Genomic DNA, 72,089 nt, shown 5'->3' on the forward strand with positions numbered 1-72,089 from the left:
TTGAAGGCAATGATGGCAACAACGAGGCGGGAGAGTGGCGTCTCCCCTGCCCATCTCGGCCTCTCCAGGGGACCCTCCTCGTAACTGCTGCTGCTGCTGCTGCTGCTGCCTCTGCCTTGGCTCGTCACCTGCACCATGGAAACTCTCCTCCTCTCTCTCCGTCTGGCTCGAGGCACCACCTGTGAGCCCAAGGCTCGTGATGGGTCAGCCTTCTTGGTTGGTGTTGGCTGGGCCAATGCCATCGTAAAACCAGTATTGATCTCTCTCTCTCTCTCTCTCTCTCTCTCTCCATTTATATATTGGGGGGATATCGATGGCCTTATCTGCTCGATAGCCTTCTCACCTACAATCCTCTTATCGCACGATGACACGTGGATGTTGAATTGGCAAAAAATCTAGGTGTCAGACACTGAACACTGGTTTTCTTTTAGAAACTGTTGGTAGCTGCTGGAATCTCTAAGGTGGACACGGGGTGGGGTATCCAATAGACTTTCTTTCGGGTACCCGATCCAAGTTGAGGCAGCTTTTGTCTGCATGCCGTGTGATCGCGATCCATCACAATGTATCACGGATCGCCCAAAAACGTCGGTTTTTCTTAAAAAATAAGGTAAATTTGTTTCGTTTTTCAGTTTGTACCAATCGGTTGTTGATGGGGTGGTCGTCGTATCCATTTATAAAACAAAAAAGGATCCCCTCGTACCATATATGAGGGTGTGGGTGCCCTCATGTGTCGCTAAGGACCGTTGGATGGGATTGAATACAACCGCCCATCCCTCGATACTCACCCAAGAGACAGAGCGACACCCGTTAAACACCAAAAAAAAAAAAAAAGATGACATCTAATTTTGTGATTTTCCCTCTAATCCTTTTATCTTCCCCCTCGCACCCTCTTTCCTTCTTCCTCGCCTGTAAACCCTATAAATTTGTAATATTTTTTATTAGAAATAAATGTGAATTTAATGTTAAAATATTATTTAAACTTAAAATAATATTTAATTATAATTAAAGCTTTAATTTGGATTTCAAATGAATCTTAAACTGAGAATTTAATTTGAATTGAGTGTGCATTTGAATTTGAAGTCTCATCAAATTTAGATTTTAATTTTTAGAATTTAAATTAGGATTTTGATTTAATTTAGATTTAATAAATCTAAATATCCTATTTGGATTTGGATTTGGATTTGATTCAAATTTTCATCTACACTATAATTAAATTGAATGACAATTCAAAATTTAAATTATCCAATAATTTGAATCTTTGAGAAATTGAATTTAGAATTTTAATAGAATAATTAAAAAAATTCATCATAATAAAGCTGAATAGGATCTCAGACGAATTTAGGTTTAATTTGATATGTATATAATACAATTGTATTAAATTAGAATTGGGTTTGTATGGATTTGAAATCCAAATTTTAAAATAATATAAAATATAAAATATAGATTTTATGAAATAAAAAACTTGAATTAACTAAGTTTCATAAAATGGTAGAGGTCCATAGGGTGGGTCATCCCCTTATGTGGGTCCATCCTATATGGCATCTCATGCTGGAATTTAATTTAAAAGTATAAGTTAAAAACCTTAGCTAAAATATCTTTCTAAAAGTTTTCTAAAAAAAAAAACAAGTAAAGAAAAAAATAAATTCAAAACTTACCAAACAAGTGGTGTAATAGTGTTAGGCTAAGTAGTTTTAAAAATTGGTAAGTTTGGTCTAGAACTTGAGGAATTATGAAAGGTTTAAAAGAGGGAAAAATTCTATAAAGAGTCAAGGAGAGGCGCATGGCTCCCCTCCCCCCATTATTGGTCGCTTTAGAATTTTCCAAGTCTCTCTCTTTCTTATTTTCTTCACATCTCTCTCTCTTTCTTAACTTCATGTTCATTTTCCACCTCTTCTCATTCTTTCTTAGTTGAGAGAAGCCATTAGAGTTATATTCAAGGTTGGAGGTACTACTTTGACATTTGAAGATGGGAGATGAAGGGTTCCACCATTTCGAAACTACATACGAGATAGGTACATTAAACACGTAGGCATGGATCGATCTAAATGCATGGGATATGCATATGAATTGTTTCAAGATCTGAATCAAGGGTGGATCATACCTTGGAACAACAAAAATAGATTTGATTTTGGTTTTAAAAGCAATTTTGGTGAAACCATATCACCATATTCGGTTTTTGAAAACCGATTTGACAAAAAAAAATCAAATTTTGAAGCCTTTAAGTAAAATCGGTTGTAGAAGGGATTAGATCTATGATTGAGTATTGGATCTCCATTATTTCCAGCATATTTAGTGTATGAATGATGTATTTATGTGTTATAAGCATGATTCATAAGTTCTAAAATTTATTTGGGCATGAATCTTGGTTTAAATTAACACTACAAGAAATCTATGGATTAGCGACGGACGCTATCCGACGATAATCCATCGCAAATCTGTTTAGCTACGGATTGACGACGGCTTAGCGATGGATATATTTTGTCTCAAAATCCATCGGTAATTAGCAAAAAAAATTTGTCGCTCATCCGTCGCTAAGTTGCAATGGAGTTTGAGACAAAACATTTTTGTCGCTAATTAGCGATGGATTTTGAGATATAATGTTTTCATCGCAAATTCTGTAACTAATTCTAATTTCAGAGATGACTAATTTTTTCTCGCTAATCCATCGCAAAATTGCGATGCATTATTTCTCTCACAAATTTTCATCGCTACTTAACATTTTTCTTGTAGTGTAAGTATAGTGTTTTATAAAGGGATTTAGGCAAAAAACTGTTTGGAGTTTTTGTTGTATGCTAAAAATCAGTTAGTAGTAACATGTTAATTAGTTGATTTCATGTTAAAATTATTAACTAGCATGTTAGTACATCGGTAAAACCATGATTTGATGTTTTTATTAGTCCCCGTGCAATTAATGGATGGATGCATGTCTATTTGGATAGATCCATGAATGAAACATGATTTAGGGATGATGCGTGATAATGTTATGATTGTTGCTAGCATGAAAAGGCTTAAATAATTGCTGCAATGTGCTATAGATAGGTTTAGATTATCTGCAATTATAGTTGATCATGTTCTGATATCATCATTGATCTTGATTATGTAATATATTGTGAGTTTTGAATTCACTGGTATGTTGTTCTTATTTTTAACCTGGTTAGTTTTAGAAAAAAAACTTATATCTTTAATAATACAAGCTTAATAAATAAAATAAAAATACTAGACTGTTCTACACATCTGGGGCTTGATTTTAGAATATTATTTCGTCCCATTTGAACCAATTTTGAGGACAAAATATTCATTGCAATAGAACACAGGTTTTCAGTTCTGCCTGCAGGACTGTTTTGACCAATTGTTTTAAAAAAATCTAGAAACCTAATCAAAATGACTTAAAACAATTTGTGAAAAAATTAAGTGGAATCCAATACATATAAAAAGATCCTATAAAAATGATTTTTTTTAAATGAGTTCACAATAAATCACAGAAATTTCTCCAAGTTGGGATAAATTTTTGTAGTTTATATAATCTGACGTATAGTTTTCCACAATAGGGTTCGGTTACAAAAAATTTATAATTTTAATATACATGATTTTGAAGTTTTGTTTCTTGGATTGTATTCTTGACATGTTAGGGCAACTAAATTTAAATTTTAAGGGCTAAAACTACTCTTTATGATTTTCTGTGATTTTTTTAAAATCAGGTAAACAGGGATCCAAATTACATGATTAACATTTGTTAATGCCTAGTTGTTTCTTACATTGCTAAACATGATGAGTGGTGCTTAAAACTTGATTTGTGATGAGATATGTATGTTAATTGAATCTTCTTTATTATGAATCATGAATGTTAAAAATTCATATGTCATATATGATAATGTACATTATGCATCATGAGGCATGATCTTTGAGAAATAAATGAATGCACTTATAATTTTGTTGAATGAGCATAGTCATGAATGAATTATGTATGCAGCCTTTATGTAAACATGTGCACATATAATATAGTGTATGCATAATGATAATGAATATGTTGTATGAGCATGAACATAACTCATGAGTTAGCCTGGGTTTGGTGAGACTCACAGGTAGTTATGGAGCACCAAGAATTGAAAAGACTAGACAAACATGTACATAATCACATAACTGCCTTAAAGAAGTCATGCTCAAAGTTACCCAGAGATGGGGTTTGAACTATGAGCAGTTTGAATGAGTTAAAAACAATATTGTGTTATGGAGTCTCCCTAAGTGGAGCTTGGGCTAGTGCTTTCGTGTGTTAAAAGCACTTGAATTTAATTTATGAGCTTAATGTTAAATAATATTAAATGACCCATTCAAACTCAAGACCACCTTGGAGAGGGTGGTGGTACACTCAATCAGATGACTGTTGCTGCTTTTTAGAGAGCTAGGCATCTTTGTTGGTACCCAGTCGTTGGTCGTAGGGGGTTGAACTATTGTATGACCTAGGTAGTAGGTCTCGAATCTTTGTAGAGTAGAAATCAATTCTGTATGGACCACTCAAAGTTCTCTCAGTCATTCCACGTCAGGAATCATGTATCAAAATCTAGTGTTTTCAGCCTATTTTAAAGTTATTCTAACTTTAACTTAATTTTTATCACCCAAAACAACATCATTAAGATTTTTTTTCAAGTAATAATTTAAGCTAAAGGATTTTAGCTTTCAAACAAGCCAAAAAGCAAGTCAATACAATATCTGAGTAAACAATTATGACCAAAACAATGTAACTTATTAAATAAAAATCTAGTTTTTCTGGTATGGCTGACTTTGAGCATATTTTTTACCATAAAAATGTTTAAATTTGGTTTTATTCTTAAAAGATGAATTAAAGTATAAGATGTTAGCTTTTCAACATATCAAAAATTACCTCAATAGGACATTCAGATAGGAAGTTATGTAAAAAAATTTAACCTGTCGGCATGTGTCATTGGCACTTTTACCAAAAAGTGTGGACGACACATGGGCAATTTGGATGTGTCATTAACACTTTTTCCTATTTGTTGTTAGCACTATTTGTCATCAGCACTTTCAAATGATTCAAAACGTGTGTCATTTGAAGAAACCTGCCAAAAAGCACTTTCAAATGATTCAAAACGTGTGTCATTTGAAGAAACCTGCCAAAACCCTATCCCTATCTCTATCCCTATCCTCCTAAAAATAGAAAAACAAATCTCACCTAATCCTAAACTATCCAAACTACCAAGACCTATCTAACCCCTAAAATCATACTAAAAGGACCTTTAACCAATCAAAAGTGCTTATTTGAAAGGTAGCCAATAGGATCATGCCATGTCAACTTTAGACAGATCCAGATATTTGGATCTTAGATCCATAGGATTATGATCCAAATCTATAAAAAAAACTATAAATAAGGATTCACCCCCTATTTCAGTATCTAGAGATCAAGACCTAGTTGCACTTATACTCTGTACAACTAGACCTAGTCTTATCTAGCCTAGCTATGCCTACTTAGCCTACCTTAGGACCCAGATCCTCTATCTCACCCACTTTTGGAGCTCGTGCCTAGCCAAAGTGCTGCCCAAGTTTTATTGCACTCGCCACATCATAAGAAAGGGCTACCTAAGTCGGCTGCGAGATTTGGTTTTGCTTTTCATGTTTGTTTTATTTTAAAAGTGTGGAGTTTTCTAACAAATATCATATTTATTGTGTTTTTGTGCTTTTTTTGAGCATTGGTGGTGCTCTGCACCATCAACTTCACCTTTTTTTTAGACATGCATGCGAGGTATGTGAATTTGCAAGTTGAAGACCGGCAGTGAAGATTTCAATGTCTTGGTGAGGCTGACCTGTACTCAATGAAGTTGAAAAGGTGTGCCATTTGAAGAGCAAACCCTACAATTCTCGAATTTGGATTCAGTTTTGGTGGACTGTAAAAAAAAACTTTTTAGAAAAAACCTTCTTTTTGTTCTTTTCAAAATTGAAGTCCAACTAAGCTTTAGGGCACATGATTGTGTTCTTGGGAATACGTGCAGTACTATCTGGGGTGGTCATGGATTACATGTTGTTGCTTTTTTAGTTGCTAGAAAACGTAACTTTGGTCGAGCACTCACCTTTCACATAACACGCGGGAAGAAGAGTTAAACCCCTTAATGACCCACTGGGAGATGATATTGGGGATGTTGGAGTTGGTGGTTGGCTGTTTACTTTCACTAGAATCCCTGCTCATCATCTCAACCCTCCAGCGATCACTGAAACGCCAACCGACAGTAAAACTATTCTGGATGCTCCACTTTTGAGGTTCTTGAGAGTTTTTGCATAGTACTCTAATCGAAGGTCACCACCCACTTGTTGCTAAGCTTCTTCTCTGACAGTCCTTGATATGATGTATTTGTATTCTTGAGCTTTAGAACCCCTCTGACTAGTGGAGATTTCTTTGGCCCACACACACTTATGGCGATGGAGCCAATCAACACTTCATTAGGATGATCACCTATACCCATGGCGGCCTATGGACAGGCCGCTGAATTATGAGTAATCCCACATGTTTTTTCAGCGTTATTCATAGGAGTCCTGAGCTTGGAGACATAACTAGTCCCTTTTTCCTCACAAAAGATCAAGTTTGTATTACTCAAGGACCAGCTTCTACTGCATCATCTGCACACCGTCCTCCTCCTGAAGTTTTAGAACAAGCATTTTTCACCCAACATGAGTCATGACCTATTCAAACTAGTGGGGGGTCTGAGCCTTGCAAGCCTACGTTGGGATCTCAAGAAAAGTCTAGAAGTAACAATAGACCAGACCTCCTCCTCATTGCATTAGTTCTCAATAGTAGCAGGATGGCTTAAGTCATCACAACCTTCAGTAAAAAGATCTGCATTCTTCCAACTTATTAGAAGACAAAGCATGAGGAACAGTGACAGACGCTAACAATACTAAATTCCAAATATTTTGTTGTTTTGCATATGATTTGAATAAATTTGAAAACGTATATATTCTATTTTTTCTGAGAGAAATAAAGTTTCATTGATATAGCATTAAAGCAGTGGAAATAATAGTAGGGAGTGATGAGATATCATGCCCACAAAAGTCAGCGAATAGAGACACATGGTATTCACATACTCTGTTTACAGCCTTATACAAAAAATGAATCCCTTGTTTACAGTCCAAATAGGGTAGCATAGGACACATGAGCAGGATAGGAGATGCAGGGAGAAATATTCCCTTGTAAAAGCTACATGACCATTAGATGATGATGTGATGTCCCCCAATCCGGTCTATCATGGTGTATGTTCTCCCCCGATGATTCACTGAATCCCACGTCTGTGTTCGGGGGTCTGAATGAGCACCACGTATACAAGCACATGGGGCTCGTATTCCCGTGTATGTTGACATCACTTAGCATTGGAGTCTGGTGTGGTTGCAAAGACTTCAGTACCCTTTCTTGCTATTCTTCTCATAAAGCAATGGTTTGAGAAAATGACAAAAATGCCCTTCATTCAAAAAAGAAAAAACAAACAGTTCAAAAAAAGGACAAACATGTCCTCCATCTAGAAAGTCGAGGATGATGTTGACTCTTAAAAGTCTTCTTCTTCTTTCTCCGTAAAACACTATAAAACCCTCTCTCTCTCTCTAGAGAAGAAATCAAGGGAGACAAAGAGTTCTCCCTGAAGAAGGCCATGAACATCAACCCTCTCACTCTCTCTCCCTTTTCTCCCTAATTCTGTGCACATCCAACATACAATCCTACATTGCTCCATTAAACACTGATTGACCTGCACACTGACTGTAGCATCGTTCAACTTGATGAGTTGTGGAGCCTGATTCATAGTTTTTGCCTTTACAGGAGGGGGTTTGGGGGCTCCTCCCAGCGTGGGTAACATCATTCAACTTGATGAGTTATAGAGCCTAATTTAGAGTTTTTGCCCTTACAGGAGGAGGGTCTGAGAGCTCCCCCCGGTGCAGACCAAATTCTTTTGGGGCCTTCTAACAGCGATTTGTAGTATTATCGGTTTTTCCTACAGCGATTCGTAGTATTTTCGGGTCTCCAACGAGCCTCACAATGATTTATAATGTTATCCGGCTTTTCAAACGCAATTTGTAGTATTTTTCGCAAATCACTATAGCGATTTATAGTGTTTTGGGGTCTCCAATGAGCCCCACAACGATTTATAGTGTTATCCGACTTTTCAACAGCGATTTGTAGTGTCTTCCGCAAATCACTATAGCGATTTATAGTGTTTTTGGGTCTCCAACGAGCCCCACAGTGATTTATAGTGTTGTTGGATCTCACTATAGCGATTTGTAGTGTTATTCAGTAAGCAAATCGTTGTAAATCGCTACTCAAATTAGGACCAACTTGTCAGGGTCATATGTCTCTAACCGAAAATCATATTTCAAATCCGTAAAAAGTGGTGTCTTCGTTATTGAGTCTAGTTTATTCTTGTAAATTTTCAGCAATTTTTATTGTCATTCCTCATTTTAACTAAAAACCAGACCCCTATTATTATGTATTATTTGAGTTGCACAACACCATTCTCGCTTGACATCCACATCTTGATTCTGGCATGCTCCTTGTTGAATTTTTCATTGATTTCTTACAATCTTGCTTGGAACAAACATATATCTTTATCACCACGACACCCTGTGCATTTTTTTACCACGACACCCGGGACCCGTGTCGGAGGCAGCCCCCGGACCTCCCTCCTGTAAGAGCAAAAACTCTAAATCAGGCTCCACAACGAATCAAGTTGAACGATGCTACCCACGCTGGGAGGAGCCCCCAAACCCCCCTCCTGTAAGGGCAAAAACTCTGAATCAGGCTCCATAACGAATCGAGTTGAACGATGCTATCCACGTTGGGAGGAGCCCCCAAACCCTCCTCCTATAAGGGCAAAAACTCTGAATCAAGCTCCACAACGAATCAAGTTGAATGATGTTACCCACGCTGAGAGGAGCCTTCAAACCCTCCACCTATAAGGGCAAAAACTCTAAATCAAGTTCCACAACTCATCAAGTTGAATGATGCTACCCACGCTGGAAGGAGCCCTCAAACCCCCCTTTATGTAAGGGTAAAAACTCTGAATCAGACTCCACAACTCTTCAAGTTGAATGATGCTACCCACGCTGAGAGGAGCCCCCAGACCCCTCTCCTGTAAGGGTAAAAACTCAAAATCAGGATCTACAACTCATTTAGTTGAATGATGCTACCCACGTTGGGAGGATCCCCCAAACCCTCCTCCTGTAAGGGTAAAAACTCTGAATCAGGCTCCACAACAGTCAATGTGCATGTAAGTCAGTGCTTGATGGAGCAATGTAGGATCTTCTGCTGGATGTGCACAAAAGCAGAAAGAGAAGGGAGAGAGAGAGTGAGAGGGTTGATGTTCATGGCCTCTTCTAGAGGAAATTTCTTTCTCGGATAATCCTGCAGTGCAGAGACTGAGTCTTAAATAATCATCTTCGGGGCACTTAAGTCTTTACAACCACTCTTTTTCAAGAATCGTCATTTTTTTTGGCACCAATGGAGGAGAGGGTACTTAAGTCTTTGCAATCACATCAAACTCCAATGCTAATTAATGCTGACAAACATGGGGATACGAGACGCACATGCTTACATACGTGGTGCTCTTTGGGACCCCCCGAACATGAGATGTAGCTAACTCCCCTGTTCGGGGGGGAACATATAATCTGCTTCGCATTTCTGATGAGCTCTAGATGATAACTCTATTCTTAGTAGGACGTAGATAGCTGCATAATCAGTCTGAGTGTCCCCGAACGGATGGTGATTCCTTTCAGTCCAGATTAGCTTCCAAGCTGGACTGACCAGTGTAAGCCTTTTCTTTGACGCAACCCCTTTCCGCACCAGTAAAAGGCATTTTACACTAACGCTACCGCCCGGGTGTGCTAGTAAAACTCAGATTTCTTGTAGTGGCAACTGCAGCCCGTGGGTGGGAGGGGAAGGGGCAAAGGGCGCTGTGAGTGAAACCCTAAACGGTATCCTGATTTTTCATTAGTTAATATTTTACATTTTCAAGTAAAGTATATTGATAGAGACCTGAACTTGGCCGAGTCAGGTGGGGACTATTTGGTCCTTGGAGCAAGCTGAATTAGACCAAGCAATAGACTTGCTAATTTAGCATGTGGCATGTGCTTCTCGTTGCTGTTGTTACTATTATCATCATTGTTGATATTCTATTTGAACAGCTGCTCTTCTTATCACATTCTTTCTGTGATTTTCTATTAAGAAAGCCTCTTATATATTGCTCTATGAAAGGCAGGCAGTCCATTAAAACTCTTAAATTTGCTGCTTAATATTTTGGAATCCTGCTGTGCCTTTTTCTGTCAAATTCGTAGAATGAGATGCCAGAAGATTAATCAGGTTGAACTTGGACGCTTGCCCACATTACTCTCCATTGAAGTACAACTTGCATCTGACTATAAAAAAAAAAGGAACAAAAACAGAAAAGTTTACAACTTGAATTTAATGCTGTGATACGGCTATTATTTTCCTCTTTTCCTTCTGCTAGTAAAACAGAAAAAGAGAAACGTAAAAGTAGACAATGGCAACAGTCAATCCAAGTGCATGTAGTGCCTATAAGTTTTATGTAGTTACATGAAGAACAGAGCACAACATTCATGCCTTGTGATGTTTTTCATCACTCAAACCATTATAATATGATCTTCGAATTAAAGGCAGAAAATCGCACACTATGTAATACATATATGGAGAGAGAGAGAGGGAGATCATAGTAATCCTCATCACTCAAGTTGATAGAACGCATATAAGAGGAAAGGCATGGTCGTCTGACGCTTAAGAGATGGGTCTGTAAGAAGAGACCAGACTATCCACATTGGATGAAACCAATGGAAACCCTTCACCATTCAACTGTGCAGCAACTTGTTCCCAAAAGACAAAACTTGAGCAATGTTGTGAGCCCTCCAACCCACTCAAGTCGTGCCTCGCAAGGCATTCATTCCCCATCATCCCATCAGCATCCAGACTAGATTTCACCTCTGTTGACACAACTCCCTCCGTGTTATACCTCATACTTTGGCTTACGCTCTGACCAGAGTAGCATGGGGCGCGTGGAATCCCGTACGAATCAGCAAGGACCACCTCCATGTTATCCCTCTCCATCACTTCCCAAGTCTCCATTAAGGGTGGCAAATAATTCAAAGCAACGCCATCGGTTGATGCGAATGAATTGGGTAATTGGTGATTTGGTTGCCATGCATCTGTAGCTGTAGTGAACCCATCATTATACTGATGAACTAACTCGTCTGCTCTTGTTCCCCCGCCATCTAACAAATCAATCCCTTGCATGAAAATTGGACTAGTCGATGGAAATCCATTTTGGTGATTGGGTGCGACCGTCGAATCCTGTTTGATATTATGTAATGGATCAGATCCATAACCAGACCGTGGAGGCTCAACTGAAGGAGAAGCCACTGATGTCTCCTTAGCCTTCTTGATCTTTTTTTTTATCCATGAGTTCCAATAGTTCTTTATTTCATTATCCGTTCTGCCTGGTAGATGGCTTGCAATATGTGCCCACCTGCACCATTGTTTACAGCTATCAAGAGTAGGTCACACAGACAGTAAATGATCCTAGAAATTAGGGATACAAGTTTATTGAGAATTAGACCTGTTCCTGTGAGAGAGAGAGTAATGATTCTAGAGTATTGGGATTTACATGTATATATGAGAATTAAACCTGTTTGAGTGAGTGAGAGAGCGAGTAATGATTCTAGTTATTAGGGTTTACAATTTTATTGAGAATTAGACCTGTTTTTTTTTTAGAGAGAAGAGATAGAAAGAGATAATGATTCTAAGGTATTAGGGTTTACAAGTTTATCGAGAATTAAAACTGTTTGAGAGAGAGAGAGAGCAATTATTAAAGGAATTAGGGTTTACAAGTTTATCGAGAATTAAAACTGTTTGAGAGAGAGAGAGCAATTATTAAAGGAATTAGGGTTTACAAGTTTATTGAGAACTATACCTGTTTCCAACAATACTATGAAGGCTAATTATTATCTTCTCCTCTTCAGCAGTAAACCTCCCTCTCCTAATGTCCGGTCTCAAATAGTTGATCCATCTAAGCCTGCAACTCTTCCCACATCTTTGAAGACCTGCACAAGGGGAACCTCAAGACAAGTACATGAGAGAGAGAGAGAGAGAGATTGGCGGTACCTGCTTTCTCAGGAACTTCGCTCCAGCATCCATAGCCATTGGTGGATATGAAACGGATGAGCTTCTCATCTTCCTCAGGTGACCACAGCCCTCTCTTCACTTTCTGCTGGTTGCAGCACGTGTGGTGACCCATTCTTTACCTTCTCTGTTGATCTCTTTCCTCCACTTCTTCCTTTTTTATTTTTCTTCAACTCAGGCAGATGGCCAGTCAGATCTGGGCCTTCTTGTTTTCCGCTTTCTTGTCAAACTCTCTCCTCTCTATTGAGAAAGAAAGAAGTATCTTTATTCCACACGGGGGATCGTCTCAACAAGCCTGCCGGATGGGTCCAAGCTCCTTCATCTAACTATAAAATGACCGCCCATCAACTATGTTCTCACTTCTTCTCGTGTATAAGTAGCAACTGGGAACCATCTTCACGTAATCAACAACCTATTGCATATTTCTAGAGTCGTCCAGTTTCCATGAGCCGTAACAAGTTCACCACTTTTGCAATCTTTCACCGATTTCAAGAAAGAAACCATGGTGGTGCTATTTGGTAACATTTACCACTATTAGTAAGGCGTGAATCATTTAATACTTTTACATGGAGGCGTCCTATTTACAAACTTGCCAACATGTTTTTGTCTCAAGTAGCTTAAGCACCATTACGAAATTTATGGGTTGTTAGGAATAGGTATACATGGTAAACTTTCTGTCGGTAAAAAAACTTTGAAAACTAGTTACGCTACTAGAAAAATAAATGTTTCTCAACTATATATATATATATATATATATATATATATATATATATATTCATGCATGTGTGTCTGCGCACATGAGCATGTTCGTGTATGTGCTTAACTTTGGTGCCATCAAACTCGCTATATCATCTAGTAGCCCCATTGATTTTTGCATTGAAAATTGTATCCGACTACTGGCCTCCCTTACAGTGGAGAACATGAATTAGACTCAGAGAATTCAATGCCATGGATAATTTTGCAAAGGAGTCTAAAAAATGAATGGCCCATAATATGCTAAAACGTAAAAGAATCAATTTTTACATCAAAACAATTAAATTGAAAACTATTTCTTGCGAACAAATTGCATCTGAGCTCCTTTACACTTAAAATTAACATGCCTAGTGAAAGGGCCAAATATTTGAGACTGGGTGTTTTTGTGTATATTTTATAAGGAGCCCAACACAAGCATTAGATATTTTTTCAAAAATACTTGGGGGGACCTGCGCCCTTGACAGCAAACCATACCACACATACGCAAGGTTTGATTAACTAAATATTGCAAGCAACTGCTGGTGAGTATGATGCCCTCAGTCATACATGCTGGATATATATATATATATATATATATATATATATATATATATATATATATATATATATATATATATATATATATATATATATATATATATATATATATATATATATATATATATATATATATATATATATATATATATATGATGTTGAATTTTAAAGGGCTAAAAATACAAGTTTTTTTTCAAAAAATATTTTAAAAAATAAATTCGAGATTTCGATCTGAATTTGAGAGAGTGGACCGTTCTTCAAGGGCGCGTGTCTTTCCTCTTTCGTTGTGCATGGATCATCCGAACCAAGAACCCTCGATCTTCATTTTTGGAGGAGCGGCATTGCAAAAGATCATACCTCGTATGTGAATCCTAAAAGAAAATGAGCTTGGTGGTGGGAGCTATCAAAACTCAAAAAAAATAACACAAACAATATACAAACATTAGGGCCATCAAAACTTAAGAAAAATGCATCAAATAAACAAAATAAAGTTTAAAATGAACTGAATCTCACCTTGAGCTTAAGTAACCATTTCTACAGTTGATAAGCATGGAGGAGCGTGGAAGGCACTTCGGATAGGTGTGGGTTCCAAAAAAGGGGGTGAGACAAGTAGATCTGAGTCCTAGGCTATGTTGGTTAAGCTAGGTCGGTTAGGCTAAGCATGCTGAAATTTCTACTTTGTAGGAATGTGGGCACCTTATTTATAGTTTTTCTTATGTATTTGAACATGTTTTCGATCCGCACTTTCGGATCCATCCAAAGATGACATGGGGAATTACTATTGGTTGGGACTGCATGGCTCATCCCAAGGAATCATATTTTGAAAGTTTTACTAGGATTATCCTAACATTTTGGAAGGCTTAAACTCGATAATTCATGATTAGGTAAGTTGGTTTGGGTCAAGATACATTTTCCTAGGTGAAAAGGTTTAAAATGGTAGATTTAAAATATATTTTACCATTTTTACCATATCTCCCAAAATATAATTAATATTAACATTATTTTTATTTTATTTGATAGATAACATGTTTATCTACAACTTGTTTTAATCTCAAGACCCAAAAACATAATTTGATAGGCCAAAAATCTTCTCTAAGTGGGGCCCAATTGAAAATCATAGTCAACCTTGGACAAACTTTACTATTCTAGCCATAAATCCCTCTCAAAGCACCCATTTTGACCCAAATTTATTTTATTTGTAAGGTAAGACATTTTAGAAAAAAAATGGTAAAATATCAAAAATGACCCCTTTTAGGTCAAAATCATGTTGCAAGCCAATTTTTCTTTATTTGGATCTGAAATGACCCGTTTACAAAATCCAATCCAAGATCTAATTTACCCAAGATTCAAATAGGTCAAATTTGGGGTGTCTACAAATGTTACTCTTTGTTGTCGAGCATGCAAATCTCGATCGATAACAAAGAAGTAGACTCACCAGTTTTTTAAAGATGAAAGGATTAACTCTGACAATATTTTTGAAGAGAGATCTTGTAAAGACAAAGACATAGATGGTTTGATGGTTACGTTAGCTAAAGATGCATACATAGCCCCAACATGAAGGTCTCTGTGGTGCTTGGCCCACATAAGCGGAGAGGTTTGACCAAATAATGTTGATCTACAGACTAAGCTAGTACCTTGTTTCACATAAGGGCTTTTTCTTAAACTCAATGATGCAAGTGGGGAGTCTTGTCTCACGAGGTCAGACAAAAACAAAACAAGTGTCTTGTCACTTCAAATCACAAGAAAGACAGTCAATGATTTAACAAAGACAAAAAAAAATTGAAAAGATAAGCAAAGACAATTTTTTTTGGGATAAAAGTATCGAAAAAGGACTAAAACATTTTTTACTTTTGTCAGAATAAAATGGAATGATACCTTTTTTAGAAATGTGCCTTTGGGAATAAAATAAGGGTTTATGACAGTTTATATGCTCATCAGATAGGTTTTGAATTTCTTCATCAATTTGTGGGACAACCTATGGACCTAATGTCCATCTATCTATAACACTACAAGAAAATCATGGATTTGCGACAGACGATATCTATCGCTAAACTGTTTGGCGACGAATTAGCGATGGATAGCGCCCATCGCAAATTTTTGGTCGCTAATTAGTGACAAAACTTATTTGTCGTTACTTACGTCGCTAATTTGTGACTGATTAGCGACAAACATGATCCGTCGCTAGTCCATCGCTAAATAAGCATGACAATTTTTTTTTTGCGACAGACATTATCCGTCGCTAAATTTAAAAAAAAATGCTCCCTGTCAGGCGGTATTCTGGCAGCAATAAGCCGGACTTGTACCACACCTGACAGGCGTTGCTCAGGGTCTTAGACCCAAGCGGACTGGCCAACCACTGTGGGGTCTTCTGCACAGAACCTGCGTGCTCTTCGGTGTGCCCTCCAGCGTCACTGTCCTTCGATATCAGCCCTGCCGTCCTCCGTTAAACTTTTACCCAGCGGCCACTCTGCCTTGCCGTTGTTCTTCGATATCAGCCCTTCCGCTACTCTGCTTCCCTTTTTCCTGCCACTTGGCCAGGGAGGCCTTGATATGCTTCACCGACGACGGTCGAGGAAATGGCCACTAGAAGAACCTCTGCAGCGTCAATGACCTCGTCAGCAATGGCGTCAACCCAGCCGCAGTGAACTGCTTTGCGCCCTCCACGAAGAAGTCATCCGAACTTCGTTGCCCTCCATGAGAAGTCGGTTTAAATCGAGCGATGAAGAGGTCAGTTTAAATTTTGAATGGGAAAAGAGGGAAATTTTTGCACTCTAGATGGGTCGGTTTAAATAAAAAATTAATGACAAATTTAGCGAGAAAATTTTTCCGTCCCTAATCCATCGCTAATTAGCGACGGATTAGCAATGGCTAAATAGCGACAAAAAATTATATTAAGAATTTTTCCGTTGCTAAAATATTTTTCTTATATTAAGAATTAGCGACAAAAAATTATCATCGCTAATCTGTGGCTAAATAGCGACGGATTAGCGATGATTTTTTTTTTCATCACTAATTTCACAAATCATACGAATATTAGCAACGGATAGTTTTCTTTAGCTAATCTATCGTAAATTTGCAACGGAAAAAATTCGTCGCAAATTTTCGTCTCTAATTAACATTTTTCTTGTAGTGTAAGATTATCCTAAGATAGGACTTGGTAGTCTTTTTCTAATAGGATAATTGGGTTTCTAAGAGTTATGTCAGCTGCAAGAAAGCTTGTTAATAACATACAAAAAAATGCATATGACATGTCATGATAAAATACTCTAATTTGACCTATTTTGATCAAGATGATCTCGAAAGATAAATTTTTTGACTCATGAAAGATCGACTTTTTAAGAAAATAATGCAGAAAACACTTGGCATTAACCTACTTAGAGTTGATATTGCCATCTTTAACGAAAAAAGATTATGTTGACAAAATACATTCTCACATGTTCCTCACTTCCTGACTTGATAATCAATTGTTCAAGGTGAGTGGGTCTTGTGGATGACCAACTAGCAGTTTTAAGACAAAGCAAGAACCTTGTTTCACATGAGGGTCTCCTCGACATAATGAGTAGTCGTGCAAAGTGAGAGGTCTTTTCAACAACTAACCATCGATCTTAAGATAAAACAAGCAAGACAAAATGCAGACAAATAAAGACATATTGTTAAAAGATTGACTCAAAATGACCCTTCTTGTAAAAGCTATAACAATGCTCTATGCATTGTGAAAAACTCAATTTGGATAAAATTGATAAAGATTGCAGAATTTTTTTTGCCAAAATAATCTTGCTATAATATCAGTTTATGGGAATTTGTGGGTCAAATGAGATGACATGAATAAATAACTTTAATGTAAATACTATTGATGAGACAATCAATCATAATGTTAGAGAACTTCATGACAAACAAATAACAAGACAAAGATGACATTTATAAATGATAAGGGAGCATGGTATAATGCAAAGTGTCATGGTGAGTATGAAATGCAATGCAGATGATGACCTAACTCTAAAAATGATGCTCTAATTTTTTATTTTATTTATTTTTTCAAAGAAAAGAAATTGCCCCTTGCTAAAAAAATTTAAAACACATTTTGAAATAAAAATTTTAATTTGACTGGATGCTTGTCATGAAAAGTATTGCGGACATGAGAAGAGTGAGCGCAGAAGTGAGTGTGTGCAACTTGCATTACTTAACAACAATTTGATTCTTTGTCAATGTGGATCTGATTTCGCTTTTCAGTTTTTCCACTAATTAAAGTCATCGTAAAATAAACAAGCTCTCTCTTCTTCACTAGATTAATTTTTTTGTCTGACCCTCAACTTTCAAGGTGACTAATCATACCAACACATAATAAGCTCATGCTTCAATAGCTGCCAATCTAATTTCACAATGATTGAGACTGTAGAAACTTTCAAATGAGCAAAACTCATTGACCATGTAAGCCTGAAAATGAGAGCTCCAAGTGCATAAAAGCCTAGGACTTTCCAATCTAATGCACTTTAACCTTCTCACTGCAAGGCTTGCATCAAATTGATCCATATTAAATATTTTCATGTAGCCAATAATTTTTTAAAGACTTAAAAGAAAATTAATAGGACATAAGTTACTGAATGAAGTGAATGGTAATAATGATGGCAAGGGACGGAATGGTAATGACTATTATTTTTTGTATTCAACTTTGGGTATTAGGAGGCTCAAAGAGATACCAATGAAGGTTGGTCACGTCATTCTTGAACGTGAGGTTCAATGAAAAGAAATTGGGTTAAGGAATCATGGGGATCTCTTACTTGAGAGCTTCGATTACAAAGAAAGAACTAAAATTTTTGGAGCTTTCTCACATTTTCTTTTTTTCTTTTTTCTCAATAATAACTCTTTTTCTTTTTCTTAATGCCTTTTTTTTATATTTTGGGCATTTTTTATGAGAACTTTTTTTTATACTCCTCTTCATAAAATAAAAAATGCCCCAGGATAGGTAGGTTTTATAAAATCTGGCATTTTTCCTATTTTGTATTATCTAGATGATGGAAATTTTTTATGTATTTTATTGAATTCTCAGTCCTTATTTTGTCAAAAATGGAGTTGAAATGAGCTTGAAGTGAGCCCGACAAGTTTTAAGGGTATTATGGATATTTTGAGATTGTTTTGGGGACATTTTGGTCACCAGGGTCAAGATTGTTCGACCCTGAGTTGACCAGTGGAGTCAACTATGAGAAGTCATTTCTGGCCATTCGAGTGGCATGGTATATAAATTTTTGGTTTGGGGAAGGTAAGGAATGGGTATAGGGGACAATTGCAGCCAATCTTATGGTGTAATATGGCCAGAAAATGCCAGAGTGTATCACTACTGTTATACACTCAAATTTACAAAACATTTTTTCATATATAACGTATGCGCTCTATTTTTTTTTAAGTATTGAAGTCCTTCACTGGTCCGTAATTCATTTATGAGAATCAAAGAATACAATCATCCTGTTATTGTCCAAGGCAACCTATTCACTCGTTCACTGAACAGACGTTGAATGCCAAAGTATACTGGGTGTTATCTGTGAAGATGTTACGTGCCTTTACTCAAAATAACTGATCTCTTGTGTGTCAATTTTAGTTTCATATCCTAATGACCGATTAGTCGTTTGACATGATAGACAACAGTAAGAGTTGTTTCTCTACTCAATCTAAAAGAAGGCCCTGAAGTGAACGCTGATGCTCCAAGTCCTTCGACGTTTTAGTATCCTAGCTTCATATTAGCACTGTTTGCTCCCACATAAGATTGTCAACATGGCAAGTAATCCTATGGTAGGATTACCAGTCTCCTTTCAAATTGCTTCTTGTAGAAATATGGAACTCTCTCTTTCTCTCTCTCTCTCTCTCTCTCTCTCTCTCTCTCTCTCTCTCTCTCTCTCTCTCTCTCTCTCTCTCGTGAGACCCTTCAGCTTATTCAAAAAACGATAGTGTAATGGTCGTTGCACATTCATCTAAAGATTCCCACCCATGTCTTTATTCACATATTTTGCTTTCATGCATTAGTGTTCTTCCAAGTAAACGTGTATTACTTGGAGATATGGAAAACAACATCCAAACCTTAATGATTTCGATTGCAGATCACCAACGCTTTTGGCTTGATCTCATTTCCAAGAATCCACTGACTCTCCATGGTGATTGTTTTCCAAGTTACCTGTATCGTGATGAAAAAGAGTTACATGTAGAGAGAGAGAGAGAGAGAGAGAGAGAACTCTAATTCTACTATAAAGGTTAGGTGAAAAGAAGTTGGTGCAAGCATGAGGTCACCGCATAGGTCTGTTTAATTTCAATATTAAATGGACAAAATATTCCCACGTTTATTTACTGTTTGTCTCCTAGTCCGATCTGTCGTATAGTCTGACTAAATCCGCAGTTGAATATAGTTCGAAATTTAAACTCGGTGTAAAAGCCGAGGGAGGATCAGGTGCAATGTGATTGCACACTTTTAGTGTGCTGCTGCACCTGATCACCCACCATCTTTGCGATACAGCCCGTCAGCTGTGAGGCCCAACAGCAGATGGATGGGGATCAGATGTCGCAGCACACTTGAAGTATGCAATCACATTGCACCTGATCTCAATTCGGTAAAAGCCTACCACTAGTCCAGGTTAGTCAGGCTCATGGTGGGTGCGGTTCAGGTACTAAGACCCACTTGGGCATGCCCTGATCCTCTCTGAGTCCAAATGTAGATTGGAAAGAGGAGAGCTAAAAAAGGGAATTAACCCAAACAGAGGTCGTGGCCAAACCCATATCCAACCCAAACCTGACCCCGTTTACAACCCTAATTTGAGAGGTATTGTCACACTAGAAAATCTGTCTTTTTTACCCCTCCACCTACAATGTCGAATAAAACGAAGTATTCCTTGTACTTAGAAGGATGATTACTTGATTCTTAAGCAAGTTAGGCAATAAGCTTTTTGCTTATCAAAACAACCCTAGCTGTAATACAGACTTTTGAAGATATGTCCTTTTTCAAAAAAATCTTTACACATATAACCACCAGAAGTAATAGTTCAGTTTAGCAAAAATCCTCTCCTAATGATCTTGAAGAGTCATCAAAATTTTCATCTTACCAGGACAAGATTTGCTGTGAATTGGGACAAGAGGTGCCTTACAATTTATAAATGGAAAGAACTATCTCAACCTAAAAACTCTTGCTTTTTCGGTGTACTGGCGTTACTTAAAGAAGCTGATGGAATATGTTACTTTCATGGCCCCTCCCAACTTTGCGAATTAATTACAAGAAAGTGGCTTTAAATTCTTTCAAGTAAAGAACCTTCTCTTGTTAAGAAAATGTGAAACAATGTGTGTAAAAAACTTCAAAGTAGAGCACTCAAAAGGTCATTTATCATCCTAGTGTAATGAAAATGACTCTTGAAAAGTTAATAGCATAAACCCCTGACTTTATTTGGTCGGTGTGATTAAGGGTTCTTAGAGAAATACATGGCAACCAAGTTATGTTCAGCATAATCCTTGAAGTAATGCACAAGTATATAATCCAGTAACCTTATTTGACAAGAATTGTGGCTCATATATGACAAAAATCTACTTGCATATCACGAAAGGAAAAAACAGCTTGATTTCCACGTGATGACGATGCCAATTTTCTCTTCCTAGAAAGAGAAAAAGAACTGATGCCTCGACTTTCCATCTGCAGTGACAAACCCCAAATTTTTCTTTGCTTCTTTACAATAAAGTGGCACACCTAAAGAGAGATTTAGGCAATCTGTCAACCCCTTTTTTGTCACTGGCTACATGTCCTATTTGGCGTCCATGGTGTTCTTTGGCTTGACCCAGAGCTAAAGATTCTTACTATAGATGCAAATAGGTTACTGATGCAGATCAAGAGAGAGATGCGATCCGGGTTTATAGGATTCATTCGAATCTAATTTTGTTATTTGGTTTTTGTTTATTTTGGATCTTAAGTTTGTGTTTTGGATACGGCATCAATATATATATATATATATATATATATATATATACACACGCGAGCATTTCGTGTCTTCGGCAGGTACATCCGGTAAAATCGCCATTGGCACTGCTAAACTGCACCAGCCAGTAGAATCAAGGTGTGGCTTCGACAAACAAGTCAAACAGGAGGCCTGCAAAGGGCAAGCACCAACCCAACCCGGCGGCACCCTGAGTGAGTGTCAACAGTCAAGCAACAACTCTCATCTAGGTGGCGACTGGTTTATCAGACAGAAAAAGCCTACATAGGCCTCAAATGCGTTTTGACCACAACACGGTCTTTGGGCAGTCCCTAGACCGTCAAGGGCCCACTCAACCGAACCATAGTGCCGACCGTGTTGTGACTTCCTACACATGGTTGCCTTTTTGGATGCTGCCATGATCATGCCTTGTACTTCAGAGTCAGTCATTCCTTGCAAGCTCCAAACATTGGCAAGAGATACCGACGAAGTTCGGCTAGAGCTGCAAAGACGTCATTGTTCCATTAACCTCTTCTTGGAAGTGACCTCAGCGTTGCACCAAAAACCAGTTTGGAGCAACACATCCAAAAATTATTTTGTTTCTATGCTTCCAAACATGAATCAGTACCCAGCACCGCCACCAGAAATCCTGTTTGTTGAAGCCATTTCCCATTTGACAAGAAAGAAACAGGTCACGTGGGTTGCGAGCATGCATTGGCAAAGAGTCTGGTTTCAGTAAGCCCGGTTCAGATCCTTTGATCCATTTGCATTCAAGGAAGAGATGTGTGGTTGTCTCATTTGTAGCTATGCTGAATCGGAAGCAAATCAGGTCATGCTGAACATAAGCTTTTTTTTGCTCATGCCAACATCGTGGCCGTCCGTTTTGTATTTTGAAAAGTTAAACAGTCAACAGAACAGTTATATGTTACGTGGCATTCATCCAAAATGCAAACAGACGGCCACGATGTTGGCATGAGCAAAAAAAAGCTCATGTTCAGCATGACCTGATCTGCTTCCTGCTGAATCCCATTCGTTGGAGATTGTTGTTTGTTCTAGCCCTGTGGTTCAACACCAGCCATCCAGACAAAGAAGCTTTAGGAGGAAGACCAGTCCTCCTAAGGGAACGATTTGGGAACCAAGTTGCATAGTGGGGACCTTGTGCCCGGCAACATGACGCAACTGAGAAGTTAAACGTCTTTTTCATGCATCCACTACAAACGATCTTCACGGTTGGAAACCTGCAGTCCGTCCAACAGCGCCAACAATTCCAAGAACTGCTGCCAAGTGGAAGGAGAGTGAGGACGACATATGCTGATCTTGCCAATGATGAGTGGCAAACCAACAGCTAGAAACTGTGTCACCAGTTCTCCTGCATATGTGAAATAGCTCAAGGAACAGTTGATTAAGAGGCACCTCTGCTGCCCGTGTATCCCACCAAAACAAAGTCTTTTTGCCATCTCCCATCACGACCTTTACACTTTGCAGAAAAAATATGAAGCACCTTCCTTTCCAAAAACCTGACCCTGTCTTCCACCTTGCATTTTAAAATTCTCAATTTCAAGTCCAACCTTGTAGGCCATATTTGCGCTTTAAGACCAGTGTTGCACCCTCGTTATCATTTGAAATTTTTTACCACCATTTGATCAAGAGTGCATTATTAAAACACCTTAGATCCTTTATGCCAAAAGCCTTGTGATAGAAGAAGTGTGACCATGTCCCAGCCAATTGGTGGTTGAACCTGCTTTTCTCCATGACCCCCCCCCCCCCCCCCCATAGGAACCTTATTATGACATTGTTAATTCGCTTGAGAACCATATTTGGAATAGAAAAAATACCCATGAAGTGTCGTGTCACTGTTGTAAGAACTTATTTCTCCTGCTTTTGACACCACCTTTGCTTTTCAAGATTCAATTTTGCACCAGATTCTATCCTCCATCGATGCCAATAGGAAATGTTTTGTTGCCCCCTTATGTAGAGGGATACCCAGGTATTTCATTTGTTGAACAAGGAGATGAGGCGCGATCAAAATATTGTAAAAATTAGAGCATTGGCATGTCCGGACTTCGGGGATACTTGATGAAATAGGGAAACAAAAATGATGTGTTTTAAAAAAATGCCCCACAAATTTTCAAATCCGCCTAATGGACAATATCACAATTTTTTAATTTTTCTTAGTGTTCTTACCCATCGCAAATGCGAATTTTTTATTTTCATGTGTCATGACACTAAAATAATACACTCACGGAACTCGTCAACAAAATCGCATCGAAAGTTGCGATATTTCAAAAAAGATTGTGAAATTCCAAACAATTTGCGAAACTCATGATGAGGTTCGTGTGATCACCTGCGAAATTCATAAAAGTTGTAGAAGTTCATAAAATTGTTGATGAGTATCACATTAAGTATTGTGAAATTCTAAAATATTTGTGAATGATTGATATTTTCAGAATTTTGTGAAAGAATGATATTTCATTTTTTAACCCATTTTTGCATCTGAATGCCCTATTTTCACAACCCTAGGGTTCTTGTGGTCCCCAAATCCTTTCGATGATTTTTTGATAGCATAGTGACGATATTTTGATAACATTCAGATGAATATTTTGGCGGATATTACATATTGATTATGGATGTAAAAATTTGCACATGAAAATTTAAATTTATATGAATGACTATGTGTGTGTTTTACTATGAATGTAGATGACTATGCGAAATTTCTTTTTAATTTAAAAAGAATGAATGAAAATTCGCATGTACCTTGCAAAAAAATTTGATGCAAAAAATTACCAGTTACAAACACATGTTTATTCCCTGTAATAAATCAATCACTTGTTACATAAACAACACATATCAAACAAAAAATAAGATAAGCAACTTCATTCTCTGTTATATACACAATTCATTATCATAAATAAATTAATCACCTGTTACGTATACAACACATAAACAAATTAATCACTTATTATATAAATAATTCATTCTACTCAAAAACACAAAAATTAAACAACTTCATTCCATATTATATACATAATTTATTCTCCTTAAAAAAATGAATTAAACAACTTTATTTCCTCTTATATACATAATTTATTCTCCTTAAAAGACAATAATCAAGCAACTTCATTCCCTGTTATATACACAATTCATTCATAAATAACTTTATTACCTTACATGCAAACATATTCATTAATTTATACATAACATAACAAAGTTTAATTAATGTACATAACAAAATTCAAGCTATAAATCATTTTTCATTTATGCTTTAGTTGGTTGTATAGCTCATTTTTGTAATTTTGCAAATGAGCGATAAGACCACCTGTGTAGTTAAGCATCTCCCTCAGCCTGACAACTTTTTTCCTTAAACGGACTATTTCTACATTTGCGCTAGTAGCACTTGTTGTAGCCTCAACTTCTTCCTTGATATGTACCTTATCTCTCTCTTCGTCCTTGTGTATATCGGTCATGGTTTAAATGTTGATGTTTTCTCTACCATCGTATTAGTCTTTCAGTTCATACTCAAACAAAGTGGGGTAATCCTTCCTATCCTTTATTGTGCCATGGATTATTTTACTAACTAGTCCAAGGTGACGAGGTGTTAGCTGAACAAAGCCAACCTATCATACCACTCGACTGGATAGTTGCCGCTTAACTTCGTTCATGTTGTGCAACCAAATGTCACTCCTTATGAGATCTCGCACGTGCACAACTACATCCTCATGGTCCTCATCTATCGCATATACATAGGGATACCACGTTATCAAAAACGTAACAAATATCATGAATGCCTCCAATAAAATAAACACCCCCAACAAAAGAATAAACATCTTCAATAGATTATTTGAAGAAAACTTACATATGCGTCAGTGATGTTCTGTAATTGTGTTAGGCAAGATGCTCTATTGGTATTCTGACCTAACTCACTTCGATCATTTCTATCCCATTTGTCATGTGTTTGTTTCTACATTGTAGCACGTGAAAATTTAGAGAAAGGGTTATGTCTCAAGGGTCTTTCAATAGATATATACTCCTATATCCAAACTTATAAGGATCAATACAAGGATTAGCACCACATCAATAATTTATAGATAACAAATGCAAAGAAATATCAAATAGAAAACATGAAAGAATGAATACTTCTAACAAAACCAAAATGCATGCAATATTTTTTTTGTCAGTCATGCACTCAGAAAAACATGTATACATGTGTATACGAATGACAACTCCCCATACATATTCATCGATGAAAGTCAATGGTTGCAATAATTCCAAGTATGATTCATGGATTGTCTTTCCACCCGAGTCAATGAATAATCATGTACCAAAAAAGTAGAGTAAGAATGCTCTGATGTCGTTCTGCAATTCTTTTCGCCCTTTCCTCCAAAAGTCAGTACCAGCTTTCCACAAGAACTATTTGTCAATATGGGGTCATAGTGGTTCCTCAACTATGATAACTTGACCCTAGCATCGTCTCATGCCTTATCATCGGCATCTATGAGGACATAACCTAAATTCTTGAATTCTCCCCACCGACGTCTAATCACTGACTTCGCATGGAACTTCAATCCAGTGATTCGTGACATGTCCTCCAACGTAATCATCATCTCAATATCTCCAAAGTTAAATGTGTTTGACAACGAACTCCAAAATTGCATAATAGAATCTATGAAACTATGGCCGATGTTCCATCTTGTGATCTCCAAAAAAATTTAGAAATGCATCTGATCCAACAAATCCTTATGGGACTTTGTTAATGCAAGAAACCATGAGTGTAATTTGTGTCAAAAGAATCAATGCATGTAGGGTGGTGGAGGAGGATGCGGTTGTTGCACTCACATGCACATATTTAGTAGTTATAACATTAAAATGCAAGTACACAAATACACAAATAAAAATATGGCTATGCATAGCATGCATGATGCATATACACAAACTAGTAATAATTATATGAAGTACAAAATAAACATGATTTAGTTCTATACCTTCATTAGTACTATATATAGTTTATATTTGTACTAATGAAGGTATGAAATTAGTACCAAATGTTCATGAATTATGGTGATATACTCTTGATTTACATAACTTATGGTACTGAAGTACTGAACAACTATAATGTTGACTCAAACTTTTTTTTTGGTTTTAAAAGATGACTTGAAGATGTTTTAAACCTTATGTTTATGAATTACGCTTACATACACAAAAACATTAAGTGTTTTCTCAATGATTACACATACATAAACATCAAGTGGCAGTTATATATGACAATTTTAACAGTTATTAAATGTAAAATTGACAATGAATATACAAAATAAATGTAGAAAAGTACATGTCTCAAGCATTGTTTGTTGTTGCAACCTCCTAGTGGAAGCATGCACTCTCACCGAAGGATGGGGAGGAGAAACCTCATGTGCACTATGTAGCATAGCATGCCTCTCCTCTACCTCCGAGCCCATAATCACATCTACTTTCTGAGGACCCTCCATAATATACCCAACCTCAGCTTCACTCTCCTCCGCATTTGAACCCATACTCTCCTTCAATTTGTGCACCTACATCTCTATCTCGCCACTACCATTACAAGTGACCATGTCTCCATCTTGTTTAAGATGGGTATCGAGGTAGGCAACAATCTCACTATGAATCAATGGCTTAAACTGCTTCACCAATTAATCTCACTTTCCCTCCTTCGATGCTTTCAGGATGAGAAACAAATATTTAACCGCAATATCATCAACTTTTCTTATAGAATCAGCAGGACTTTTAGGACAATCTAAAATTTTTTAGCAGTTGATTTGTTGGAAGTGCATAAAACTGCTTGGATGAGCGCAGTTTTTTACGTTGTAGATCGTTGAGGCTATAAATTTTATATATTTGATAGCCAAAATTTTGGTGCTTGAACAGGATCCCTCTCTATCAAGTGGCAAGCATATTGTATGTGTCAAGAAGTGTCTTAAGAAACACCACGTAACCGTCAAATCCTACAAGTCCTTCAGGCTTAATGTTATTTTTCTTCTTTGTGACGATGGGTATAAATTGTGTGTTTTTCTCTTCTTTGTTGTCATCTCGTAATAAAAAAACTTAATTCCTACAATAACAAGAAGGGTACCGTCATAATTCAAATAGTAAAATAGATAATAGACATCCAAAAACCGAAAATAAAAAAAATAAAGAAAACTCGCATGTAATGTTCTACACACCAAAAAAAATCGATTAAAGTAGATAATATACATGTAAAAATACGTCAATTGAGTGTCGTGACTGATCCATACAACCAATTTAAAAATAAATGTTTTACCGAAAAAACAACTATAAAAACTATACACCGAAAAGACTAGTCGTCGGTAATCTTACTGGAAAAAAAAACTTGGTTGAGGGACGTTGATGAAGTCGTCGTTGATGGTTTTACCAAAATATTCGCAGGATATTCGCTAGAGGGGCCAAAATTCAAGGTTTCCCACCGTCGGTGAACCGCCGCCGATGAGAAATTTTTGCAAAGTCGTCCTCCGCCAAAATATTCGCTTGAATGTTATCGAAATGTCGTTGGAATGCAATAAAAAAATCATCGAAAGGATTTTGAGGACTACTGGTTGGGGACCACAAGAATCCTAGGGTTACGAAAATAGGACATCTGAATGCAAAAAAACATTGAAAAACAAAGGGTCATTTATATGAGATTAAATTTTGCAAGAAAAAAAAATTCACAACACATCGTGCGATACTCTTTCTGAATTTTGCAAATTACGAAAATATCAAACTTTCACAAATATTTCAAAAATTCACAATACTTGATACTTGTCCACAATTTCACCATTATCGAACTTTCGCAACTTTTATGATTTTTGCACGTAATCGTGCGAAACACATTTATAATTTCATAAATTGTTTAAAATTTCACAATCTTTTTTGGAATATTTCAACCTCCGATGTGATTTTGTTGACAAGTTCTATAAGCATATTATTTTGGCATCATAACGCACAAAAATTAAAATTTCGCATTTGCAAAGGGTAAAAATACCCCAAAAAAATGAAAACCTACAGTATTGGCCATTAGGCAGGTTTGATAAATTACAAGGCATTTTTTAAAACACGTCATTTTTGTCGTACAGGACTATGATTTTTCATTTTATATAAGATTTTAAACTAAGGCTTTTCGAATTATGGTTTTTTATTTAGGATTTCGAATTAGGGGTTTTCGATTTAAGGTTTGAATTAAGGCTTTTTTATTTAGGGCTTTTCGAATTAGCGTTTGATTATATTAGGGCCCTTTATATTTTAAAATTTTATATCAAAATAATATAATTTATTTGTTTTTTCTTCAAATTACATAAATTTTATACTTTTTTGATGTTAGGATCCCATCCAATACAAAAATTCATAATAAACATCAAAAATCAAACTCCAAACACAAGGAACACAACTTCTTGTCCAATCGAAATAAATGTTGGATGTAGTACAGTTGTTGCAAATCAACAAATCAAACAGAACATGTGTTCTGTCTGTTTTGTTCTACTGTTTTGTCCGACAAGCAATCAGACCACTTATGTTTATTTGGTGCAACAAACCACAAATATATGCCTTCAAGGGAAAATGAAGAAAGAAAATATTCCTTCCAAATGCTATAAGTTGAGACATCCTTTTTCACTTAATCGAAGGGTGAACCAAAAATTACAGAATGAATACAATAGAAGTTGGCAAAAGGCCACGATAATTACAACAAAGGGCGGCTGTCTGAAGAAGCAGATTCATATAGTATACATAGCCTTACAGTGCAGAAAGCAGCAGAATAGTTCCTTGACAGTACATCAGCCTTATAACGCGAACTATACGTCTGCACGGCAGCAACAAACATAGCTCAAAGATAAATAAAGTACATACCATTTTTACGGATTCTCAATAATGCACATCTGCCCTCAACTCACCTCAGTATGACTGCCAGCCATTTGCTGCAAGTATCCATCACATGCTACGGCGAGCAAAAGACCACTGCCTAGGCACTGGATATACATTATGCTGTATTCTTACCACGTGGCAAACGGCTGGGTCTAAATATTTGCTTCAGTAAAGCCATTTTTGGGACATTCCAATGTTCCACGTGTCTGAGATCCAAAGAAGCTTATTCAGGAACTTCCAAGAGCACCACTAGGTAGCCATTCTAGTAAATCTTTTCAGAATATAAAACCTTGCCTACAAATGCACGCATGTCTGGCGTAAACACACACAAGCTTTCAAAGCATAAGATCAAAGTTAATATGCAATATTGGAAGAAATTTAACACCACATAATTTCGATATTTGCTTGAAATAGCTTGAAGCAATGAAAATAATGCAAACTTTATGATAAAGAAATAGATGTGTTTATGGGGCAGAAATGGATGTTGTGTTCCGCTTTCCTTTAGCGTCAGAGGCCATTAAAAGCAATCATTATTTGAACATGGGAATGGTGTTCAGCATTCCAGGAATACAACCAAAAATCACAATCCATTCTGCTATTGAAGGCCATCTAAAATAGGAGTGTCAAATTCCAGCATTTGAAAATGACCATGTCAGCCAGAGTTTGATTTCCAATCAGAGTAGCATCGCCTAGTTTTCTTATCTACTGCAAACTAGAAAATAAAAGCTGAAGAAAACGTGTGCACAAAGAAACATAATGCAAGACTCTATTACAAAAAGAAAAAATTGAAAAAAGTTGACAATAACCAACAAAAAATTGTTCAGAAAACAAAGAAATGGTAGAAGAGGGGGTGCTTTACAATCAAGAGTTTTTTGGGTCATTATGCTTTTCTAAATAGCAAAAAGCCTTCACTTCTGGGATTAACAAAGTCTGCAACAGCCAAGAGTTTGGGAATGTTGTTCACTTCATAAAGACATTATTATGACCTAATAGTAAAGTAAAAATTGTGTAGCCCATTGTGTTAAAATTTTAAAATTCTAACTAATAAAACTAAAGTTCTGGTAAAGTCACACAATTTATATAGAAGAAAATAATAGGACAAAACATAGTACCTGCATACTTTTCCTGACTGGGCATCAAAGTAGTACTCTGTATATCCAGTAGCTAAGAAACATATGGCACAATAATTCTTCTATCAGTAAACTCAGTCTCAGAGATCCACACCTGACCTGATGCAAGTGAAAGCAAAGATCTTACCAGAGAGGATGGGCCTCCATGGAAATGACATGACACAAATAAATCGCCAGTGCCCGATTCCTTTATCCTGCACCAAGATTATAATTTGACAAAGAATCATCATCTATTGGTAAGAATTCAAAAACCTATTCAGATGCTTCCGATTCCAGGATCTGAACTACAGATCAACTAGTTAATTTCTACCTCTAGGTCCTCCCATTTCATAAGATTCATACTTGATTTCTCTAGTAGTAGGCCAAAGTTTGAGCAGTTTCTCTTGAAACGCCTCAGTCCTCTGAATGAACCAGCTGGATCAGCAAATTCACAATCTTCTTCATAAGCACTCATTGTTATGTTTCCTATAAGAGCAATATGTTGAACAAATGAGCAAGAGATCTGCATTCTACCATGGAACCCAAATAGTATTTCAAAATTATGGTTCAAAGCACATCTATGGGTACAAATTATAATGGCCTATTTGTGAAAGACTTCATGCACACACAAATGCTTCAAAGCAGCCAAAGCCTCCCTTTTGCAGCGAATTACCATTTTTAGACTGGAGGATGAAAAAGCAAGCTCTTTTTTAGTGTCAGCAGAAATAACTCAATAACCTTTCAGTTCTCTGCTTGTGTCACCTTGGTCTAAAGTCCTTAGTTCATTAATCTAAACACGGAGCTTTATCATAGCAGCTCAAACACTTCCCATTTGATTTTAGAAGAATTACTTCTTTTTGGTTGGTCCTCCATCATCTTCTTAAAGAGCTGAATTATGTCATCACTAGCTGACATATTAGTTCATCTAATGAGTTGGTCCTTTGGTAACTGGTTTTTATACAAGAAAAACAGCTTTACTTGCCACATCTTGTAAAGTGAAAACAAAGCCAGCTCCAACAGGTTTGGGTTTATATCTTCCATCTTGGAAGCAATTATTCTAAATAGCTATTTCTTCAGTACTCTGTCTCAAAATTCTGCAACTAATGAGTAGGTATTATCATTATGGGAGGTTTTCACAATAGATTAAAAATAGAGTACTTTCTGGCACCAGTTAGCACTAAATAAAAGTGATGATTAGGGATGCGAACGAAAGGGTTTGCTCCTGTTTGCAGCTCAGATTCATGTCACCATTCATCAACAAAAAGGAATAAAGAGATAAGGAAAGAAGAGAGGAAATGAGAGGGAAGAATGAGATATATTGTTGGCCCCTTCTCTTTTCTATCACCTGTAAGGGTACAAACACACAAATAACCCTGTACATTTATGTATGCAATCTATATACATGAGTGGTCAAACATAAGGAAAAATGTATACTAGCACAAAAATGAATTTATATCTCATAACACTCCCCTGGCATCTATCCCTCCCAACTTGTTCACAAGGTCATCAAGGTTTTCTTTGTTCAAAGCCTTGGTTAGAATATCCAGCAGTTGACTTCCGGCACGTGTATACACCACCTTAAAAAATTTCTTTTCAACTTTTTCTCGAATAAAATGATAATTAATATCAATGTGCGAGGGGAGTGTAATGATGTGCAACCCTTTGATCTCAAGTACGAACACGCGATCTGCAAGTACACGATCCACAATTCTCACGATCACACAAACACTTTGATCTCAAGATCTTCAAGAGCACACTATAACACGATCCACAATCCTCACGATCACATGAGCACTTCGATCAAAAGATTTTAAAGGTCGAAGAGCACGAGGCTCTGGTACCATGTAATGATGTAGGAAGGGAGTACACTCAAAGCCACTAAGGGCATAAACATAAGCCAATAAGGCCAATAGCACAAGCCACAAAGGGCAAGAGAACACTCACAAAATAAAATAAAAAAATAATTTTATTAATCACTCTTAAAATACACAAAATATGCATATTTAATACATTGGGGAGATCGTCTTTATATACAAGAGAGGAGAGCACACTAGCCGTTAGACTAGTCTAACGGCTAGTCAAGCTGGTCAAAACCCAGCAAAAAAGGCAAAAAAGAACTAAACATAAAGAAGAAAAAAATACAAAAAATATATTACAAGAAATGTGTAATATATACATATGTATATACATATATCTATACAAAGCAAGTGTGTGTGTGTGTGTATATATAGATATACATTTAACAAACAAGACCATGCCTCAAAATTTCTAACATTGAACTAAACATTTGTGATTTGAAAGATTGCATTCTTCCAACCATTGCATACTCACTCCCATGAATTTAGTCTCACTTTGACGATGATGCGTTAGATGGCTCCCCCTTAGACATCGCTTCTACAAGATTTCTTCACTTCTACAAAGCACTTAGATGACAAGTGATACACACCAAAATATATCACTCCTAGGGTTTCTAGTCTTACCCTAGGATAGATGTACACCAAATAGGCAAGTAGGGGTGTTGCTCCTTTGCCTTCACATAAAAATCCACATTTATCATGCATCTTCATTAACGATCTACGGGTTCTTACACTTTCAAGTACTCCAAAATAACCAAACCAAACCAATCAACCACCACTTAAAGCTCACAATCAAGATTTACCAAGAAGAACCCCCCAAAAAAAAAGTGGGGACAGGACAATACTTGTAAATTCCAAGGTATATCCTAAAGCTTACCAAAATATCCAACAAAAACTGCTAAAAATCTTCTTATATTACATATTAAATGAAACAAACACATGCAAGAATCAATAGTCTTTCTCTTGGTCAGGTGTCATTGATGGTTGACATCATCTTCTAGCTGACTGAAATTTTCTTCAAAATGTTCTGAACTGAAGTCTGATACCATGATTGCAGCTCTGATTCACATCAACATTTATCAACAAAAGGAGAAATATATAGAGAAGGAAAGAAGAAAGAAGAGGTGAGAGAAGAGAAGAGAAGAAGAGAGAGAAATGAGCAAGAAGAATGAGAGATAGGGGTGGGTCACGGTTTGGCTCCTTTTCTTTTCTATTATCTTTAAGTGGGGGTAAAAAGACAAAAATACCCTTATACATTTAGTATATGCAGTCTATATACATAAGTGTTCAAACATAAGGCAAAATGTATATTAAAACAAAAATGAACTATCTCATAACAGCTCTAACAAACCAACACAATTCGCTAAGGCCCCTACAAATTTGGTTTTGTCCCATGAAAAGCCATAACCGGTTACAATCTGAAATCCGGGTACATATATGGGCAAATAGCTTCAACAAGGATGGGACCGATTGCTGTTTAACCAGATTCGGCAAAGACCTCCAAATCCAATCAGCCAAAGGGTCAAATTTAGTTTTGGCTTTTCATATCTAAATTACCATTGGATTCAGGAGCGAACAGCTCACAATTAAGTAAAGGCTTTTCCTATCCCTACCCAAGCCTGCTCCAAAAGTAATGCCCACATATGAACCAAATCTGGCTCCTTTACATCCTTATGATTGTCACCCTCTGAGGATTTTTCTTGTCCTACAAAATTCTCATAAAGTCCACCTCCCACCTTGCTAACTTTTACTACATTCAGTTTAATTTTGTAGTTTGTGAGGCTGTTTCCTTCCTAAACTCCTCTTTATGTTCCCCCAGTCAGCTGAATCAATCAGTATTGGTCTGCTATTTGTTTCTCGATGCTCTCTCTGGTCACTTGTTTTGGAATGGGTCCATCCATTTTAGCAGTCATGTTCCAGAACCAGGAAGGAAGCACTTCAGGTGTACCAGTTATCATACCCATGGTAAAACCTGGCAGCCAAGTGCAAAGCAGTTAACTGCTGAAAACATCCAAGTAGTAAACTCATCCCAAGATGGGTTATCTCCAGTGTTGTGAAAAGCGTTGAGGCGTAGCGAGGCGCTCGACCAAAATCTGAGGCGAGGCGTAAGCCTAAAAAAAAAACTATAAAAGAATATCTAAAATTATAAATAAATAAAAAAATCTTTATTGATGAAACAACAACTAACAAGAAATTAAAAATCTCAAATAAATACTGAAAAAACATGAGATTAACATGTAAAAAAAATAACATTAATGCAACAACTGGATCTATGTAAGTATGTTAAAACATGAGCATTCGTTAAATAACAAATTAACATTAACAATGAAATGCATATTAGCATTAACAATATCAAATGTATAATTTCTTATGTGAAGGCATTATCTGTTAATGGATATGACATGTCAACATAATTAACATTAGCATTAACAACTTGATTTATGTAAGTATCTAAGAAATAAAACATGAGCATTTATTAAATAAAAAATTAATATTAGCATTAACAAGATGAGGAATTTCTTCTTATTCTAAAATTATAAATAAAAAAAAAATTATTGATGAAACAACAACTAACAAGAAATAAAAAATCTCAAACAAATACTGACAAAATACGAGATTAACATGTAAAAATAACATTAATGCAACAACTTGATCTATGTAAGTATGTCAGAAATAAAACATGAGCATTCATTAAATAAAAAATTAACATTAGCATTAAAAAGATGATTTTTTTCTTCTTCTAAAATCATAAATAAATAAAAAATTCTTTATTGATGAAGCAACAACTAACAAGAAATAAAAAATCTCAAACAAATACTGAAAAAATACGAGAATAACATGTAAAAATAACATTAATGCAACAACTTGATCTATGTAAGTATCTAAGAAATAAAACATGAGCATTCATTAAATAAAAAATTAACATTAGCATTAACAAGATGAAGAGAATTTCTTCTTCTTCTTCTAAATTTATAAATAAATAAAAAATTCTTTATTGATGAAGCAACAACTAACAAGAAATAAAAAATCTCAAACAAATACTGAAAAAATATAAGATTAACATGTAAAAATAACATTAATGCAACAACTTGATCTATGTAAGTATCTAAGAAATAAAACATGAGCATTCATTAAATAAAAAATTAGCATTAACAAGATGAGGAATTTCTTCTTCTTCTTCTAAAATTATGTAAGTATCTGAGAAATAAAACATGAGCATTCATTAAATAAAAATTAACATTAGCATTAACAAGATGAGAAACTTCTTCTTCTTCTTGAGGCACGCCTCGAGGCGTACGCCTCAAGGCATATTAGGCGCACGCCTCAGGCTCTTTACGCCTTGTACCTGCGCCTCAAGGCAGAAAGGCCCTCGCCTTGAGGCGAGGCGCGCTTTTTGCGCCTTGAGGCGCGTTTTTAATAACACTGGTTATCTCATATGTCTTCCCTAGAGCTTCAGCAGTACTCAGACATCTCTAGTGTTGCAGCTATTAAACTTCTGGACCAAGAATCTTTAAGTCGATCTTTCTTACATTAGATTCTATTTCCCGGCAGCATTGAGAAATTATGCTTAGTACAAAGGGTCATTTCCCCTAATACCAACTATTAGAAGGTAGAGAAGGACCCGTCTTTTGACATAAAACCCACTAGTTGAGACTGACTTGAAAGCCCATCTGCCTACAATCTTCCTATCTCAAAGAAACAATTGCGAAGCAACCCAAATTGTCACATTTTTTACACGCATCATAGCATAAAATACAATTTTATCGACCTCCAAATTCAACCGACAGAAAGAGATTTATATTACAAACACAAACAATTGAAGCATCAAATATTGTAATAATTCAATCAAATAATGGCAACGACTAATTCTCCATTATAAATCTCACTATGTATTTCATGAAAGCATTCGCATTAAAGAAAGTTTCAAACAAATTTTTCCCCGAAAAAAAGAACGCCTTGAAACCCTAAACAAGTGGTTTCTTGGGGGGAAAACACTAAGTCTAGGATTTCTAGTTGGTGAAAAATCATAATCATTATAATTCGGTGTGCTCGAACTTCGAAGAGATTAATCTCTTGCATTCAATTCGATTATCTTCTCCAGCCGGAGAAATCAATCGAAGATCCGAGAAGCGGATCGATCGAATCGGGAATAGAAAAATTCAAGAAATTCGAACCTGTGACGAAGTACGAACGGTTGAAGTCCTCCTTGATGGCCTCCACCATGGCCTCCCGGGAGACCTCTCCCAAATCGTTTCCGGAGAGGTCAGTCTGCCGGAGAGAGTTTTCCGGTGCCGACGAACGGAAAAGCGAAGCGGCGACGCCGAGCAGCTCGGAGCCGTACCATGCGATCTTCAGTAAGGCGTTGCTGCCAGCACCAGTCTCCTCGTTGCTGGGGTCCCTGGGCGTCCGGCTTTCGCAGCAAAAGGAAGCGGTTTTCCGGCGGGTTTTCGGCCGAAGAAGGAGACGACGGCGAGAATGAAGGCCGGAAATCGGTGGCAGCGACGAGATGGAGGCCATCCGGAGGGATCGGATTTTAGCGGCACCGAAATTTTCTGTTTTATTATTATTTCAAACAAAATTTCGTATTGATTGTCGGTTGGGATCTATCACAACCTAAAAAGAAATTGATCATCGGTGGACATGTTTTGTAACGTTTTTAGACAGCCTGTTATATCATCATAAGTTGTGACCTTTTAATAATTGAGCTCATCTTCCATGCTGCTGATAGTACCATACTGTCTAGTAAAAGTGCTTTTACTCAACCCAACTCATGACCGTCTGAAAATGTATTGGCCACATTTAATTGCACCGTAAACCACCAACTTTTTAACATTTTCCTTTTCTACCATCAAGCTATGAAAACATGATCTACACAATTTGTCAAACATGTTTTGGGTCATCCAATTATATTTTGTCAGTAGGTTTTTTCACAATCTTAAAAGCCTTACGATTCAAAAAAATAATAATGTGAAAAGACATGATCCAGAACACAATTTCTAACAAAGAGACCATGTTTGATGTATTTGTGGGATAATTAGATAATGATCGCCTCTATGATTCTCTACTAAAGAGTATACTTAGATTAATTAGATAATGCTCGCATCTATGATTTTCTACTAAAGAGTATAATATAATAGAGTCTAGCTAATATTTTTCAAAATGTTTTTATGTAAAATTTGATTTTTTGTCATAGAATTTTGGTGCATTATAGGCCATTGTTAAATTCATTCAAATTTATTTATATATCAAAATCTTCTAATATAAAATCCAACTCTTTAAAAAGAAAAACCACTATGGAGATCGTAAAATATATACTTGATGCAATTTTAGAAAATCAGATGGAGCTAATCAACATTGTTGTGCTATCCATAGTACCAAAATAATCACTCACTGATTGAAAGAAATTTCAGAACCACGATTATCTTGCTACCAAAGTTCAAGAGCTCACATAAAAGGATGATTAGAAATAGTTCAGAAAATGGCATGTTAGACTTTTATATGGCTTTGCATAATTTTTAATGAAATCCATGGATATTAAAATGAATAAATTTATGTTTTCTTTCATGAACAATTTCTCAATATTGCATGCATTTGTAGCTTGTACATGATTATATTGTGGTACTGACCGGTTATTTGCAAGGAGCTCATCTGAAATTAAAATATGAATCATATCAATTTGACGTGAAAACTCCAGCCTTAAAAATTTTTTGATGCACTGCTTTTGATGTCTAGAATATCAGGTTAGGGTTATATCTTGAGTTGGGGTCATGCAACATATTTTGTTTTGTTTTGTTTGCAGTAAGGTCACATGAAGAAGTGGCCTTTAGGAGATGGACCGACTCAAAGTGTTAGTACGAGGAAATCATCCAAGGACCCAATAGAAAATTGTGATGCATGCAGCACACATGCTTGCAAAAGACTCCATTGTATTTTTATGTCTATTATACATTTTTGTAAGACCCATGAATTTTCAGGTATTTTTCTTATTAAGAGAATGTCGAGCTTATTTATTGTTCATATCTCTAAGATCTAGAATAAGAAATTGATAGGACTAATTAAACTTAGAATAACTAGTCAAAAATGAATTTTAGAAAAATATAACCATGTAAATGAATTTTAAAAAGATGTAGACTTGTAAATAAATTTTAGAAAAATATAACCTTGTAAATAAATTTTAGAAAAATATAACCTTGAAAATGAATTTTTGAAAACTATAGCCTTGTAAATGAATTTTGGAAAAATATAACTTTGAAAATGAATTTTAGAAAAATATAGCCTTGTAAATAAATTTTGAAAAAATATAACCTTATAAATGAATTTTGAAAAATATACCCTTGTAAATAAATTTTGAAAAATTAGAGACTCAATATAGAATTTTAAGAAAAATAATATCCAATATAGAATTAACATAATTGAGGTTGTCAAATGGAATGTTTAAGAAATGATAAAATAATAATTAGTTAAAATAAATAGAAAAAATAACTAGATAATAGTTGAAATCTAACCAAATAAAATGATGAAAAGTTAAAGTAACTAGAAAGTACAACGATGTAGTAATTACCAATTTGAATCAAACCAAATGCAAGTACACTATAAGGGGGAGATTTTTCCTAATGATTAGATATTGGATTTCTTAAATCCAATAAGAATCTTCAAATATTTCATAAAATCTAAGAGAGATGCACTAAATCCCATTTGAGTCTCCAAATATTTTATAGGTGGAAAAAAAAGTGTAAAGGCTAAAATATCTAACTTGAATAGGTTTTCATATTAAGAAAATTTAACATGAGCTATGAGGGTCAAGGATTATGCTTGAGAGAAAAAATTTGAGAATTGAGAGGATTTAATCTCAACCTTTTATTCCTTGTAATTGATCTTAGCCATCTATTTATAAAGTAATCATTACCTTTTTCCTTTAAATACCCCATCAATTTGAGAGTTTTAAGTATTTAAGAATTCATATCTTCCTTCTCTCTCTTGTTCTTCTCTCCCTTTCACGTTTTTGAAGTTTATTCTTTTTCACTAGAAAGTGAAGGGTGCCTCTTTAAGAACTTTTTTTACCCATTTATTGCTTTGAAATGTTCAAAGCAAGGAGAAGCTCAAGCTTAAGTTCCCAAGTCAAGGTAAGTAAATTTATTATTTATGCATCGTAATAATTTTTTATTTTTCTTCTCTCTCCAAATCTCTTTCTCTCCTCACCTATATAGACATGTATCCTCATAACACATGTAAATATGGCAAAGGAATATGCAAATTTTTTTATTCTTTCTATCTTATGACTCTTTCTCTTAAGTCACACGATTTTATCATGCTCATGACTTGAGAAAAAACAATTAGGGATTTTTAATGATAGTTCATTACCATGAAAATTTTCATTGATGTTATAGAACTCTTTCTAAAGCATAAGGCATACCACGAATTTTGATTCCAAGCCTATCTAAGAAAAGTCATGCTACTCCCTAAATTGGATGACTTTATAGAAATAAGTGTGAGGGTGTTATTATGAAATGCATTCTTGAAGTCAATATGAATGTGAAAAATTAGATTTTTATGAAATTTCCCAAAGTTAGCATGAAGTAATGAAAGGCAATTAGGGGGGGGGGGGATTTAGAAATCCGTCCAAGCATGATTAATCTATGAAAATATGTCTAAAGTAATTTGGATGCTTTGAAAATTAAATTTTTTAAAATTGAATTTATTCAAGAAATTTGGATGATTTTTCAATGACAATTAAATTTCTTTGAAATTCAGATTCACTTTAAGATATGAAGTAATTTGGATGAATTTGATTTAACATTAATTAGATTTTTGAAATTCAAATTCACTCTATGATATAAAGCAATTCAGATTATTTCTCAACAATATTTAGATTTTTGAAATTCGGAATCACTCTAAGATATGAAGCAATTTGAGTGAATTTGATTCAACAACAATTAGATTTTTGAAATTCGGATTCACTCTACGATATAAAGCAATTCAGATTATTTCTCAACAATATTTAGATTTTTGAAATTCGAATTCACTCTAAAATATGAAACAATTTGAATGACTTTGATTCAACAACAATTAGATTTTTGAAATTCAGATTCACTCTATGATATAAAGCAATTCAGAGTATTTTTCAACAATAATTAGATTTTTGAAATTCGGATTCACTCTAAAGATATGAAGCAATTTGGATGATTTGATTCAACAATAATTAGATCTTTGAAAAAAAATTAGATTCACTCAAGGATGATAGATTTGAAAAAAAAATGGATGAATTATGTCTCTCTTAAGGATGAATAAAACTTGGAATTTTAATTAATATAAAAGAATGATTTCTTAGAAAATAACTACTCAAATTCCAAACTCCCTCAATAGAAGGAAACCAAGAACCAGATCTTTGAGAAATGCCAAAAATATTCTACCAAAGAATTTTTTTTTAAAGTTTGAGTCTTATGCAAATTTGTAGAAATGATTCAAGAGGAAACCCCCACACTTTAAGGGTAATATGCTCAAAGAGATGGTACTATAAAGTGGTTCACATCCAATACCCGAATTAATATGGTTTCAATCGTTATACGTGTCACGAATATCGTTGCCTTAGGAAGGGCTAGATATGTCTATACTTAGACTTTAGCCAAACACGACTTGAAAAGAGTTCACAAGGATATGTGCATGCAAGAAGCAATCAAAACTCTATGAGGTTCACGCCAAGGGCTAGGCAACAATACAACAAAATTATGTATGAGAAACATATACATGTGCTTTTAAATATGTCAAATGTGCATTGACTTAGGCTAACAACTTATGTTAGAAGTACATTACATACTTGTCCATGCATAGGCTAAATGTTATATAGATGTATACAACATTGATGTGATAGTGTGTGTATTTTCTTCAAAAATGACAGGTTGAATAAAGAAAGTGCATATGACAAATAAATGCATAAGTCACACATGTTGCATATAGACCAGTGATATTGATGTTCGTACTTTCATATATGATGCCTTTGAAAAATAAAATGTTGTTGTACTCAACTTAGCATGCTAAATAATGTTGCATTAAGACATGATGAACATCCCATATATGTGTGGAATGAACTAACTATAAAAAAGGCATTAAGTGCTTTGTTGAGAGCTGGGTGGTTGCACCCCGTGAGAAGGAAGTCTCATTACTTGTACTAACTTCCACACATTTAATCTGATATTTATGTCGTCACTGGCAAGGTACTTTTTGAAGGAGCACCTGATTTGGGTTGGGCATAGACCTTGTCATGACATACTGTCCTGCAGAAATTTTGGGGCTATTGAACCTTGATAGCTCGTCTGACATGAGAGCATGACTACTAACATACCCATAATGAAGATGAAGCTGCCCATGTCACTCATTCACAACTGGTTCACCAAGCGAGGGTAGATGGTACAACCTCAAGTGACAAATGTCGCATGTAGATTTTTATAACATGTCATTTCGACTTAAAAAATGAGAAGCATGGCATCTTCATACCTCTGTCACTCAGAGTCAAGGAAGTCCATGTCACCAGACAGATGGTAGACATTAGTTGTTGCAGTGATAGGGATTGCAATCTGAATTTACCCATGCATTGATCATCTCTCGATCCTTAGGAGGTTGCGGCTTGGGTTGGGGATTCGGGCGATAGAGACTACGACAAATTTACCCCTTGCATAATAAACATTGTAGTATCTCTCACTATCGCAATGATCACCTCTGTGTACCCAGAGGAATAAGACTATCAAAACTTAATACTAACCCTACTAACTCACCGACATAGTTAGTTGCAATTTATTTGAGATTATATTGTTATTTCTGAGATTATGTTGTTCTTATTGGCATATCATTATTATGATTATGCTATTGATATTGTTAAGCTTATGAACATGTCATTTCAGAATTCTAGCATGTTAGTCGCATTGATAATTGCATATATATTGGAGAATATGATAGATAATTTGATTTCTTATTATAATGCATGATGCTTAAGTTTGCTTACTTGCTCGCAATGCTTACTTGCTCGCAAGAGTTTGACTCTGTTGTTATGGGGTGCATGTAATGAAGAATGATGCAGTGCAAGAGCTTAATGTGCGGTGGGACCCTGATCCAAACATCTCAAACTATGTTTTGATCTTGAAACAAACTATGGCTTATCTCATTCTAATGGGATATTTTATTCAACTTTTTATGATGTATAAACCTTAATAACTTGTTTTATTTACAATATATGGAATGACTTTTATTTCTTATAGTTGGAACTATATATATTTCTCAACTCTGTGACCCATCGGGATTGTCCGACTTTTCAAAACCCAAATTATTTTCGTTGTGCTATTTCAAAAAAAATAGGGTTAAATTTCTAAGTTTTTAAGTTAAAAATTTTGGAGCATTACATTTTTGTGTATAAAGGGTAAGTGTCGCCTAGAGAGATGATGGTTAGCAACTACACTCATTGGTGGTCTTTGAATTAGAATTGGCTAAGCGAACTTTGGTCTTTTACAATTAACGTATCAATTATTGGTTTGTATATCCATATACTAGGTGAGAAAGGCTCTTTTCCAATACGAGTTAGGATACACAGCATGAGCACACCATACATGCCAAAAAGCTAGTAAGTCTTTCAATGTGAGTTATATTAATATATAATTATTATTATATTCATTGAATTAAAATCATGATTTATCAAACAAGTTTTTTATAAATCATATTTTTTGGGGCATGTTCACAAAAAAACTATAATGATTGGATATTATTTTGGTATCCCCAAAATCTCTATAATTTTTTTAAATAGTTTTAATTGATTAATTAATATTAATTAATGAGAGTTTTGCTTGGTTTTAAAAAGTATGGTTGGAGATAAGGCCAATTAGAACTCCATAGCTTAATAGGATAAGGGGTTCCTAACACTATAAATAGAGATTTCACCTTTGAGAGAACATAGAAATCCTTAGTGATGTGGATCCGGCAAGGGACTGATCTATGATCCAAGATCTAAATGGATTCTGATGCAAATAAGCTAAACTGGATAACTTGAAAAACTGGCAGTTTTCAATACGGGGGTATTTGGACCCTATTGCGCTCTAAATGAAAGGACAATACCAAAATGGATTCTGTAGATGACAAAATCTTTTTTTTTTAACGATCCTAAAAACATGAAAATTTGACCACTGATGGTCGATATACGGTTTAAACACCAAATCAACTGACCGGTGTTCATAAGTGGGTCTCCTGAGATTGTCCAGTATGGACAGGACGGAATGGAACTGTTTCTTAAGGATTTGGTCAATGACCCAAACATAAAAGTTGTAGAAAATTTAGTTTTGAAACTAAAAAACTAAAATCACTCAAATCGGACATCGTATGACTCTGATATGACCCAAGTAAGATGCGAGATACAATCCTGAATAATCACTTGTGGGACTATTCAATCTATTCTAATACACTTTTGACCATACAAACGATTGATTCAATAAGTTTGATTAACATAAAAGTTGTATAAAAATTAATTACCAAATCAAAGAAATAAAAATCACTTGAATCAGAGTTCGTATGGCTCCGCTACAAACCAAACAAAGGGTCAAACTATTACATTTCTAGCAGTCACTCAAATGATTATTTGTTTAGTTTTAGACTAGTTTTGACAACCAAAATGAATGAACTAGAAAATGTGGTAAACATATAAGTTGTAGCCACAAATGTTAGCTTTCTAACAAGCTATCATATGATAATTTTCATAGAGTAATTTAAGAGTTATTTTCAATTAGTGAGAATGTATCGTATACATAGACAATCACAAAATCGAATGATGTTACACAATTCAACAACAAATTTAATTTAATTCAAATTATAGCATTAGGGGTTTAATGTTCAACCTGCACACACAAACACTTCTAAATATATATTCTCCAATACCACATTCTCTCCACCTTATCCCAACTCTAATTAGACTATGATAAGACTATAAATAAACCACAAGTACTAAACAAACTAGCAGGAAATTCTTATTCAATAACTGATGCTTAAAAGATAATCTCTTTGATCAGACAAGATGTATAACTAGTTCAAACTTATGCAAGTTTAATCAAACCTGATTAGAAGTCACAAGGTAAAGTTTTAGCAAAGTATCAAGGTTCATGCAAATGAATAATACAAACAATAGAGAATCTATTCCCTTCCAATTCAGCAAGGGCATCACGAACAAGGAAGTAGTCGCAACGATTGATACAGATTTTGAACAGCTACTAAGGTTACACGAACAGGATCATAAGCAGCTTCGGTTTATGCCCAGCAGGATCTATGGTCTACACTACGGTCTGGCTGCAACAACCTTCAACAAAAATGTCCCAATATAGGAGACGACTAGGGTTGATCCTTCATCAATTTTCTTCAACAAAAATTTTCCAGCAAAAAGAAATGGCAACCCCTCAAAGTTTTTTTCTAGACTTATTTAAGGGAGGAAGAAAGTTAGCATGGCTTCTCATTGGCCATGTTGGAGGTCACCTCCTTAGTGGCTAATGAGAAGGTCAAATTTGAAATGCTTTGCTTTTGGATAGTCAAGAAGGAGATGTCCTCCTACTAGCCATCTTGGAGGTGACTTAAACTTAGAGAGGCTTTAAGTCCACCTTCATCTACACTAATAGGGAGTCAAGCTACACTTCTCTTGACTTTGGTCAAACAAATTCAAATGGGGTCCATATTGGTCCAACCATGAGGGGCACCATTTTGGATTTGGTTCAAGATTCAATTTCTTGTAAATGGATCTTGAATAATTTTATAGAAAAATAAAATTGTTAAAAAAAATAAAAATCTACCATGATACCCCATACACTCTCTAGTGCCCTAAAATAATTCTACTGAACACCAGAACAATCTGGATCCGTAAAATCTGGCACCTAAAAAAATTAAAAATAAATACAGAATTGATTTCAATATATACAAAAATAAAATTCTAAAATTAAAATAAATTTTCTGAGATGATTGAATTAAATATATTAGAAAATTAAATGAAAAATGACCAAAATACCCCTCAACCTCAAATGGACTCGAAACAGGTTTTTTTTACATGAGATTGCAGGTCGTGCAATGCAAATCAAGTCTTTGCTCCTCACAACTATCTGGATGCTATGCATCACTTAGCCTAGTACAAAGAAATCAAGCTGCAAGCCCAAGATCCCCCCTTCTTGGCTTGCTCTCAAACCAAGGGCAGATACAAAAACCTTGAAACCAGTTCAATACCATCACAATGGTTTCGGTTATGCATCATATATGCATATGGTAGTATTTGTCTTTTATTGGCTTAAATTCATACCATCATAATGGTTTATATTACCTATTAAGTATTAATATTGTTTTCTTCCAAACATATGTGGTTGTTACCATTAACATGTTACAATTTTTTTGCATGACCGATATGGTGTTGATATTATCATGTCAAAGAAAATGTATGTATGTTGTTAAGATGCATAACATAGTGGCCCTGGTTGGTTATAGTTAGACTCTTTAGAGTTCCATTAACATTTGATGGTCTTGCTGAAACCGTATGCTACTTTGGAATTCTTTATTATTTACTAGTCTCTTAAGAAAGTCTTATGTTTTTGTTTTCTCGATATTTTTTTGTTTACATATATAAGATAACGATTAGCATCATGATTCTTGATTGCAATCAAGTCATACAAACTTAATTTCTTAATTATTGTTCTTAAGTTTTTGTGCATAATAGATATTTTTCACGATTATAAGTAAATTTACCATGAAGTGTTATGACACACTATGCATACGTTTGCACATGAATGAGTCATTTGGATGTGCAGATCCCTTCAGAGTGCAAATACTTTTTTTAGATATTTTACTCAGAGAAACTGTCCCTGGCGCAATGCCTAGTCGCGTTGGATCGGAATCCGGCGACTCTAGTTCTTATGGCAGACTGACAGGTTTCGGAAAATATTATGGGAAAAATAGCAAACAGTAAAGAAAATGACTGAACTTTTAGGAGAATGTCCCTGACAAACAGAGGAAAAATTTATCTTCTTACAGTTTTGGGATTAGATGAACGGTTTGGAAAAGAGCATAGGATTATCAGAGATCTAGATCTCTGTAATTCTCAGACACTAGAATTTGACAGACAGAGAATTTAATTCCGGGAAAAATACCTAGGATGCTCCTAAAATTCTCAACTTTTAGGGAATGACAGAAGGAATAATGAGGAATAACGTCACTGTTGAAATTTTTGACATTCAACCTATAGATTGAAGCATCACGGCGGATTAGGGTCGGTCTAGACCCTAACAAGGAAAAATCAAGATTTTCACAGGTTTCGAAAAAAATCAATTTTTAGCCTATCATACTTACGGTCATTGTCCTATCAGCCTAAAACTCTGAGGGCATATCCCACAACCCCAGGGAGGCACCAAGCTTCAGCTTATCCTGGGGTTAAAGTGCAAATACTTGATTTTATATATTTTATTAGATTTGCATTATATTAAAAATAAATTGTACAATATGTCATGAATGGATTAATTAAACAAATATTATATTTAAACCATGTTTAAAATCTAATTTAATTAAAATACAAAAATTTATTTGTTTTAATTAAATAAGTTTTATAGATTATTAAATTGATCATGACCTACTACATTTTCTAACATTAGTGTCAAAGCTTACATTAATAACCTATGAATAGTTTTCTCATATACGTTATGGCATCCAATGGCAATTTAAGAAATTGGCTTGGTGTTTCGAAAAAGGATAAGTTGAAGAAAAAATTTCCACGTAACATCGCAAGATTTGGTTTTTCTCAACTCCAAATATTTGAAGTATGTCTTGTATATTCTTGTTCTTGTGTTTTTCGAACCTGATTTAATTCTAAATAGTGAGGATCATACTTTGTAGAATAAAGATGATCATACAATTATATATACTATTATGAATTCAATGGTGCTTCATCTCATACCCTCTTTTGAGCATTATAAAACTAGTAATAATCTTTTTTTATACTCTCATGACCAAATTTGAAGATGCTACTACTATTAAAGTTGTCAATCTTCACAAAAAATTGTTTAGCATAAAAATGAGTGAAGATGCTAAAATCAGAAATCATATTCTTTAATTTAATAAGACTGTGAATGATCTGACCACTGTTGGAAAACCTATTGATGAGGATATGCAAGTTATCTTATATACCCTTTTTTATCAATTTATTTTTATTTTTTAAATCATATTAAGAACTTCCATATAATTCATGTATTTTTTTAGGTAATGGTCCCTACAAGAAAAAACTATTTTATTGGCATGTTTTCCTTGGTGCGGCAGTAAAATATCATTTTCACTGCCGCTATTTTTTTAGCGTAATTGAAAAAGTAACTTATATTGGCGCTACATGTACTGTGCCATTATAATTAGTTTTTTCTGGTGAACTATGCAAGTTATCTTATTTACCCTGATTGATCAATTTATTTTTAATTTTTAAATCATATTAAGAACTTCCATATAATCCATGTGTTTTTTTAGGTAGCAGCCACTAGGACGCGCCAGTAAAAGATCATTTTCACTACCGCTATTTTTTTAGCGTAGTTGAAAAAGTAACCTATATCGGCGCCAGTATAACTAGTTTTTCCTGGTAAACTGCAAAGTTGCGCCAGTGAAGAATCTTTTTCTGGCGCAACACAGTGCGCCAGTAAAAAAACTAACTACTTTTCACGGTGCGCGTTACTGGAGTGTGCCAGAAAAAAATAGTTTGAAGTAAAAATACAGAAGGGCGTGATTTGTCCCCTTTTCGTTTTGACTCTCTCTCTATCCGACGACCGCTGGCCTGAATCTGCGAGAGAGATCTGATCTTTGATCTTCTCTCAGAGAGAGGGAGAGAGAAGGGGCGAAAGAAAACAGAAGGTGGTGGAAGTGGTACTCTCTCTCTCTCCGCTCATCGTTGCCTAGTCCAAGCTTCGAGCTCCATTCTTTTCGAATTTACCAAGAACTCTCTCTCTCTCTCTCTCTCTGCATGAGTTGGGAAAGGGGTTTAGGATGTTGGTCAATTGGGTTTTGAGTTATAATTTTGTGGTTTAGGGTTTTGATTGCGAATATGGTTGCTGATTTTTGGTTTCCTAGGGTTTTACTTCGTGGGTGCGCTTGTTATCATCTTCTTGTTAGGGTATTTTTTAGGGGGGGGGGGGTAATGGGGTTTGTTGCTCCATAGAGTTTTGGGAATTTGGTGGTGTTAGTTCCTCCTAAACTGATGGTTGGAACCTCTGAGGTGGGTAATGTAATTTATCTTTTGCTTGCTTGAATGTATTCAAACTTTTTAGATTACGAGGACATACTTGTGAAACCACAAGCAGAATATGATTGCAGGAAATGTTTGGTTACGTAGCAACAACTCTGGAAAAAATCTGTTGCTACCATGGGTGAAGGTTTTCACCTTCCTTCTCGCAGACAATTTTGTTTTTACATTTTCTTTCTTGTAATTGAATCTGGGTCACTCATTACACGGTCCAAGTGTTTCTTCTCAATTGATTACACAATTAGTGCCGACTGCCTCTGCTTTAATTTCTTTTCCTCAGTTCTTTTGAGAAATTAGGCAAAGTGTGTCATTTTTCTCAAATTGTTATTTAAGTTATGATCTTCATTAGCACCTACTATAGAACTTCTTGCTCAAATTGTTATTTGAGGTGGGTAATGTAATCTATGTTTTCAAACCTTTTATATGATCTAACCATAAAAATTGTATGTTGACTTTGAGGAAGAGACAGTTTTTTTAGATGTCATCTGTTGGAGAATAACTTTGCTTAGTGATATACCCACTATAATATTTGGAGCAAATGTGACTCACCTGGGGACAAGAGGATTCTAGTCCTTCTATCTTAATTGTAGGTATGTCTTTCACATCTCTTTTTGCTTTCTTCTAGCATGTCACATTTACCCATTCCAATTCTTGTTACAAGTTGTGGCCTCTCAAGATTGACCGAAAGTTACAAAAATGTGCTGGATTGGTTTGTGTGCAATCTTCTCATAAGACAAGAGCTTATGAAGAATTTGTACAAGACATGGCATGATCCTGTCTGTGGCACTATTAGTGGTGGCATGATTCGGTATACATTTTTTTCTGATTGACCATGTAACATTAAAGTTGTACAACTTCATTGACCAACATCCTTGCACATCACACTCGTTTCTTTTTTTGCTCATTGAATGTCATCCTCCTGTTTTTTCGTTTATTGTTCACAACTGGATAAACTTAGATGCAGTTATGGATAAACATAGTTTTTTGGGCTCAAGCATTTTACGGTGAGAGTGTTACTGAAGTTTTGTTAAAAAAGCTTCTCCATTTATTGATTCACAATATGAATTCTTTTCTCATGTATGCATTTTATATATAATATTACCAACAGGCAGTGGCGCAGCTAGGATTCATGTGAGGGGGGGGGGGGGGGGGGCAAACAGGGGTGTAGCAAAAAAATATATATTTGTGCCATAGTCGGGGGTTCGGGGCAGCGCCCCCAAAAAAATTTTTTTGAGATAAAATAAAAAATGGCTACAATTATTAATAAAAATCTATTTCATATGGACTAATCAAACTATTTGCTGCAGTCAGGGCTGGGCTAGGGATGGGCTAGGACTGGGCTTTTAAAAAAAAAAATTTAACAGCTACGCCTTTGCCAACAGGGGCAATATGATTTTTTTCTATTAAGGGTTTTTACTGGCATACTTATTTAGTGCACCGGTAAAAACTTTTTTACTGGCACACTTATCTAATGTGCCAGTAAAAATTACTTTTACTGGCGCTATGCTTTAGCGCCCGTAATATTTTTGCCAGTGGCATCTTTACCAGCAAAACTACTGGCGCTTTGCATGTGTCAATAAAAACCTTTACTGGCACACGACAGGCTTTTACTGGTGTTATTTTAGCACCAATAAAAGTATTATTTCTTGCAGTGGTTCATTTTTATGTTATTGCCATCATCACGGCATAATTTCATTGGACTTCTTGTTGCTCAAATAGATCAGTCTGACATTAGCTATGTTTTTATTAATGGTTATTGATTTTTGAATCAGCAAAAAGTCCTCCACATAAGTCGGATTTTGTCTATTCAAATGCTGATCTTCACTAAATGGATGATGTAGATCACATACACAGGGTCCAATTTGATGAAAACAACTTGCATCGGTGAGGTCCTAATGACAGGAATGGCGATATGGATGACGGGAACCTAAATGTGGTTATGGGTGCCATGCAAAACACTATGCTTGCTTCACTAAATGGAGGAAAAGAGGGATTGAAAGTGTGTTGTAGCCTGGCCATGGGCAGCCGATGCCATGAAGGCCCTCAGAATGATGAAACCAGATGGTACCATCAACTTGATGGCCATCACCTTCTCCAGCCAGGGAGGCCGCTTCTAGAAGAGCATGTCAGATCTATCACGCACAACCAAAATTTCTTCTGGCGATGGGTGGGCAAAAAAAATCTGGCTCCGCCACTGGTCCGAATAAATGGATTGTCCTTCAAGACCATAGCCTTGTCCCCGAGACCCGAAGTCTGCCCACCGAATGAAAAACTTCTAGCTCCGCCATGCCTACAGTTGTTATATATATTTTCTCAAAGGACACTAATATATTTACAAACAATTGCAATTGGTGGCTCAATTTTGGATGCACCTGACACATTGCAAATCACAAAAATTGTTTCATTAGTTTTCAGAAGATACCTGCAGGGAAACATTATAGATACATGGCCAAGAATTTTAAAGTTGAAGCGTTGGGAGTTGGTATATATCTTTTGCAAACAAAGAATATGAATATGAACTCAAATATCCTCTCTATACCACAAATATTAAGAAAAAACTCCTTTCAGTTAAGCTTCTTACTACAACATGATTTATCATTACTTTTTTATGGAAATCATGTATATATGCAATATAAGTCAGCTTATGATCCATCTGTCATTATTGGCTTGATTGTCAATAAGATTATTCTCCTTATATCATTGCTCCCTCTTTTTTAATTCATGTTTGGGCATATCACATGACAATGAATATTTATAACACTTAAGATTTGACCATATTAGTATTGAAAAGATGAAACCTCTTTCATCTTTGGACTTTATACCTGACAACTCTTCTTTTGTTTCTCTTGTTTATGACCATGCATTTTTTAAAAGATGGTTTGTGTTCCTTTTCCCAAAGCTGAGCATAACAAAAACCTTTTGCAGATCGTTCATATCGTTATTTGTGGTCCTCTTACTATTCAAACAAGATCTCATAAGTCTTATTTTATCACTTTTATTAATGATTATTCATAGTATGGTTTTACTTGTTCAATCATAAATTTGAGGCACTTGATCAATTTATATATTATAAGAATTTTGTAGAGAAGCAACTTGAAAAATCCATTAAAATTCTTAGATCGGATTGAGGTGGTGAGTATATATCAACTACATTTAAACAATATTGCAGAAAAAATCACATTATCCATCATACTAGAGCTCCTTATACACCACAACAGAATAGAGTTGTTCAGAGGAAGAGCCAAATACTCATGGACATGGTGTGTGTTATGATGAGTCATACAAGCCTCCCTCTAAGGTTTTTGGGAGAAGCAATTGCCACTGCTACATATGTTTTAAATTGTATTCCTTGAAGAGCTATTGACATTACACCTTATAAGCTAAGGGCTGGTACAAAACCAGATATATCTAATCTCAGAGTTTTGGGACGTCATGCTTATGTTATAATTGCATACCATTATAAAGACAAATTAGATTTCAACACTAGAAAGGCTATTTTTTATTGGATATTCTGAAGATTCTAAATGCTATAGGTTTTATAATATTAAGTAAGATAAATCTTTTGAGCCCAGATATGCATAATTCTAAAGGTGTTTTAAATTTTAGAAGATAGATGGTTCAACTCGAAAAACAAGAACCTACATCGAGTTCAGTGGGAGCCTTTGTTGATTCACCCATCTTACGAAGAAGTTCTAGGATAAGTCATCCTGCAAAGTAGCCTGATTATTTTGTATATTTGGGTGAATGTTATTCTATGGTCGCTAAAATGCCTAATGAGGATCCTGTCACAAATAATGAGGTTATGCAATCACCCAATTCTAAGGAATGGTTAGCTGCGAATAAAGTATAAACTATTGTTGATTAGTTAGAAAGATATTGTACTTTAGGATGCAAGTGAATTTTTAAAAGGAAGCTCGAATTTGATGAGTACATTGAAAAATAAAAAGCTTGTTTAGGAGCCAAAGTCTATTATCAAAGAGAACAAATTGATTATAATGAGACATTCTTTTCAGTTCCCAAATTCACTTTCATTCGAGTTTTGTTGTCGTACGTAGCCTTCCTTGATCTTGAATTGCATCAAATGGATGTTAAAATTGGTTTTCTTAATGGAGATCTAAATAAATAAATTTATACAGCACAACCAGAAAGGTTTGAGATCTCAGGTCAAGAGTGAAAGGTATGCAAGTTACTTAAATCTTTTTAGTGGTATAAGAAATTTCATGATTCGTTTATTTTTTATGATTTTTTATGAACTAATGTGATCATTGTATATATCACAAGTTTAGTGGGAACTGTGATATTTATCTCTTTATATAGATGACATTCTAATTGCTAGTAGTGATTTGAGACTCATCAATAAGACAAAGCAATGACTTTCATCTTTGTTTTATATAAAAGATCTAGGTGAAGCTTGTTATGTTCTGGGCATCAAACTTACTAAAGATCGATCTAACAAGACTAATTGCTTATCTTGAGAGAGTTATCTAGGTCATGTTTTAGAAAGATTCAATATGTCAAATTATAAGCCTAATAGTACACCAATGAATAAGTCCATTAATCTCAATGTTGAGATGAGACCCAAGAATGATGATGAAAGACAAGCCATGAAGAAAATTGCATATGTATGTGTTGGTTCTCTCATGTATGCTATGCTTTACACAAGACTGAATGTCTTGTCAGTATATATCAGAGTGATATAGGGCCGCAACATTGGAATGTAGTTAAACATATATTGTGGTATAGTAAAAGTATTGAATCTTATTCTTTTGTATATGAATGTGTAAATCTCTCTCTTCGTGGAGATGCAAATGCAAATTGGCAAGGTGACCTAGCCAAAAGATTTTCTACTTTAGGTTATATTTTTACATATAATTGTGGTGTTGTCTCTTGGTGCCAAACGAAGCAATCTAGTATTGCATTATCTACTATGAAGGCAAAATTTCATGCACTTGTAGAAGCAATTAAAGAAGTCATATAAATAAAAATCTTATGATTGACATGGGCATATATATATATATATATATATCACCATATTTTGTGATAATCAGTCTTTCATTGCACTGTTGAAAGATCCAAAATTTCATGAGAAAGCAAAGCATGTAGTTGGTCATTATTCATTCATTGAAGATGAAGATGAAAAGGGCTATCATATTTGCTTACTTTGGCTATGCTTGCAGACCCATTAACCAAAGCACTAGTCCCAAGATCTTTTGTAAAACTTGCTTTTGACATGGGTGCAAAATTGTATACTCTCCAAAAAATTATTTTGGCCAAGTAAGAGATGTTAGACTTCTGTACAGCCTTGCATAATTTTTTAATAAAATATATGGATTTTTAAATGAAAATTTTATGTTTTGTTCATGAACAATTTTGAATTATTGCATGTAATTGTGGATCATATTGCCGTACTAACCAGTTATTTGCAGGATGAGCTCATCTGAAAATAAAATATGAATTATCTCAATATGACATGTGAAAACCCCAACATCAAATTTTTTTTAATACACTGCTTTTAATGTCTCACATATCATGTTAGGGATAAATCCTGAGTGAATTGGGATGATCCAATGTGTCTTCTTTTGTTTTTGCCGTAAGAGGTTCAAGAGATGTACCTACTCATGATACTAGTACGGGGAAATCACCATAGGACCAGGCAAAAAACTTTGAAGCATGCAGCACACATGCTTACAGGAGACCCATATTGTGTATGTTGGTGAGACATTTTGGTATGAGAAGGGCAAGTAGCCCTCTGGAGAGATAATGGTTAGCAACCACAATCGTTAGTGAACTTGGAGTTGAAATTGGCTAAGCCAACTTTGGTATTGGATAATTAACGTGTCAATTGTTGGTCTGTATGTTCGTGTATTAGGTAAGCATGGTTTTTTTCAATACCCATTACAGTACCCAACATGAGCACAACATACAAGCCAAACCCCTAGTATGTCTTTCAATGTGAGTTATATAATTAACATATAATAATAATTAAGTTATTGAGTCAAAATCATTATTTACTAAACAAGTTTTTATAAATCATGTTTTTGGCGACGTGTTTGTAAAAATCATAAAATTATTAGACATTATTTTGATATCCCTAAATTATCTACAAATGTCTTTTAAAGAAATTTTAATTTATGAATTAATTTTAATTAATGAGAGTTTAACTTGGTTTTGGAAAACGTGGTTGAAGATAAGGCCAACTGGGACTCCTTGACTTAATGAGAGAAGGAGTCTTCCGCACTATAAATAAGGGTCTCACCCTTGGGAGGAGCATAGAAATCCTTGAGTCTAGAGCAATTTAGCCAAGAGGCAAGCCCAAGGTCAGCCCCATTTTGTTTGTTCCCAAGCCAAGGGGTGGACATAAAAACCTTGAGCTCAGTTTAATTCTTAAGGAAAAAATAAGTTGATTTGGTATTGTGCTTTCTCTTTGCATTCTTCCCTTCAACGTGTGTTGAAACTCCCTCCAATGAAAAGTATGTCTTGTGATCTCCGTTCCATTTATTTTCTATAAGCACGTTAGATGTCGATCGGCTGTTTTGAACATAGTCAATGTGTTCAGTGTTTTTCCTGTTATGTGTGCCGCCGGGTGGGTGTGGCCAATTTTTCAAAGTAGCATCATACATGCTTTAGTAATTGTTTTGGTTATGCATACGATAATATTTGCCTTTTATTGGCTTGGAATCGTACCATCGATTTATATTACCCATTAAATATTAGCATGTCACGCTGTTTTTACATGGCCAGCATGGTATTGATATTATAATGTCAAAGAAAACGCATGCATGTTGTTAAAATGCATATATAGTGGATGATGAAGAAGGTTAGATGAAGATGATGGAGCAACCAACACTCACACTGATATTGGCCACCACCACCTTGGTGATTGGGAAACCCCATATGCAGCGTCCTGGCAAGGAAAAGAGAATCGAGTAGAAACCTCTCTCTCTCTCTCTCTCTCTCTCTCTCTCTCTCTCTCTCTCTCTCTCTATATATATATATATATATATATATATATATATATATATATATATATATACTTGGTTGCTTACTACTTGGTGGTTTGTTTGGATGGCACGCAATGATGCTACTTTCCGTCAAATTCCGGTCATCTTTAATCATCTTGTCCATAAAATCCTGGTTGATGTGTATGCAATATTAAGTATGCATCTTAGAGACCTCTCCTTTCATCTTAACGACGTTCACTCAGCGGTGGTTTCTTCTAATCCTGCAGATTTTGGTTGAGTTGGCCTTGTTGTTTTGTTGCTTGTTGTCTGTAGTTTCTTTTTCTTTAGCTTTGTTTTTTCTATATTTTAGTTTTGTTTTCTACTTGTTCGGTTCATGGGTTCAACATTTTGTTGATCTTCATGAGTATTAATGTTGATCTTCTTTGGGCTCTCTCTCTCTCTCTCTCTCTCTCTCTCTCTCTCTCTCTCTCTCTCTCTCTCTCTCCAGCAGCCTGTCCATGCACCTATCTGCAAGTGCCCTCCTCCTCCTGAATACTCTCTCGATGCATGGAGTTGTGTATCATATACCCGCAAATGGTATTTTACGTAGAAATAGTATTCTTGCTTATTTTGACGATCCACGTGGAATTACCAAATATGGCACCATAGAGGTCGATTCAATCATCAAAAAAGAGGGTTTGATTGAGTATAGAGGACCGAAAGAATCTAGACCGAAATACCAAATGCATATATAGTGGTCCCTGTTGGTTATGGTTAGACTCTTTAGAGTTTCAACTTTTGATGGTCATGATATATTAATACTTGCTGAAAGCCTATGCTATTTTTGGAATTTTTTATTATTTAGTAGTTGTCTCTTAAGAAAGTTTATTATGTTTATGTTTTTTCACCGTTTTTGTTTATGGAAGATAATGAGGAATGAGTGGTAGTTGCCTGATGGAAACGAACCCGCTCTGAGCATCCATTGTGGATGCACATTATGCGTCCATTGTGCGTTCATATTAAAAAGACCTTTTAGCGGCACTTTTGAAGCGCTGTTAAAGTTCAAAAATCCACTCAGACCTTTGGCCGTGCTTCAAAAGTGATGCTAAAGATCATTTTTTACATGGACGCTGGCTAGATGGACGCTTAGAGCGTCCATGCACGTTGTTGGTCAGGCAGCAACCACTTTTCTTTTTTCTGTAGCATAATGATTCTTGCAATCAAGTCATACAAACATGATTGCTCAATTATTGTTCTTAAGTTTTTTGTGCATAATGGTATAATTTTTCATGATTAAAAGTAGATTTCTCATGAAGTGTTATGATGCACTATGCATACGGTTGCACATGAATGGATCATTAGGACGTGTGCATGGTGATTTCTTTAAAGTGCAAATACTTGATTTTATATATTTTATCGGATCTGCATTATATATTAAAAATAAACTGTATTATGTGTCATGACCGGATTAATTAAACAAATATTATGTTTAAATCATGTTTAAATCATGTTTAAAATCTGATTTAATTATAAAAAGAAATTAATTGTTTAAATTAAATAAGTTTTATAAGTTATTAAATTGATCCTAACCTACCACGTTTTCCAGCAATAGGTCATACAGCAGACCTACCAGAGTCATGTGCACGGTTTTGGAACAGTCAAAGAACTACAAAAGTTGAGAGTAACTTACCCAAAAGGAGACTGCGACCTTACTTAGACAACAGTGAGGGGTACAAACGGGTAGGATGTGAGATGGATCATGCCAGATCTATATCCAAATTAAAAACGCAAACAGTAGACATGAATTTGTACCTCCATCTGAATCAGATCCAATGAGGTAAGGTTGAATCCAAGATGAAATAGAACGAGTCGGATTTTGATCCAAATCTGAATGCAATTGATTGCACAACCAGATTTTTATTTAAGGATCCAAATTTAGAAATAAAATGTTGGATTCGGATCAAATATCTGTCCGTATCCCATCTATTTGCACCCCTAACAATGGCACATTTTTTTTTCCATTGAACTTGACTTCATATTTAGGCAGTCATTTTGCTAGGACTTGTAGCACACTCCAACACTTTAGGTAATGAGTATGCCAAGTCTTAATGGTTATCTTTGCCAAGTTTAAAGCTATCTATTGGCTTGCTATGTATCTGTCAGAATGAACGGCTGCGATTTCACCTTGTGTTGTGCTGTTGGTCAGCATTATTAGGATGACCAATGATGTTTATGAGGGTAAATGCATAAATCATAACTTTCTTCTCTAACTTTATGAGGATACAGCCTTTTTTTTCTTGATCTCCTTTCATCTTGTTTATTCCTTGAAAATTATCCTTGCTTTTGTACTGTGCGTGAACGAGAGTATGGGATTGATTTATAAGTGCTATTCTTTGTCACTATTTTTTTTTAATAAAGCTGGGGTTAATTAGGCTACCTGTTCATTAAGTTAAATAGAAATCACTCACAATTCATGCATCGATACTGGTTGGGAACCAGTGCTAATCTTTGTCACTACTTAATAAACATAAAACATAACCATCAACCAAGCATTTAAACATATTTTTCGTATATAGACGTGCAAAAGCAAAATAAAAAATCATATCTGGTATGTCCAGATTCTCTCTCTCTTGCGCTAGCGTTTAGGTATGGTACGGGACAGGGGCGGGGGACAAGGTCTCCACCCCCACCCCATCTCAAAATTTTGCCCTCCATCCCCATCTCAAAATAGCTGTCCCCGCCCCTGTTTCCATCCCCATCCCCGTTCCCATCTCAAAATAACTTTATTCTTATTTTAAAAGGATTAAGAAGAATATAAGGAGATGAAGGGTTTAGGGCAAGGAATATATGTATATATATATATATAAAGATTTTATAATATATAAGGGTATATTAATAATTTCATTAACGAGGATCGAGGACGAGGCAGGGCGGGGGTAAGAGTAAGTCCATCCCCGCCTTCATCCACGTACGGGTTTTGATTTTCACCTTCATCCCCGGTCCATTTCCCGTTTTATGTCCTTCATCCTCGGTCCAAATGGGGCGGGTTCGGACGAATCCCCGGTCCACTGCCATCCCTACGTGCGTTAGAGTGTCGATACAGTGGCTAGGAAATAACCCGAAAGCCAAGCAGCCTTTTTTTTTCTTGAATACAAGATGTGGCTTTTAATAAAAAAATGTTGGAGATTTTTTAAAGAAATTGCATTCCGCAGCAAAAATTCTCAAGATTTTCCAAATAATGGCCATGCCAAAAAATTGTTTTGCTCTTTTACAGATTTGTTGATTTGTATCTAATGCTAAACTTAAAGAACCTCAGAATTTCTTCCACTCTCCTCCCATTATCATCGTAGGCCAGAAGACCATCAACTAAATTCCGCTGAAGCAATGAGAGTGTGGTTAGCATGTAGGCTAACTTTTTATATTCAGGGAAAAGGCTTCACCTGCAGAATGAAGGTGGGCTTCGACCTCCAAATCTTTCATCCCAAGTCCATGAGGAAACCTAGCTTTTTTGTGGATGAAACTCCTTCTAGTCCTACCTAATGTAGAGAACAGTCGACTCTTAGCAAGTCTAAGTAAATAGGAAATTGATAGAAATCTCCCCACGATCCTATACATTTTACTATTTCAATAGCAAATTTCAAAGACACAGCACCACAAGATAACTTGCACAATGAACACATAAACCATTAACTGGAATAGTTGATCATGAAGACAGCTAAAAGTAACTTAAGTTTTAGAAAGCACAAAAAAAAAAGAATAACGTCCTAAAGTACATAAGATGGTTCAAAAACCTTCAATGCTTGCTTTCCAAATGTTGCAGTCCACTGGGTGACTATGATAACATGCACTTAAATCCTGCAGGAAAATAGCAAAAGGCAACCACATACCACCATGAAAAATAATATGCTATGACACTGCCAAATTATTTTTAGAGTTGAGATCCCACAAGCACTGTACAATCAGCAAAACTCGACTTGAGACCATGGTGTCCACCATGACCAATGTCTGTTCTTACGAATGACCAAAAATTGAGACTACCCCATATCACAGAAAAGCTATCAAACTTCAAATGCAATGCTAGCCGCACCAAGAACATCAGATCAAGAGCACAGTCATAAAAAGAGCATTTATTTGCGATGATGATCTGTGAGCCAGAAATAAGGAATGCAAATACATCAAGGTAATACGTATAATTTCTCGAGCAGTTCCAATCGGGAATAGAATGTCACCATGATCAGGACCTCTAATTGGTTTTAACTCCTGCTTCATCCTTGTCACAGATATATCTGCCAGGCTCAGGTCCACACACTGATTACTCTCTTATGAAACTCTGGCACTAACCAGTAATCTCAGCCAAGTTGTATATTTGACTTTGCTCTTCATCACGGGTTTCTTCAAACAATGTATGCTGCTTTTTGTTTATACAAGACTTCATCAAACTATCCAAAAAAAAAAATCCAATCATGAATTTGCTTTTGCAAATTTGGGAATGGAGTTTCTCGTTCTATCTCAAATTGGGAATGGAGTACAACATTTCTATATTCTGCCACAAGACAATAAAAAACAATGGTATTTAACATTGAATTCAATATCTTGGTGAGACAATGGAACGACTGTAATTTAATCAACATGTTGAAGCATACCCCAAACATGTTCTTTTTGAGGGTATCCACGGGGAGCACTCAATTTACACCCCAATGATGCAGATCAATCCAAAGTTGACCTTGATTGGATGAATAATTGTTCCTCTTCTCTAAGCCCAGATTGTTGACAGATTTCAACAAGCACATCATAAGTAAACTGATTAGGACTAAAACCATTCATTTTCATCTGTTCAAAGAGAGCAAAAGCTTCACTGTTAAGGTTGTTCATTCCATAGGACTCTATAATAGCAGTCCAAGTGATCAAACCCTTGGCAGGCATTGCGTCAAAAACCTGTCTAGCTGCCTCAATACTCCTACACTTAGCATACATTCGTATAATTTTAGCAGAAACAGACGGATTGGACTCAATATTTCTCTTCAAGACCTGTGCATGCAACTCCTTTCCTAACCTCAGAGCTCCCACTTCAGCACAAAGACTCAACCCCCTAGCAATAGTAACTGAATCTGCTCTATGTTTAGAAAGCTGCATCGATCTAAACATGCTCAATGCATCATGAAGACGCCCATCTCTTGCAAGTGATTCGATCATGGCTGTCCAAGTGATCACATTTCTCTTTTCCATCTTATCAAACAAACTAAGTGAACTTTGTACAGCGCCACACTTGGAGTACATAACAATAAAAGAAGTTGTTACGGAAACATTTGGGACAAACCCTTTCTTCAATGCATAACAGTGAACCTCCTTCCCAGTTCTCAAGGCTTTTAGCTCGCTGCAAATAGGAACGATGGTAGCGACTGTCACCAAGTCTAGCTTCACACCTTCTTGCTGCATCCAGATGACTGATTTCAAGGCCTTATCCAGCATTCCGTTATGGGCATACCCAGAGATAAGTGTGGTCCAAGTGACTACATTCCTCTGTTGAGATGCATAAAACACTCTCCTACCCAACACCAAATCACCACATTTACAATACATATCTACCAGCGCAGCATGAATGAAAATATGCCTGAAATAGCTAGTCTTGACCACAAAGCAATGAATCTCCTTGCCATGTTTAACCAGACCCAAGTCACCACAAACAGGAATTATGGATGTGAGTGTAACTGAATTGGGCACCAGACCATCATGCAGCATCCCTCGGAAACAATCCAATGCCTCTCTGCGCAGTCCATTGTGTGCAAACCCAGCAATCGCGGCACTCCACAGAACAATATCTCGTTCACGCATTTCATCAAAAAGTTGGCGGGCGAGATAAATCTTACCACATTTGAAATACATGTCCATCAAAACCGTCCGAATTATGAAATCTGAGAATAAACCAGTTTTCACAAGGTGGGCATGGATCATTTTGCCATGCCGAAGGGCCGAAGAACCAGCAATGCTCTTTATCAAGCACGAAAAAGTGTAGACGTTGGGCTCGACGCACTCTTCTCGCATCTGTGAGAAAATTTCAAGAGCACCTCTGCTGTAACCACCATTGATCACAGAGCCCCTTATCAGAGAATTCCAAGGAAAGACACTCTTTATCTGCAATTTAGAGAAGACCATCTTCGCATCCTCCATGCTACCACAAGCAGCATACATGTTGACCAATTTGGCGCACAAGAACTCATTATCTTCGAGACCATTGATGCGAATATGAACATGAACCTGTCTGCCTTCCTTAAGGGACTTGGATTTGGTGCAAACGATCAGGAGAGCAGCGAAGGCGGAGATAATCACGGGAATTCCGCGTTTCTCGGCGTAATCTAAGACCGCCAAGGACTTATTGAGATTACCCTGTTTGCAGAAACGACGAATCTCTCTGGAAATTCCAGTGGGGTTCTTGGTGTTAAGTTTGTGGGAGAGACTAGAATGGCTCTCCAGAATTCCATCCCTTAAATCGTAATTCGTTGTTGTTTGGGTGATGATGATGCTGGTGTTGGATCTTATTCTAGTTTGGGAGGAAAATTGAAGAGGACACCATGGGTAGGAGGATATTGGATGGGTTCGGGGTAGAAGGAGGAGTGGATTGATTGCCTCCATGGAATCAATGGTCTTCTAAGTAATTCCCCTCATCTGGGTGGAAGAAAACACCGTATGGTCCTAACGGCAACAAGGAAGAAAAGCTCAGTCCCAACCAAAGAAATCATCAATCAACTTTCCAATGTCTTGGCGGCAGTGACTGGTGGCTAGAAACCAATGGAGCACCAGAGGAGAGAGAGAGAGAGAGAGAGAGAGAGAGAGAGAGAGATGGTGGATATGGCCTTTAGTGGATGAGAGAGCATGGCTCCCCACTCCGAATATCTAACCGTTATCCTTTTGCAGGGCAATGGAGGAGAGCAAGAAAGAATGACCAAGGACTCTTGGGGGCAGAGGGCAGGGGGCAGCTTAATTAGGACGGACGGGCCAAGCTTCTTGTGGGTGCAGGCAGATGACTCGACCGAGCCTAAGCCCAGTCGTTTATGCGTCGGCGTGTAATCCTACCAACATCATCTCCTGGTGACAGTAGGGGTGGGCAACGGGCCGGGTGGCCCTATGGGCCGAGCCTACCCGGCCCGCGATGGGCTGAGTTTGAGCCAACATTTTAGAGCTGAGCCCGTTAGGTATCGGGCCCGTTATATATGTGGGCTGTGCCCGGGCCAGCATGATGGGCCTCAGTTATTTGTTAATTTTTTAATAATATAAAATTTTAAAAAAATTAACCATTGGATAGTTACTTTTACCTAATTCCTTGTATTAATTTTATAGAAACTAAAAAGATAATTAGTTTGGCACATGGGAAGTTGGGAACTTGTTAATTATTACTATTTACAAATGGATTTCGGTTGGGTCAGGTCAGGCCAGACCCAGCCTGCTTCACATTAACCCGTTGGGCCAATGAACCGGGCCATGGGTTGCTCTTCAAACCCGAGCCCATTAAGAACCGGGCTAAAACCTGACCCGGTTAGTAAACGGGTCAAGCCATCTCCAGACCGGGATGCACTTAAAGCCTCGCGGGCCGAGCTCTAAACAGGATGCCCACCCCTAGGTGATTGGAAACAAAAAGTCAGTGGATGGTGGGGAAAGATAATGTAGTCTGGGGTTGGCGGCCACTTGTTTGTCATTTTAGCATTTACATAGAGAGTGTTTGTTACACTCACTTGAGGAAGGCCTCTTTGCTTTGAAAGGAATCTGTTTGGAGGGAAAGTCTTCCTCTAAAGGTATGAACCCATTTTGATAGAAAAGCTGTTTTTTTTTTACATTTTATTATGTGGGTCATATAATATATTTCTTATGAACATGTTTGTTACCCCAATCCGCAAAGTATAGATACTTGCATGTAGCCAAGTACACGAAATAGGAATATAAAAATACATATTATACCATGCATCGACCAATTTTTTCTATGACTAATCTTGCCTTGGCAATTCCATTAACCGGCCATTTCTGAATGTGAATCGACCATCTCCCAATAGCGTTAGCCTTAAATTGAGAATCCCATATACTTTCACTTCAAGTGATCATAGTGTCTACAATATACTGAAGTCACACATTAAGAGTCCTATGATGTATCCCAGTTTCATAAGTGCTCTAGAGACAGACTAAGTCCCATAGAAGGTGACTCCTACATTTAAACTCACAAAGGTAAGTCCATCAAGGGTGTAAACATGTTTGAAACACCATCACCATAAGGCCTATGGATCTTATTAAGAGTTCAATTTGCACTCAACCTCAGTACACAGGTTTCAAGCACTTGAAATCAGGAATGAGAAAATATTAAGTGTAATACTCATAAATTTTCTAAACTTTTTAAATAAAAGAAGAGAATTTTTTACAATTGTTTTGGCATTTAGTATGATTTATAATAAATCACTATTTTTGGCAAATTATATTAGCAACTATTTATAAATTATATTTAATTATCAATTATTTACTAATTATTTATCGATGATATTTAATTAATATTTATTTAATTTAATTATCACAATTGCTTAAGGATTTAAGTGAGAGAATGGATTTAAATTATTATCTAATTATGTAATTTAGAATTTTGAACTTTTAAAGTAGTATTTGGGTTTGGATCTGAGAGAGAAACAAAGAACTTTAACCTATATAGTCTTGGGTTTGAAATATTCAATTAAAGCACACTGGGATCCATTGGATCTTAAAACTAATCGGGTTTGGGTCTTAGAGGAAATCCAAGAGAGTTGACCCGCATGGTTTGGGATTGGATCTATTTGGGGGACCCGATCCAAATATAAAATAAATTTTTTGGACCTATGTGGGAGATCCAAATTAATCAATCCACATGGGTTGGTTTTGGACCTAATAAATCTCGAAGTCAATTAGGGTTGGATCTTAGCGGAGATCTGAATGAGTTAACCCAAAAGGGATGGTTTTGGACCCATTGTGAGTGAAACCACATTATGGATCCTTGTTTAGATATTTATATGGATCTTGTAAGTGATGTAGATATTGGATTGGATTTGGGTCTAGGGACCTAAATGGGTTTTACCAAAATCCAAAACATCAAATCCCTTATTCATTCACCAACCCACTTCACTTTCCCAATTTCTCTCACCAACTCCCCATCACCTCTCCTAAATCCCTCACCAACCCCCATCACCTCCTCTAAATCCCTCACCAACCCCTTTTACATCCCTATTTCATGCATTAAAACCTATAAATACCCTTCACTCCCAACACTCACTTACTCGCTCTCTCACTCTCCTCACACACAGACCTCACATGCACACTCCTTTTTCATGGAGTTGATCAGTTCGTGGAAAAGCCACAATTGTATTTGTGGCACAAAATTTGAGGCATGTGTAAGTCTTCACTCGTATTTGGATGATTGACGAGCATTATCCACATCACGCATTTCAGAAGGAAAATCCCTATGAATATTTTCAAGATTTTTTGCTTATAAAAAAATGCACAGATTTTGAGGTAGAGAAAATACAATGATTTTCATATTTATATGGTCATAATATATGTATAATTTATATATGTGTACTTAAAATATATATATATAGGTCTAAAAATATAATATATGTATACTTCTTATTATAAGAAAATACATGTCTCATATTTTGATTTTAGTATGCATGAGATTCTTTGTTTTAAAAATATACATGTCTCGTATTTTGATTTATGTATGCATGAGATCCCTTATTTTAGAAAATATGCATGTCTCATATTTTGATTTGTGTATACATATAATTCTCTGTTATAAGAAAATATGCATGTCTCGTATTTTAATTTTAGTATATATGAAATTTTTTGTATAAAAATATGCATGTCTCACATTTTGAATTACATATGCATGAGATCTCATGTTTCCAAATATGTGTGTTTCATATTTGTTTGTTTCATAAAGTACATATATATGAATGAAAAGGGTTTAAGACATTGAATATAAGTTATAAAATACATACACATAGCTTTCTGATGTTGTACAATATTAGTTATGCATGTTCCAAGTTTCAAATATTACGTATTTCCATACACTAATATGCAAGCTTTAAGTTGTTCAAAAGCAAGCTATTAATACGTATGCATTTGAAAATTCTGGATTATCTCGACTTGCGATTAAGTGTTAATTGATATAATTTTAGAATTGTCCGTATGGAATTTCTGATATGCCTCTGTTGGTTTTATTTCAAATATGAATGTATTGATTTTGGGAAAATTTGAATGCTCATATTGGATGTCTATTAAAATATAATATTATATATGCCTACATTGTCGTACTAATGTACGTTATAATATACTTTACTGTTATATTTAAATGTCACATGATATAAAATTATGAATGCATGCAATAACTATTTATAGCTCATGATAGAGCTCAGGGTTCATGGAACCCGGTTGGCAATGTGGAGCATGTTACTAAATGCTTTTATGCCACATGAAATGACATGAATTGCATAAATTATGGCTCATGTTGGAGCCTGTGGTTCGAGGAACCAGACTGATGCCTTGATGATTTAAATTGCATAAGTGGCATGTGAACTATTATTATTTTTGTATTGTAAGATATGTGAAGCATGCTTGTACACTTGGAAACTCATAAATGAGTTGGGGTTTTATGACAACCCGATGTGCAAACATATACTAAGTTATGGAAAACACATGCACACTTAATTTTTAGGATAACCTTCACATGCAAAATGCTTAATCAATTTGAAAACACCAGAACATATTGAATGGATTATGATAATACACAAACATGAGAATCTACCCAGAATGAGTAGATAATGCATATTGGTATGAGGCATATATAATATGCTAAACCCTTAATAAGCGAAGACCCAATATCCCATTCATACTTTATTTCTTACATGGAGAGATGATAGAATAAACTCGTGAATGGTTTCAGTGTGTCTACATTTTTGTCTTGTGAGTGCCCGCATATAGGATAATATTGAAACAAAGACCTTATATTCACACTGTTAATTGGAATGAAAAAAATGTCCTGTTTATATAAATTTGTAGATCGCAAAATTACATGTTTGGTGGCCTTTATTGATGTATATAATATGATTGAATGCATGATATGTTAGTTTTTTACAAATATGTGATGTTATTGTACCTATTAGACTGGATGTAGTCTGACCCTTTATCATTTTAAGTGATGAGTAAATTGTTGTTATGGGCGATGACGAGACGACGTGGATCGGTCACAGAATCACATTTTGTCTATTTTTATTTTCTAGATGTGCTTGATGTTTTGAGATGTTACTTGTTATGTTAAACAATTTTCAATTCAGTCATATTTTAAAGTTCTGTTCAAAATGAATCTTCTTTAAAATTATGCCTTCTCTATTTCTAAATATATGTAGATGGGATCGGACCCAAATCCAATAAGACTAAGATTCATTCCTTGTTGTCATGTATTTCTTTGTAACCTGCCTAAGGTTGCTAACTTAGATATTTCGAACAAATTTTCTGTTATGTGATCAATTTGAGTCTAAAAAGTTAATTATTACAAAAAAAAATAACTTTTCTTAAAATTTTCAAGTTAAAAATTTTGGGGTGTTATATTAAGTGCTCAATCCAATCACTCAAAGACTTGTTCTTCCCATTGAACTATTAGATATGGTTTGACCCTTATTATGTGGTTGAGTTTCTATCAACGTTAATTATTTTTACAGACTTTAACCTCGTTTCTCTCAATGTCTTAAAGATAATTTTTCGAGAAAGTCTCTTTGTTAACGGATCTGCTAAGTTTTGACAAGATTTCACATATTTAATTGAGATTACTTTTTGCTTGAGTAAACTATTTACATAATTGTGTTTTAAACTGATATGGCTAGATTTTTCACTATAAATATTACTTTTTGTTTTGTGTATAGTTGCTTGACTATCGCAACGCATAGCTATCGAGGGTATATGCTTATCTCCTAATGGTATCTTCATTAAGAGATTTTTTATCCACTCAGGTTCTATACTAGCTGATGTTAGTGCTATCAACTCAGCTATAATTATAGAATGAATTAACATGCTTTTTGGATCCCCAAGCGATTGCTCTAGATCCAAAGGCAAATATCCAACCACTTGTTGATAATGACTCATTGGAATCAGAATTCATGTTTGCATTATTATACCCTTCAAGTACAACAACTTTCTTCTCATAGAATATCGCATAATCTAGAGCTCCTCTTAAGTACTTCAGGACTCGATAAATGACATCACAATGCTCTTGTCCTAGAGTACTAGTATATCAGCTTAACTTACTTATACTAAAAGTTATATCTAGTTTAATTTCATTCATAAGATACATGAGACTCCAATAGTACATGCATACTCTAATTGGGATATACTTCTTTAAGTGTTAATCAATAACTTAACACTATGATCAAACAGAGTAGCAATAAGCTTACAATCATAATAATTATATTTTCTTAAAAAAAATTCAATATAGTGGGATTGAGTTAATGCATAATCATTCTCATATTTAATTAACTTAATACCAAGTATAACATCAGTTAAGTTCATATATTTCATATCAAATTTAGATGAAAGAAAACATCTAATATTATTTATGCATTCTACATTATTGCTCATGATTAGCATGTCATCCATATAATTATAACATGATTACATTCTACTTTGCTATATATGTATTCATCAAAGTCATGAATTCTAAATTCGCATGAAATGATTGCCTCATCAAATTTCTCATGCCATTGTTTAGGTGTTCAAATCATATAAGGACCTTAACAATTTATAAACTTTCTTTTCATGATCTGGTTCAGCGTAACCTTAAAGTTGTTTTATATACATCTCTTCTTCCAAGACATCAATCAAAAAAATAATTTTAACACCCATTTGGTGAATTTCAAAATTGTAAATCGATGCCAAAGTAACCATAGTTCTAATATACGCAATCCTACTAACAAGCACATAAGTGTAAAAATAATCAAGTTCAGGTTTTTATCTAAAACCATTAGTCATAAGTCTAGCGTTAAAATTTTTAATAGAGTCATCAGTTTGAAGTTTTCTCTTAAAAAATCATTTACATCCTAAGGGTTTAAAATCATGAGGCAAATCAACTAAAATCTAAGATTTATTTTTTATAATGAAATATCATTCTCTCTATATAGTCTCTTTCCAAAAAAGGGCATCTGGAGAGGTCATAGCTTCTGAAAAAGAAACAGGGTCTCTATCTATCATGTAGAGCTGAAAATCAAGACCAAAATCTTGGTGTTTTCTAAATCTTTTACTTTTTTAAATTTTAGGATTTTCATGCTTACAAATTATTTTTCTTGAATTATTTTCAATATCTTTTAGAGCTTTAAGTGATTTTAAAGTTAAATATTCTCTAAATTTGGCTTGAATAGATTCTAAAATTACTTTGATTTCAATATCCATGAATCTATATGTCTTACTATTTTGAGAATATCTAATGAACACACATGTTCTGGTTTTGGAACCTAGTTTGGTTAATTTTGGTTTAGTAATTTTTACATAAGCAATACAACCCCAAACTTTTAAATAATTTAAATTTTATTTTTAAATTTTTTAAATTTTTTAAATTTTATAAGGTATAGTGTTAGACTTAGAATATAAAACTCTATTTAAGATATGACATGAATTAAGCAATGCATCACCTCATAGATTATAATCTATACCAGAAATTTTAAGCATTAAATTAATCATATTTATTAAAGTCTTATTCATACATTTAACTAGGGGTGTCCACAGGTCAGGTTTACCCGAACCCGAACCAAACTCTATAGGGTCTCGGTATGGTGATAAATAAAAAGACTCAATTAAGACTTGGGTCTAAACCTGAAGGTCTGATTAATACATGGATTCGGGTATAGTTTGTGAAATTTTATACCAGACTTGGACCCGACCAGAGTTCTGATTAAGACTCACAAATTTTCAATGTAAAAATGATAAAAAAAATATGGCTTTATCGGGTATGGTTCATGTAGTTCTTATCGGGTTCAGGCATGGTTTTTCTTATAATAAACCCAATTAGATTCGGGTTCAGACCCAATACCATGCTCAAAAATTGGGTCCAAGTCTGGTTTAAAAATAATTGTTATCCACATGAGTTAGAGTATTTTTTAAATCACATACATCATTATGTATTAAATCTAGTAGTTTGGAAGTTCCTTCAACACTTAGAAAAGGCTTTTTCGCAAACTTTGCTTGAATACAAACATCATATTTTTTAACATGTTCAACTTTGCATTTAGGAATAAGTCTCAAATTACCCATGCTTCTCAAAGACTTATAATTTACATGTCACAATCTAGTATATCATAAATCATACGAGTCAAACATATAAACATAAACTGAATCAATTTTATTAACCAAATTAAGTTTAAACAAACCATTGGTAGAGTAACCTTTGCCTACAAACTTGTGGTTTTTCGACACTATAATATTATTGAATTTCATTACTACTTTAAAACCATGAATTGTAAGTAGATATGCAAAAACAAGATTCTTCGTGACGGTAGGTACATGTTACACATTTAGGAGGGTTAAGCAGGTATATCTCTTATATAGATCTTATAGTCTTTCTTCACGATTTTGTATGTTTTGAACATACTTCTATTATTGCATGAATGGATTGTTGATCTAGAATCTATGTATTACCCATTATCCAAATTAATCATAAATGTCACACTAACTACAACCACCAGGTTGTCATCAGGTTTACTAACATTCCTTGAAATTTTTTTCTTGTGACGACAATCTCTTGCATAGTGACTCAGTTTTGCACAAGTATAGCAGGAAACAAAATCTTTCTTCTTAGCAATCTTCTTGGATTTCTTATTCTTGTTCCTAAGTTTGGGTTTGAACATTTGTTTGCGTTCAACCATGCTTATCTTAGCATGAACTTCTTTTACTTTATCTTTTTTGTCTAGCGATTGAGCTTCCTCCTTGATTATAAGATATTAGAGAAGTTATTCTAAGGTAAACTCTTCATTTTTATGTTTTAATTCATTATTATTATATTTCCATGATGGAGGCAATCTGCCAATAATTACATCCACTTGGAATGGTTCATTAATGTTTATACCTTCAGACTTGATTTGATTAGCCAAGATCTACATCTCATGGACTTGAGACAATAATGACTTATCATTGAAGAATTTGAAATTCATATACTTATTAACCCAAAACTTGTGATTTCCTGCATCCATTTTATACTTGCTTCAAGAGCTTGCCACAACTTTTTTGTCGTGTTGACTTCCAAGTAGAGGTCAAATAGGGTGTTTGAGAGAGCATTTAATATATGTCAGCGACATATAAAATCATCTTGCTTTCACTGTCTCTTTTGATTTTCAACAGTGATTTTGTCCTCTCATTCTTTGGGGCATTCCTCTGTAAGCACGTACACCATATTTACAATAGTGAGAAAGATGAGCACATTGTGTTGCCACCTTTTGAAATTGGTGCCATCGAACAATTTAGGCAACTCCTGGTTTATAATCTTCAAAATTGTCATTTTGTAGAACTATCGCTTGAAAATTATTGTAAAATATGTTTTACTTAGTGGGTCAGGTAACTGAGTTTGAACCAAGTACGCTCGGAGGCACGCATGTGCACGCGCTATCTTTCAAGTGATAGTTGCCCCACTTAGAATCAAATTCTCGATGCAATGGATACTCGTACAACTATGCTCTCAGGATACAACTGAGCTTTCGTCTACTCGCAAAAATTGATTCATGCCCTGCATTGAATGAGACTGATAACCTCAACATAAACCATGTTGAACAATCTCTTGACTAAGTGAGGTTAATTTGGGCTTGATGTAGGCTCAAATTGGGGAGATAAATCTAAACATAGTTATTACAACTTTCCAACTAATAGCAGGCTATTGATTATGGCAGAAACCTGCATTATGTTTAAAATGGTATTTACAACTATAACTAAATCATTGGTCATAACTAACATCTTATTTACATGTTCACTTACATTGTCTCCTTCCATTATTTTAAAGGAATTATACCATTTAAATAGGAGTTAAATATAAATCTTTGAAGTGGTATTATATTTCTCTTTTATAGTGGTCTTCGTTTGTTTAGCAGTCTTGTAATCATCAAATACCCTAATCAAATCATCTTGCATAAATGTTGACATTGCATTCCTAACATATAGTTTCTTCTTATCTTTTTCAAATGACTTGTCATTATAGATAGGTTGATTAGCTTTAAGAATATACGACAACTTTTTCATCTATCAAGATATGCTCAATCTTGCACCTCTATATGTTAAAGTTTATCCCATCTAACTTTGTGATTTTAGCTTAATAGGCACAACCTTAGCCCCACCATTTTTTATGTTAGGTATTTGCTTAAAAGTCCAAGAATTTCAATATCATACGAGTCAAGTAAGCTAATTTTTGTTTCAGTATGCAAAAAATAATTGGATGAGATGCTCTCATAATTCCAACAAACAAATACAATAACTACTTACGCAATCATAAGCAGCAATTCTTAAAGTTTCTAAATAATTTTCTGCAATTTCAAAATGATCTGCAATCTGCTTAGGTTATAAATCTGTTTTTACCAGTCTTCTTTTTCATTGA

The 72,089-nt window shown here is 35.5% G+C and overlaps 4 protein-coding genes across 7 annotated transcripts in view; all 4 read right to left on the reverse strand.

The window, feature by feature from the left end:
• Positions 1 to 286, reverse strand: part of LOC149835954 (uncharacterized) — a 5,213-nt gene extending 4,927 nt beyond the window's left edge. Inside the window, exon 1 of the mRNA XM_090008870.1 lies at positions 1 to 286. This exon is cut by the window's left edge and continues 48 nt beyond it. Within this exon, the coding sequence (XP_089864996.1) occupies positions 1 to 242 (242 nt within the window). The 5' untranslated portion in view covers positions 243 to 286.
• A 10,055-nt stretch (positions 287 to 10,341) lies between these two features.
• LOC149835955 (uncharacterized) lies at positions 10,342 to 12,290 on the reverse strand. Its single transcript, XM_090009681.1, has 5 exons — positions 12,158 to 12,290; positions 11,967 to 12,096; positions 11,081 to 11,522; positions 10,805 to 11,029; positions 10,342 to 10,401 (listed from the first exon to the last, which is right to left on the reverse strand). Exons 1-5 carry the CDS (start codon positions 12,288 to 12,290, stop codon positions 10,342 to 10,344), a joined length of 990 nt encoding a protein of 329 aa, XP_089865807.1.
• A 16,696-nt stretch (positions 12,291 to 28,986) lies between these two features.
• LOC149835956 (Nuclear transport factor 2 (NTF2) family protein) lies at positions 28,987 to 36,870 on the reverse strand. 4 transcript variants are annotated; one of them, XR_016432667.1, is made up of 6 exons: positions 36,430 to 36,870; positions 30,730 to 30,884; positions 30,547 to 30,613; positions 30,402 to 30,453; positions 29,319 to 29,495; positions 28,987 to 29,227 (listed from the first exon to the last, which is right to left on the reverse strand). XR_016432667.1 is itself a non-coding variant. In XM_090010730.1 (5 exons), the coding sequence occupies exons 1-5, from the start codon at positions 36,770 to 36,772 to the stop codon at positions 29,565 to 29,567; spliced, it is 636 nt and encodes a 211-aa protein (XP_089866856.1). In that variant the 5' UTR covers positions 36,773 to 36,855; the 3' UTR covers positions 29,447 to 29,564. The 4 variants fall into 4 exon arrangements, 2 of the variants coding, with proteins under 2 accessions (XP_089866856.1, XP_089866855.1); XR_016432668.1 differs by having other exon boundaries at positions 30,730 to 30,833; positions 36,430 to 36,855; XM_090010730.1 differs by lacking the exon at positions 28,987 to 29,227 and having other exon boundaries at positions 29,447 to 29,583; positions 36,430 to 36,855.
• A 22,374-nt stretch (positions 36,871 to 59,244) lies between these two features.
• LOC149835957 (Pentatricopeptide repeat (PPR-like) superfamily protein) lies at positions 59,245 to 62,364 on the reverse strand. Its single transcript, XM_090010731.1, has one exon. It carries the CDS (start codon positions 62,093 to 62,095, stop codon positions 60,173 to 60,175), a length of 1,923 nt encoding a protein of 640 aa, XP_089866857.1. The 5' UTR covers positions 62,096 to 62,364; the 3' UTR covers positions 59,245 to 60,172.
• Between the last annotated feature and the right edge of the window lie 9,725 nt (positions 62,365 to 72,089).

The sequence above is a fragment of the Nuphar pumila genome, chromosome 6 (genome assembly GCF_984573655.1).
Source record: "Nuphar pumila chromosome 6, dmNupPumi1.hap1.1, whole genome shotgun sequence".
NCBI classification, from domain to species: Eukaryota; Viridiplantae; Streptophyta; class Magnoliopsida; order Nymphaeales; family Nymphaeaceae; genus Nuphar; species Nuphar pumila.

What these genes read in the sequence shown, in the direction of transcription:
- LOC149835955 (XM_090009681.1), bottom strand. Translation starts at nt 12,290, where the DNA reads ATGGGTCACCACACGTGCTGCAACCAGCAGAAAGTGAAGAGAGGGCTG. An exon ending in AGAGGGATAACATGGAGGTG is followed by an intron (nt 11,030 to 11,080) that starts GTCCTTGCTGAT and finishes TACTCTGGTCAG; the next exon opens with AGCGTAAGCCAAAGTATGAG. An exon ending in CATCCAATGTGGATAGTCTG is followed by an intron (nt 10,402 to 10,804) that starts GTCTCTTCTTAC and finishes TTTTTTTTATAG; the next exon opens with TCAGATGCAAGTTGTACTTC.
- LOC149835956 (XM_090010729.1), bottom strand. Translation starts at nt 36,772, where the DNA reads ATGGCCTCCATCTCGTCGCTGCCACCGATTTCCGGCCTTCATTCTCGC. An exon ending in CCGTTCGTACTTCGTCACAG is followed by an intron (nt 30,885 to 36,429) that starts GTTCGAATTTCT and finishes TTGCTCTTATAG; the next exon opens with GAAACATAACAATGAGTGCT. An exon ending in ATGGAGGCCCATCCTCTCTG is followed by an intron (nt 30,454 to 30,546) that starts GTAAGATCTTTG and finishes TATGTTTCTTAG; the next exon opens with CTACTGGATATACAGAGTAC.
- LOC149835957 (XM_090010731.1), bottom strand. Translation starts at nt 62,095, where the DNA reads ATGGAGGCAATCAATCCACTCCTCCTTCTACCCCGAACCCATCCAATA.